The 63,912-nt window shown below is 41.8% G+C and overlaps 3 protein-coding genes and 1 non-coding gene across 4 annotated transcripts; all 4 read left to right on the top strand.

Moving 5' to 3' along the window:
* The first annotated feature begins 16,946 nt into the window (after positions 1-16,946).
* ZBED6 (zinc finger BED-type containing 6) lies at positions 16,947-21,017 on the top strand. Its single transcript, XM_025921188.2, has one exon. It carries the CDS (start codon positions 17,873-17,875, stop codon positions 20,813-20,815), a length of 2,943 nt encoding a protein of 980 aa, XP_025776973.1. The 5' UTR covers positions 16,947-17,872; the 3' UTR covers positions 20,816-21,017.
* A 1,557-nt stretch (positions 21,018-22,574) lies between these two features.
* LOC147572525 (uncharacterized) lies at positions 22,575-22,673 on the top strand. The gene has a single exon (XM_086693898.1). It carries the CDS (start codon positions 22,575-22,577, stop codon positions 22,671-22,673), a length of 99 nt encoding a protein of 32 aa, XP_086550024.1.
* Positions 22,674-31,102: 8,429 nt separating this feature from the next.
* On the top strand, positions 31,103-61,066 carry ZC3H11A (zinc finger CCCH-type containing 11A). Its single transcript, XM_025920991.2, has 16 exons — positions 31,103-31,241; positions 32,362-32,481; positions 40,469-40,592; positions 41,568-41,771; positions 41,889-42,005; positions 42,269-42,349; positions 43,071-43,181; positions 44,728-44,790; positions 45,895-45,993; positions 48,166-48,234; positions 52,632-53,135; positions 53,480-53,559; positions 55,978-56,308; positions 58,042-58,208; positions 58,574-58,641; positions 59,081-61,066. Exons 1-16 carry the CDS (start codon positions 31,188-31,190, stop codon positions 59,337-59,339), a joined length of 2,451 nt encoding a protein of 816 aa, XP_025776776.1. The 5' UTR covers positions 31,103-31,187; the 3' UTR covers positions 59,340-61,066.
* Positions 56,694-56,798, top strand: LOC147572524 (U6 spliceosomal RNA). Its single transcript, XR_015246470.1, has one exon. It is a non-coding gene; the product is annotated as a U6 spliceosomal RNA (small nuclear RNA).
* Positions 61,067-63,912: the final 2,846 nt, after the last annotated feature.

Here is a 63,912-nt window from a genome sequence, read left to right as displayed (position 1 = left end):
ACAGAATCCCAAGCACGCTCCAGGCTCTGAGCTGTCAGCACAGAGCCGGACGCAGGGCTCAAACTCACAAGCCACGAGATCATGACCTGAGCTGAAGTCAAACACTTAACCAACTGAGCCACTCAGGCACCCCTAGCAGATGACACTTTAAACAGAAGTAAGACAGTTGCATAGCTTCAGAGATCTCCCCCCAAATATCTATACATTACTGTAATGACTTTAACACATGTCCACAAATTATTCAATACTCACCCTGGAACTTAATTCCCCTCCCCTTTAGTGAGGGCTGGATTTTAGTGACTCTTTTCTTAAATATAGAAGGGGCGGGGGAGTAAATTTAGAGTGGAGACACTCAACAGACACCACCTGAACCATGTGATCAAGGTTAACTTACCAGTAATAAGTCATGCTGTTATATGATCAAGGACAAGGGTACTTCACCTCTGTAGTATTCTTCCTTCAAATCCACAAAATCCCATTCGTATAATGAGAAAAAAAAATCAGAAAACCCAGATTGCATGACATTCTACAAATACCTGAGCAGAACTTTTTTTTTTTAAGTTTATTTATTTTGAGAGACAGTGTGTGTGTGTGTGTGTGTGTGTGTGTGTGTGTGTGTGTGTGTGTGCAAGCAGGGGGGAGGCAGAGAGAGAGGGAGAGAGAGAGAGAAGATCCCAAGCAAGCTCCACACTGTCAGTGCAGAGCCCAACAGAGGGCTCAAACTCTCAAAGAACCGTGAGATCATGACCTGAGTTGAAATCAAGAGCTGGATGCTTAACCAACTGACCCACCCAGGTAGTCCCCTGACTGGGACTTTTAAAAGTATTAAAAGTCATTAAAAACAAGGAAAGACTAAGAAACTGTTGCAGATTGGAGGGTGTTAAAGAGATATGTTGAGTAGATACAAAATGGTACCTCATATTGGGTCCTGGTAGAAGAAAAGGACATTAGTGGGGAAAAATGATTACATTCGAAAAATCCATATGTTAGTTAATAGTATTACATTAATGTTAGTTTCTTAGTTTTGATCATGTACCATGGCTATGTAAGATGTTAACATTAGCGGAAGCTGGGTGAAGGGTATACAGAAATTCTTTGTACTATTTTTGCAGCTCTTCTGTAAATTATTTCAAAATAAAAACATAATTAAAAAAATTTTTAATGTTTATTTTATTTTTGGGAGACGAAGAGACAAAGCACAAGCAGGAGAGGGGGAGAGAGAGAGAGAGGGAGACACAGAATCGGAAGCAGGATCCAGGCTCCGAGCTGTCAGCACAGAGCCCGATGTGGGGCTCGAACCCACAAACCATGAGATCATGACCTGAGCCAAAGCCAGACACTTAACCGACTGAGCCACCCAGGTGCCCCTAAAAAAATAATTTTAAAGCATGAATAAAGCTGGGAGCGAAGACATCTAGTCTCATCCCATTTAAATAAATATGCCTTCGTTCCTTCTTCTGCAAAACGGGTATGACATTAAAGCGTAAGCTAGTGTCATTGTTCTGGGTATTTTTTTTTTCTGCATTGTTTGGTTGACGTATATGATCAGCCTCCCTATTAATCTGTATCGTTTTGCCTGCAGGAAAATATATTGGAGCCCTTTGTATTCACTGTGGATCTCAGCACACTGCCCAAGATAAAAGCAAGTTATTGATGATTGATGATGTGGTTTCAGTGCTTGTACTCATACCATAAAATGTTGAGGGAGGGTTTTTTCCGTTGTTCAGAAATCCACACGAAAGCCTCAAGCTTGGTATAAAACACCTCACATTCTGAACTTAGCATACTCTGTGCTGTCAGGGGTCAGCCTACCCCTCTCAGGGCTTACTGAGAGCAGGAAAATTAGTCCTACCAAGTGCCGCTCTCCACCACGCCTTGTTCCTGCTCCATGGTCAAGGACTAACATGTTGGAGGCTGGCCTTTGAGGAGTATGCGGTTCAGGAAGAGAGGTTCTTTCCTCCTTCGCTGCCCCCATCCCTGGGTGAGTGGTAACCACCTCTTTCTGCAGAGTGCCTCGTACCCTAGGAAAAGGAGGAAGAAGGGAGTGGTGTCAGAACTGAGAGAGAGAGGGCTGTGAAGCCGCTAACCCCCCACTGTTGGGCCTCCCAACCACGAATGTCGCCAGGGAAAGATGACTGGGCCTGCGCCACTCAACAGGGTGCCAGGTAAGGGGCCTCTGGGATGCATCTGTCGGGTGTAGACCATCTGAAGGTGGCCTCACAAGCACTTGAATGGGTGCTGTAGACTGAACATTTGTGCGCCCCCCAAATTCATATGTTGAAACCCCAATGTGATGGTATTAGGAGGTGGGGCCTTCGGGAGATGGTTAGATCGTAAGGGTGGAGCCCTCAGGAATGGGACTAGTAGTCTTATAAAAAAAGAACCCAGAGAGCTCCTCTGTCCCTTCTGCCACATGAGGACACACGGAGATGAAGGCCATCTGTGAACCGAGAAGCAGGCCTCACTGGACACGAAATCTGATGGTACCTTGATCTTGGACTTCCTCACCTCCAGAACTGTGAGAAATTGTCGTTTAAGCCACCCAGTCTATGGTATTTTTTGTTAGAGCCTGAACAGACTCAGACAGTGGGATCAAGGCAGATTGTTCCAGGATCTAATTCTCTCATACCTGGGGATGGTATTGTGGGCAGAATTCTGCAGGGTGTTCAGATTCACCCCACAAGTGACGAGTGTTTAAATTCCTGCCACCCAGGAGACACCACGTCTGGTACTGACGGCCAGCCAGAGCTAGCCAGGGAAGCAATGACAAGCACAGAGAGGCTGGCAACCTCACGTGGTCAGGTAAGAAGATGTGAGTGTCCAAGGTGAAAATGAAGGTTCGAGCAGATCTTAAATACCAGCATGAGAGAATTCTGGCGACCAGAAAGAGAATGAAAAACTAAGAGATCAAAATGAGAATTTGTAAAGAGAGGTACCACTGAGTATGAAAGGGCGGGGGGGGGGGGGGTTCAACCAACCACAGTCAGGGGACAGGCCCTGGAAAAAATAAAGCCAACTCATGTCTATACCTCAATAAGCCAGTTATACTTACAGACATTCTCCCAAATTGGGAAAATGAGGAATAAATTGTAGACTGTCCCATACTGAAGAGTAACATTTCTGTTTTTCTTGTTCTGAGAATTTTTACAAATGAGTGAATGAAAGACTGTTTATTACATTACAATTCTTTCTTTCCCTGTATAGTTTTATTTTCTCATATTAGTTGCCAGGAAATTTTGCATTAAGCTGAACGCCCAAACTGCGGTAACCATCTCATCTCGTGAGCCTGACAATGCTAAGTATGAGGGAAATTTTTTCAAGATCAGGATGAGGAAGTAGATATCAAGATAACTAATCATCATGATTCCCGAATTAGTTAAATACAGTAAATTAATCATTCACGTTTGTATTATGTGGATTGCGACCTCGCTCGGAACACTGTTTAGTATGAAATACAGAGGTCGCTAAGTCCCCTTCCCTCTTTATGATTCACCCTTTAATGGTGAGCAGAAGACAGGATTTTGCTGTCCCTCTGTCATGCCCCCTCCCTGAGCACTCCCTTAGTGTCACGGTGCTTTATCATCACTTCTGGTTTCCCTGTGGGCTGAGGGCCTATACTGACTTGGAAATACTTCCGGAAACTCTAACTCTTACACCATTTGGGAAGCTGGTGTTACAGAAAGAAGGCACAAATGACCTATCATATCCTTTTTTACTTCCATTATCTTTATATTAACTTTAATCACTTATGCTGAAAATGACATAGCAAGAAAGGGGAAAATAAGGTAATCCATAGGGCTTTTTTTTCCTTCGGTCTTTCCCTTCCTCATCAATAAGTTAAAGGCAGAAAGTATTGGTAGAATGTGGTGAGTCAAGAGACAAAATTAACTATTCAGACTCTTAGCCTCTTGTCTCCCTCTTCTAAGGATCCTTGTGATTATATCGGGCCCTCTCAGATCATCTGGGATAATCTCCCCATCTCAAAATCTTTGACTTGCTCACACCGTAAAGTTCTTTTTGTTAAGGTAACATAGTCACAGGTTCCAGGGATTAAGACATGAACATCTTTGGGAGGGGAGCATTATTTTGTCCACCACAACTACATAACAGATGAATATTTCTGGTGAGACATGAACCTGAAAGTATCTGAAGCCATGTTATAAGATTCAACGATATGTGCACACACATATACACATCTAGGTTTCAAAAGATGAGAGAGTAAGAAGAAGGCTGTTGGGCCTGTACATTTGCTGATTTCTTGATAAACTGATTTAGATCATACCCCAGATGTGGTATTAATTTACAGGAGGTGCCTCCTTTCCTGGAAGTCACAGAAAACGTCAAAGCAGAAGGCAGACCTAGGGCCACCAGTGCCCTGGAAGATACCAAGCAGACAATCAGAGGAGTCTCCAGTTGGCTAAACTTATACAAGGTTCCTAGGTAACTTGCACTCAGATGCCGAGACTCTGACAGAAACTCACGTTTGTCTCAGGTGTCCTGGAGAACTCTGAGTCTCTATAAGAGAGGAAATCCATTCTTTCTTTTCTTTTTTTTTTTTTTTTTTTTGAGTAATTTATTTTTAAATTTACATCCAAGTTAGTTAGCATATAGCGCAACAATGATTTCAGGAGTAGATTCCTTAGTGCCTGTTACCCATTTGGCCCATCCCCACTCCCTCAACCCCTCCAGCAACCCTCAGTTTGTTCTCCATATTTCTGAGTCTCTTCCGTTTTGTCCCCCTCCCTGTTTTTAGATTATTTTTGTTTCCCTTCCCTTATGTTCATCTGTTTTGTCTGTTAAAGTCCTCAGATGAGTGAAGTCATACGGTATTTGTCTTTCTGTGACTAATTTCACTTAGCATAATACCCTCTAGTTGCATGCACGTAGTTGCAAATGGCAAGATTTCATTCTTTTTGATTGCCAAGTAATACTCCATTGTATCTATATACCACATCTTCTTTATCTGTTCATCCATCGATGGACATTTGGGCTCTTTCCATACTTTGGCTATTGTGGATAGTGCTGCTATAAACATGGGGGTGCATGTGCCCCTTCCAAACAGCACACCTTTATGAGAGGAGATGCATTCTTGATAATCCCAGATCAAGACATAATTCTTCAAGGGTATTCTAATTTTGCAGAATCTTACATGAAAAGAATGTGTGTTCAGCTGCCATTGAATGGAATGCTCTGAATACGCCAGTTAGGTCAAGTTGATGGACAGTGTGGTTCAGGTCATCTATATCTTACTGATTTTCCTTCTGCTGGTTCAAGCAATTACTCAGACAAGAGTGCTGTCGTTTCAAATATAAATGTTGACTTACCCTTTCAGTTGTACTCATTTTGTCTTCATGTATCTTGAAGTTCTCTTGTCAGTTGCATGTACATTTAGGATTGTTCTGTCTTCTTGGTGAATTGACTTCCGTTGTTACATAATGACCCTCTTTATCACTGATAATATTCTTTGTGCTGAAGTTTACTTTATCTGACATTAAATAGCCACTACCCCTTCCTTCCTTCTTTCCTTCCACTTAAAAAAGTTAAACCCTTTTTACTTTGAAATAATTTACAACTTTCCGAAAAGCTCCAAAAATAAGGCGCCAATTCCCCACATACACTCCTCCAAACACTCCCTAATGTTAACACCTTACATAAATAAATGATAGGATGATGGAAACGGAGCAACTAACATTGGTACAGTGTTATTAACCAACTTATACACGTTACTGGGATTTCATCAGCTTGTACCAATGTCTTTTCTCTGTTCCACGATCCACCCCAGGACCCCATAGAACATGTAATTCTACAACTTCTTCACCTCCTCCAGTCAGTGACAGTGTCTCCTTTTTGCCTGTCTTTTCTGACCTACTATTTCTTCTAACATTTTTCTGCATCAGTCTGTCTCTTCTCTTCTTTGGAACTCCAACGACATACACATTAGAACTTTTTTTTTTTAAAATGTTATTAATTTTTCTTTTCTTTTACAATTTTTTTTTAGAGAGAGAGTGCGAGTGGTGGGCGGGGTGGTGGGCACCTGGGTGGCTCAGCTAATTAAGCATCCAACTCTTGATTTCGGCTCAGGTCCGTGATCCCAGGCTCATGGGATCAAGCCCCATGCGGGGCTCTGCACTGAACCTGGATTCTGCTTAGGATTCTCTCTCTTCTTCTATCCCCTGTTTTCTGTGTCTTAAGGCCGATTAAGTTGCACAGTCTGTGTGCCTGGGACCACTGGGACCACCAAGCAATTCACTAGGCACTCAGTTTCTTTTCCTGGCTTTTCATCTCTCCGACTTTCAGATGTTGGAACCCCAGGGCTGGGACCTGCATCTTTTTCCTCTGCTCCTTTTTGGTACGTTCTCTGTACAACGGCTTTTATTTTTAATTTTTAAATGCTTATTTATCTATTTTTTAATATTTATTTTTGGAAGACAGAGAAACAGAGTGAGAGTGGAAGAGGGGCAGAGAGAGAGGGAGACAGAGAACCCGAAGCAGGCTCCAGGCTCCAAACTGTCAGCACAGAGCCCAATGTGGAGCTCGAACTCGCGGACCTGACCTGAGCTGGAACATGCGGATCATGACCTGAGCCGAAGTTGGACACTTAATCGACTGAATCACCCAGGTGCCCCTATTTATTTATTTTTTTGAGAGAGAGACTGAGTGAGCAGGGAAGGGGCAGAGAGAGGGAGAGAGAGAATTCCAAGCAGGCTCCACACTCTGTGTGGGTCTCGACCCCATGAACCGTGAGATCATGACATGAGTTGAAACTAAGAGACGCCTAACCGGCTGAGCCACCCAGGTGCCCCTGTACAGCAGCTTTTAAAGCAGAAATCGCATCACTCTCCTGCTTACAACCCTTAAGTGGCTTCCTTCCACAACTAGAATAAAACCCAAACCCAGATGTCTTTTTGTAGTCTAAAAGGTGCCACGTGCCCTGGCCCTGTCTCCATCCTCCTTTCTCACCGTTCTCCCATGTGCCCTGGGAGGAAGACCAGGAGAGTCTGCTGTCACAGAAGCCATGTGGAGAGAGTGTTTCCAAGAAGGACTGGTCACTGCAGCCAGTGAGGCTGAGAGGCTGAGTGAGAAGCGACATACACACGGTCTCTAGATTTGCCCACACGGGGGAGGTAGTGACTTCACTTGCTCCATTAGCAAAGTGGGTTGTTCTGGGGAGTACGGATTATGGAGAGACTGTATCCAAGACATCATTAGTCTGAATGTAAATAATTCTACTTTGGTAGTGATATTCTATTATTAAAATACAGGTTTTCTGATTCATTAGGATTGAGAATTTGCATTCCTAACAACATTCCAGGGATCGCTGAGCCTCAAGCTGTTGGACAAACAGGAAGTTAACAGTCTTTTCCAGGAATTACCGTCTGCTCTTTTTTTTTTTTTTTTTTTTTTGAGAATCCCCATGGTGCCTGTGTGTCCACGAATAGCCTGGTCACTGCTCGCTACTTCAGTGCCCTGGTGAAAAGGAGACCAGAATACCCTTTGAGCTAGGCTCTGCAATTCCTGGTCCCTGATAGCTCCTTGGAGATGCCACTCTGACCAAGTCACCCGTGCCTGCTGGCCTCTGCCCAGCTGTGGGCAGCCAAGCACCTGCTGCCGCTGCTAATAATGGAACCACAGATCCACCACTCAGGAGAACTAGAACTCTGTTAATGTCACTGGTGTCAGTTTCTTGCCTTAAATCCCAGGAGTCCTGAAGGAATAAAACTCCAGTTTTCTGACTCCTGCAGGCCTTACTATAGGCATCTGTAGGTTTCCCTAGACAGTAAACTCTGGTGCCATGGGAAGGAATATGCTCTGTCTCCTGTAAACCCAGTCAAAGCCATCCCACTGCAGAGCTTCCCGGCTTTCCGAGGTGTGAGCTCACTCAGTTCACACACATACACTACTCTAGGGTCACCTCCCTCTACCTCCAGCTGAAATCACTCTCAGGGCACACAATATACACTCTTAAAGAGGCTATCCCAGGGGCGCCTGGGTGGCTCAGTCGGTTAAGCGTCCGACTTCAGCTCAGGTCAGGATCTCACATTTCATGAGTTTAAGCCCCGTGTCAGGCTCTGTGCTGACAGCTCAAAGTCTGGAGCCTGCTTCGGATTCTGTGTCTCCCCCTCTCTCTGCCCCTCCCCTGCTCATGCTCTCACTCTCTCTCAAAAAATGAATAAACGTTAAAAAATTTAAAAAAAAAAAAAAAGAGGCTGTCCCATAGGGTGTTGAGTTGAGTCTGGGTCACTGGCCCCAAATCCATTTTCCCTCATAGGGATTTTTTTTCTTGAGAAACTGACCCTCCTTTCCTGAAGTCTGGCTTCGGCCGGGCCTTCCCCACCCATCAGTCATGTCTTTGTAGCCTTAAATCTCGGGGGGGGGGGGGGGTCAATGTTCCTGGTCCCTCTCTTTTGTGGGATGGGTTAGTTTCTGTATAAATTTGTGGCTGCTGAAAGGCACAAGGGATTGCACCACAATTCACTGATGACAGCAAAGAAGCCCCCAGAGCAAACAGACACAGCGGAGGCAGGGCACAAAGTCCACCTAGAACATTCATCCTTCTCCCCAACCCAGTTTCCCCCCAGGTTTCCCCGCCCATCCCAGTGCCACAACCTTGATCTCCGCTCTCATTTCTTCACACCTGGATTGTGCCCAACACTTGACTACCTAATCTCTGTCCCTCCAGCATCTCTCTCCCCAAGTCCATTTTGTCCTGCCCTTCCCTTACACAAGAAACAACCCGTCCCTATTTGTCGTCATCCAAACTCCTCTCCCTGACCTTCAAACTCTGCTCCCTTAACTCTCCAGTCTTAGCATGTGTTCCCCCAAACTCACCCAAACACATATCGAATGCCTTCACGCACTACAACTATAAGCTCTTCTTTTGATTTTTTAAATGTTTATTTATTCTTGAGAGACAGACAGAGAGACAGAGCACAAGCAGGGGAGGAGCAGAGAGAAAGGGAGACACAGAATCCAAAGAAGGCTCCAGGCTCTGAGCGGTCAGCACAAAGCTAGACTTGTGTCTCTAACTCATGAGCTGTGAGATCATGACCTGAGCCAAAGTCGGAAGCTCAACTGACTGAGCCACCCAGGCACCCTTAATCTTTTTTTTTTTTTTAATGTTTATTTATTTATTTTGAGAGAGAGTGGGAGAGCGCACACAGGTGCACCTGCAGGGGAGGGACAGAAAGAGAGGGAGAGAGAGAATCCCAAGGAGGCTCAGCTCTAACAGCCCGGAGCCTGTCTTGGGCTCTATCTCAAGAACCTTGAGATCATGACCTGAGCTGAAATCAAGAGTTGAGCCACCTAGGCACCCTGTAAATTTTAATCTTAATATACAGGTTTGGAATTGTTCTGATTCACAGATAAGTCCAAATTAAGGGACATGTTTAAAATGTGTTCTAGGGGCACCTGGGTGGCTCAGTCAGTTAAGCGTCCGACTTCGGCTCAGGTCAGGATCTCACGGTTCGTGGGTTCAAGCTCCCCATTGGGCTCTGTGCTGACAGCTCAGAGCCTGGAGCCTGTTTCAGATTCTGTGTCTCCCTCTCTCTCTGCCCCTCCCCCACTTGTGCTCTGTCTCAAAAATAAATAAACAAAAACAAAAAAAATGTGTTTTAAAGATCTTATAATATAGAGACATCATGTATTTGTGAACATGGAAGAAAAGCTAAGAGGAGTGACCAGTATAGTTTCAATTATACCCTATGTATCAGGCTCTGTCCTACATAAAACAATAGTTAGGCAGTTCATCAGGGAATGCAAGAAAGTCATTACTTGTATAGTCTCTCTTCATTTTGCATAATACTGTATATCTACAAAGAATCAGTATTAATTCATTCATCACAGTGATGGACAAGCTTGAAAAGCATTATGGTTTCCAGTCAGTGTAGGACAATACAAGTAAACTCTGCCTCCTCTCATGAGATGGATTATATTACCTATTCACATTATATGCATTGAAAAAAATGAGTAGATTAGTTCGTAAACACAGTATAAAATTCGAACACTAAAAGCCAGAGAAAAGTAAGTTTCTTCCCATACCTGTTCCCTTGACCCTCCCCAAAGCAATTACTCTTCTTTTTTTTTGTTGTTGTTTATTTTTGAGAGAGAAAGAGAAAGTGTGTGTGTGAGCAGGGGAGGGGCGGGGGTGGGGGGGGGGGGGCACAGAGGATCCAAAGCAGGTTCTGCACTGCCAGTACAGAGCCCAATTCAGGGCTCGAACTCACGAACCGTTGAGATCATGAGCTGAGCCAAAGTCGGATGTTTAACCGACTGAGCCACCCAGACGCCCCAGAAGCAGCTACTCTTAGAAACCCTTCCAAAGACCATTCTATATATACAAATGGTAACATTAAATAATGTTCTTTTGCATGCCTATACACATTAATACACAGTATAAAGTACATAGTATAAAGCACATCATCGTTCTTCATGACAGCATAGAACTGCATTATAGAGCTGTACTACTCTAAATGTAGCCATTATCATATTTATAGGTAGGTGAAGTCATGTCCATGTACATATGTCATTTTTGTTCACGTGTAAGTACTAGCACGGGATAAACTTCTAGATGTAGAATTGCTGGGTCAAAGTATAGAGGTGTCTTTTTTGAAGCTAGTTTTTATAACAAAAGTAACATATGTACATATATATATATATATATATATATATACACACACACAAAATTCTAACTAGTACCATTTTGTCTCTCCCTCTCGCTGACCCTCCACAACATCAGGGCAGAGCCGGATGGTGGGCTTGAACTCACGAACTGTGAGATCAAGAATCGGATGCTTAACTGCGCCAGCCAGGTGCCCCTAGTGTTTAATATTGAGAGAGACAGACAGACAGAGCACGAGTGGGGGAGGGGCAGTGAGAGAGGAAGACACAGAATCTGAAGGAGGCTCCAGGCTCCCAGCTGTCAGCGCAGCGACAGAACTCACAAGCCGCGAGATCATGACCTGAGCCAAAGTCGGGTGCGTAACCGACTGAGCCACCCAGGGGCCCCATAATTTTATTTGTTTATTTTAAGTGATCTCTCCACCCAACATGGGGCATGAACTCGCAACCCTGAGATCAAGAGTCGCACGGTCTTCTGACTGAGCCAGTCCGGTGCCCCTATACTTGCGTTTTAGAAGAGAATTCTGTGGTTGTTTAGAAGGGAGACATGAGAGGGCAAGATGGGAAGGTAGTAAAGCCAACGAAGAGGTGTGGCAGCGATCTGGAAAACAAGCAACAAGCGATAAAAGCCTCAACTAAGCAGAGGCAGTGGGAACGGAAAAGAAAAATGCAGATTCGAGAGATAGCAGGAGGTAAAGCCAACAGGATTGCTAAGTATTTGGATATGGGAGGTGAGGAAAAGGGAAGAGTCCTCGTTAACTTCCAGATTCCTGAGCTCAGTAACTGGGTGGATGGCAGGTGATGCCATCTGCTAAGAGAAAGACCTCCAGAAGAGGAAGAGACGTTGGAGAGGTGATGATTTCGTTTTGGTATGCTGAATTTCAAGGGACTCAGGAACATCCAAATGAAGATTCCTGTAGGCAGTTGGACAGAGATCTGGGTCAGAGATACAGATCTGAGACTCACAACATAGAACTAATTCCTAGTTGAAACCAAGGAAATGGAGGGATAACCCAGAGAGAATGCAGAGTGAGAAAAGATGAGGGCAAAGGACTGAATCCCGGGGAACATCAATGATTAAGTGAGGGATAGAGAAAGAGGGAAATGCGACAAAACTAGACCACAGGCAGCCAGAGAATTTGGAAGGAAACCGATAGAATTTTGTCCTTTAAACCATGGGAGGGGGAGTTTAAAGAGAGAAAATTGGCGAACGAAGGTCAAATGATTGTATAATGATTTGGAGTTGGACAGATGTGGGTGTGGTTAGTATTGCCACATACCAGCAATGACCCCTTGGACTCATCAGTCGAACTTTATGTTTGTAAAAAAAAAAAAAAAAAAAAAGGTTAATAATATTAGTTAACTGGGGCTCCTGAGTGGCTCAATTAAGCGTCCAACTTCAGCTCAGGTCATGATCTCATGGTTTGTGAGCTGAAGCCCTGCATTGAGCTCCGTGCTCACAGTGTGGAGCCTGCTTAGGATTCTCTTTCTCTCCCTCTTTCTCTCTCTGCCCCTCCCCCACTTGCTCACTCTCTCTCAAAAGAAACAAACTTAAAAAAAAATAGTATTACTTAAGTAATAGTGATAATAACAGTAATCCCACAGAGTTATTTTGAGTATTAAATTGGATGTATATAAAACCATTAGCATAGTGCCTGGCAAATAATAATGACAATAATAATAATAGTCTACTAATAATATAAGTTGGTTGCAAAGAAGAAGAAGGAAAAGAAGCACTGAAAAAGAGCCATTCAATTTAAGATGAATGAACCCACTGCAGTAATTTCAGAGAAGCCGTGAGGATATAAATCTAAATGAAATACATTGAAGAGTGTATGTGAGGTGAAAAAGTAGCCAAGGAACTTGGCAATGAAGATAAGGTGAGAAATTAGGTGTGCCAGAGGAAAATAAGGAATTGAGCATAAGACTTCCTCACCACCCTTTCTTTTCTTTTTCCTTTCCTTTCCTTTCCTTTCCTTTCCTTTCCTTTTCTTTTCTTTTCTTTTTTTTCTTTTTTTTAATTTTTTTTTCAACGTTTATTTATTTTTGGGACAGAGAGAGACAGAGCATGAACGGGGGAGGGGCAGAGAGAGAGGGAGACACAGAATCGGAAACAGGCTCCAGGCTCTGAGCCATCAGCCCAGAGCCCGACGCGGGGCTCGAACTCACGGACCGCGAGATGGTGACCTGGCTGAAGTCAGACGCTTAACCGACTGCGCCACCCAGGCGCCCCCCTTTTTTTTTTTTTTTTTTAATTTTTTTTTTCAACGTTTATTTATTTTTGGGACAGAGAGAGACAGAGCATGAACGGGGGAGGGGCAGAGAGAGAGGGAGACACAGAATCGGAAACAACTTTTCTTTTTTTTAAATAGAAGGGAGAGTCTTATATGTTACTAGGCTTTGGAGAACAACTATGGAGAGACAGGTTTAAAATACAAGAGACCGAGTATCACCACTATTACAGCCTTTCTGACACAATTTTGCAAACTTCCTACCTTTCTACAAACTTTCTACCTTTTTGTTCCTGTTCCAAAGCCTTCAAGGAATCCCTACCATCTAGGCAATAGTATTCAAATACCTTCCCAACATTCAGGGTCTTCTAGAATCTTGCTCCAACCTACTTTTGCGGGGTTTTCTCTTTCTATAACCTGGAGACTCCTCCAGCTGATTTTTCTCTCCTCCCCCCTTGAGGGGTTTTCCCTTGTCTTCACTTACCTCTCACCTCTGGCCTCTTTTCCATTCACTCAAGTCTCACTCCCTCCAGAAAGCATTTCCTGAGAGACCGCACTTTTCAATGGCCACCTCTGCCTTTCTAACCCTCCTAGAACGAAAGTAGAAGGTGCAGACCGGCCCACAAAGTGGTTGTTTGTTGTTGTTCCATTGGAATTAGCTTCCAAATTGACAAATCAGAAATTTGCACATAACACCCTACATTTCTAGTTTCTCTTAAAAAATCAGAAGATGTGGTGACACTGTGTCTGCATCCCCTCCTGGCAAGAATGGGCGGGAGCTGAGTGGTAAGAGCTGGCCCTTTTGCTAAGGCGTGCATTCTCAAGTTTTATCCTTACAGCCACTCGCCATACTCATATACACATGCGCCTGGCTCATGTAAGTATTTACGCTTGAAACCCCAAGTCTGAACCACGGTTGGACACTCGGGGTGCACTACCTGGTATTTACCTTTATATTTATCATGTCTTCCAGGAAAGTTCCACATTGGCCTTTCCACATCTTGGGCCCATTTGGGATGCCCCACAATGCCTAGCACAGCGACTTAAACTTAGGAGTGCGTTTGGTGTAAGGTAAATGAGGATGGTGATAGTAATGAGAAGGAGTCTGTCTTTTCTTAAATGATCCATCACCCAATAGCCCTATTACCCACAATGCGGACTCATCTGGCATTATGACCCAAAGCCATAGGGCCTGAGGTCTCATCTTGATGTAAGTAGCACGTAGATTGCGGAGGAGAGACAAGGTTTGAAATGTATGGAGTTAGAAGCTAGTCTGTGGAAAATTCAGTCATCACGTGTAAAATTGGAAGGGAAAAATCCAGTCGTCACTAATACCTACAGTAGCAGGCGTCCAAGATAGACCCCGGTGACGTCTGCCTCCCATTATTCATACCCTGCTGAAACTTACTGCAAAACAGTTTTACAGAGGCATTGGGAACTGTTAAAAAGAAGCCAGGCCTCTAAGCACTGACAACCATTAAAAAATATTCAAGATACATTGTAAAGTGGGGGGGAGAAAAGCAAACTGCAAAACAATATGCATAGCGTTGGCTTGTTCATATCTCAAAAATACTGTGTTTCACTCATTCTAAAGCATATATCCTTTCAGCTGTTTGTATCTCTGATCAGTGGCCGGTCAGAGTTTAATTGGTGGGTTTTTTTGTCTTAGAGTTCCGTAAAATAAGATGTGTCTTGGGGTGCCTGGGTGGCTCAGTCGGTTAAGCGTCCGACTTCGACTCAGGTCACGATCTCGCGGACTGTGAGTTCGAGCCCCACGTCGGGCTCTGTGCTGACTGCTCAGAGCCTGAAGCCTGTTTCAGATTCTGTGTCTCCCTCTCTCTCTGACCCTCCCCCGTTCATGCTCTGTCTCTCTCTGTCTCAAAAATAAATAAACGTTAAAAAAATTAAAAAAAAAAAAAAGATGTGTCTTACAATCAAGGATCCCTTAGATTTGATGAAATATGATATAACTATATACAGTATACCAATCAGACCAGGACTGGAGCTTGTAAAGCCCTAGCCTGAAAAACCCTTCAGCTGTGTGGCAGGCCTTCTGCTAAGTTGAAAAACCCTAGGTGTTGTGGCACAGACAGGAATTGGTTACCAGGCACCTGCTTGGCAGGCCTGGTTGACATGGCAATCAGAGTATTGTCATGTAAGGCAGGGATGGGACTGGGATTCTAATGTGCCTTCTCACTATGAAAGGAGATTAAAAGCCCAAGAGTGAGGAGCCCCCGGACTGCTCTGACCTGGACTGGCTGAGGCTCCCACACCAAGCTGGTAGCTGGCAGAACAAGCCTAAGAAGAAATAAAAGGTGCCTGCAGTCCCATCCGCTTTACTGTCAAACGTATGCTTTCTTAGTAGCAGCACTGTATCCTTTACCCAAGTTTGGTAAAATGTTGCCATCGAAGGAAGTTCTGTTGAGCCACCAACCCAGAGGGGATCTTGGGCTCCTACTGTATCAAGAGTAATGGATTTAGATCTATTTGCACACAAAAGCGTTAGAATATATGCTAAATTAGTGAGAGATGATTTTGCAGGAATGAAATTAACGGAGAGTTAAACGTTCTTCAGTTCTGTGTTATTTAAAAATTTTAAAAACGACTTATATATTTCTCTTATAATCAGAGAAAAAAAGGTAAACATTCAAATTGGAAAGTAAAGGATAATGTTAATAATGAAGTGGCCAGATGTTTTTTCCCTTTCCATACTCCAACCGTCATGAGTTTAATTATTAGTTATTATAGCAAGTAGTTTATTTCTAAATTAAAACTATACACGGTTGAGGCGGTTTATTCATGAAGCAAATTCTTTGGTAAGAATATACTGAGGGCCTACTGTCTATAGACACAGTTCTCGCGGCTTTCGCGCTTATTACCTCACTCAATTAAAAATGAAAAGAAAAACTTTTTTTTTTAAACCAAAGACGGTTTCAAGAAACCCGTAAGTTCCTGAAACGCGTTCCTCGCCAGGGAAGTTACCCCGCGTCCTAGCGCCTCCCCTCTCACGTGACCCTGCGACTCGGGGAAGCCATCTTAAGCCTCGCCTCACAGAGGAAACTACATCTCCCAGAATGCTTTCTCTTTGCGTCGTGCTGGCACTTTTACTGGCCGGGTCCTAGAGCTGAGCCTGTAGCCAGGCGCCATCTTTGACGCTGGCAGTCTTGGATTTCTGCTGGTGTTGCTGCTGTGAGGACGGCGGGCGGTAGCGGCTAAGAAAGAAGAAAGACGTGGCAGCAAGCGGGAGTCGGGGACAGTGTCGGCGGTTCGGTAAAGTTTCTGTTCTCTGGTAACTAGACCCGTTTTTTGATTCCCGGTGGCTCGGGGCAGGGGAGGTGGGGGAGAGGGCGAGGGGAGTGGCCGCGGCCTCCCCTCGCCCCCGGGTTGCGGCCTAGCCCGGGAAGTCAGAGCGGGTCCTTTGGCCCCGCCGTAACGACCCCCCCCCTTCCCCCACCTCCGGCCCGCCGCCCTCGCCGGGGCGAGCTGGGAGCCTCGGGCTCCCGCTCACAGTTCCCGTCCACCCCACCCCCACCCGCTGCACCCCACCCCCACGGCGCCTGCTCCTTTCCCAACAACCTTCCTCCCCTCCCCCACATCCGGTGTTGGCGAAACCGTAGGAGCCCGCCGCAGCCCCGGAAAGCCGGCTTGTTCCCGACTCCCGAAGAGAGATCTGACACTAGATCGCTTTCTTCGCGACAACAGTTTCCCCAGTTTAGCGGTCCCCCACTGCCTAAATCAAACTGAGTGCCAGGAGCTGAATTTACCTACTCTCATTCCTCTCCAGGGTCCCACTACTTGGGAGATACTCTCAAACTCCACATACAGAAAGCCACCGACCTTAATCCGGTATCCTACACCCCTTCCTTACCTTAATTAACTCCCACCCCAGCCCTCCGCATCGGAGTCAAGAACAACAGGGACACTTCCGTTCTCCTTGTAGGATTGATGAAACCGTAATGAAGAACACCCCCTAAGCTCCCATAATCGGTGCGGATTCCTATGGGGAAGGCCCATGTTGTTGACATCTTGCAGGCCTTGGTTCTGGACCTTGAGAAGGAGGCTGTGGAACTAGTGATAGCGATGCTTTTTAGGGTAAATGTATGTAGGTATTGGGAGAAGGGGAGGGATCAACCGAAAAGCAATGAAAGTGGTTTACAGCTCAGATTTCAGTTCTTGCTGCTCCCATAGAGTTCAACTCGTGAGTTACTCCTTTACAGGCAGTAAAGCTTCCCCAGTCTAAAAATGTGGCAGAACGAAATTTGGATTAACTCTTGATACAAACAGTAAATTGAAAATGCAGCTTGTGAACCTTACAAATTTATACTCCCAAATCCCTTTTTTTTAGCCACCCGCATTTTTAAAAATTGAATTATTGTTATTTAGAGCTGAAAGGGCTCAATTAGCATATGCTGTTAATGACCAGTATGTGGAGTTTGCTTTATATTTCCCGGATTTGACTTTTTGGGTTGTATTGTCAAATCACAGTCCTAAATGATGAATGTTGAATGATGCACTATGTTTTTGTTTAAGTGAGGTTTCCTGAAATTAAATAATTTCAGAACTAAGGGAAATTGATGTTGCTACCATGACGCATCCTAAAAATACACATTTTAAAAGCTGAAGGCATTTCAAGCAGAGATAGTTCTTGATGAACCAGAGAAAACATGGACCTGGGATTTGGAAGACCTGGCTTCTAGCTGCTACTAACTCTATGACTCTGGGAAGGTGGCCCTCAGTTCCTTTTTTCTATGACACGAAGAGATTGGACTGTTTGAATTCAGATTCAGAACTCAGAAGCTGGAAGGGATCATAAAGCCCTATAAGAAAGAGTTTGGGAATGTTCTCCATTGCTGTCACTTTTCTTCCAAAAATAACCTGGCTTGGAAGTCATTGTTCCAAAGGGAATTTGATTCCCCATAGAAATTGGAGACAAGGTAATGCGATTAGAGAGGAACAGCTGTATTTCTGCTTGAGTGATAAACCCACTAAGAGATTCTGGTACGAATTTTGGAGACATAAAGAGAATGAGTGTATGTACCTTAAGCGCACCAGTTTCCTCGCTCTCTCCTGGCCGAAGATGCAGCACTTTTAGCGGTGCTGGGATTCTGGGATGTGTTCCTATTAATTCTAACACAGATGAAGATGATGTAGTAGAGGGGAAGATGGTGGCCGAAGGAATGGATAAAGAGGCAAAATTGCCTGCTAAAAAGAAAAGGAAGAAGGGTTTACGGATTAAGGGGAAAAGGCGAAGAAAAAAACTGCTCCTTGCAAAAAAGTTTAGTAAGGATCTGGCATCTGGGAGGCCTGTTGCGGATGCGCCTGCTTTATTAGCTTCCAGTGCCCATGAGCAGGATGAAGAAAGTCTTTTCGAGAGCAATATAGAGAAACAGATCTACCTACCCAGCACCAGAGCCAAGACCTCCATTGTGTGGCACTTCTTTCACGTTGACCCCCAGTATACCTGGCGAGCTATTTGTAACCTCTGTGAAAAAAGTGTCAGCAGGGGTAAACCAGGCAGCCATCTGGGGACATCTACTCTACAACGACATCTGCAGGCAAGGCATTCACCTCACTGGACCAGGGCCAACAAATTTGGAGTCACTAGTGGGGAGGAGGATTTTCCTTTGGATGTGCCTTTATCTCCCTCTTCTGCTGGAAGCAGTGGAAGCTTTGAATATATCTCTACTGATCCATTAGATGAAAACAGAATGGGTAAGAAACGTGATAAATCGGTATCTGATGCCCTGAGAGCAGAAAGAGGGAGATTTCTCATCAAAAGTAACATTGTCAAGCATGCCTTAATTCCCGGGACAAGAGCCAAGACATCTGCGGTGTGGAATTTTTTTTATACTGATCCTCAGCACATCTCAAGAGCTGTGTGTAATATATGTAAACGGAGCGTGAGCCGGGGTAGGCCAGGTTCTCACTTGGGAACGTCAACGCTTCAACGACACTTGCAGGCCACACATCCCATCCATTGGGCCGTTGCCAACAAAGACAGTAGTGCGGTTGGGAATGGATTAGATGAGACTGAGACTGAGAGAAATGATCTCTTAAGCGATCCTCTGCATGGAGAGAAGTCTACAGGCAGCCACAGTTTAACAGCCGAGGACCTTAGTGACTCTGATTCGGACGAACCTCCTGTATTAGAGGTGGAAAATAGTAGAAGATCTGAGAGTCCTAATCCTGTTGCAGAGCAAGACACTCTGACCCATGCACAGGAGAGAGAGACAACATATTCCGAAAATTCAGTCTCAAGTCAAATAAGTCAGGCAATTATTCAGATGATTGTGGAGGATATGCATCCTTACAACTACTTCTCAACCCCAGCCTTTCAGAGGTTCATGCAGATTGTGGCCCCCGACTATAGATTACCATCTGAGACTTACTTTTTCACGAAGGCTGTACCTCAATTGTATGATTGGGTCAGAGAAAAAATTTTCTTAACTTTGGAGAATGTTCAAAGCCAAAAGATCCACCTGACTGTGGACATCTGGACCCACGACCCATCCACGGACTATTTCATTGTGACTGTACACTGGGTCTCTTTGGAAACTGCACCTTCTAGTAATGGCAGGACCCCCAATTTTAGAAAGTGGGCAGTACTTTGTGTGACAGGTTTGGCCAAAGACTGTTTGATAACCAACATTTTACAAGAACTAAATGACCAGATTGGTCTGTGGCTTTCTCCTAATTTCCTCATTCCTAGCTTCATTGTTTCTGACAATTCTTCTAATGTGGTACATGCAATCAAAGATGGTGGTTTTACCCATGTGCCGTGCTTCCTGCATTGTTTAAATATAGTCATTCAGGACTTCTTCTGTGAGCACAAAAGCATTGAGAATATGTTAGTAGCTGCTAGGAAAACCTGTCATCATTTTAGTCATTCAGTCAAAGCCCGTCAGATACTGCAAGAGTTCCAAAACGATCACCAACTCCCGTGGAAGAATTTGAAGCAGGATGAAACTGGCCATTGGATTTCTACCTTTTATATGTTAAAATGGCTCTTGGAGCATTGCTATTCAGTTCACCATAGCCTTGGCAGAGCCAGTGGAGTTGTGCTCACCTCCCTTCAGTGGACCCTAATGACTTACGTTTGCGATATTCTGAAACCATTTGAGGAGGCCACCCAGAAAGTGAGTGTCAGGACCACAGGATTGAATCAGGTGCTACCCCTAATCCATCATCTACTTCTTTCTCTGCAGAAACTCAGAGAAGATTTTCAAATAAGAGGTATTACTCAGGCACTCAATCTGGTGGACAGTTTATCTCTGAAACTTGAAACTGATTCCCTCCTGAGCGCCATGCTCAAATCCAAGCCTTGTATCTTGGCTGCTTTGTTAGACCCTTGCTTTAAAAACAGTTTGGAAGACTTTTTCCCTCAAGGTGCTGATTTAGAAACTTACAAGCAGATCCTTGCAGAAGAAGTTTGCAACTATATGGAATCTTCAGAGGTCTGCCATATTGCGACTTCAGATGCTTCTGGTCCCTCAGGCATCGTAGGAGCTGATTCGTTTACCTCATCTATAAGAGAAGGCACCTCCAGTTCAGGGTCTTTTGATAGCTCAGCTGCAGATAATGTTGCCATTGGAAGCAAAAGCTTCATGTTTCCTTCTGCCATAGCAGTAGTGGATGAATACTTCAAAGAGAAGTATTCAGAGATCTCAGGAGGTGGTGACCCTTTGATTTACTGGCAGAGGAAGGTGAGCATATGGCCAGCTTTGACCCAAGTTGCCATTCAGTATCTAAGCTGCCCCATGTGTAGTTGGCAATCTGAATGTATCTTTACTGCAAATAGCCAGTTTCATCCAAAACAGATCATGAGCCTGGACTTTGACAATATAGAACAGCTGATGTTTTTGAAAATGAACTTGAAAAATGTTAACTATGATTATTCTACATTGGTTCTGAGCTGGGATCCTGGGAATGAAGTTATTCAAAGCAATGAAAAAGAAATATTACCTTAATTTCTTTTTCCTTTTTCCATTTGAAATGGGCAACTTGTTGCTATGTTACTGTATCCTAATTGCTATAGTTGTTAAACATAGTTACACTAATTATTCTTAATACACACATCTGGGGAAACCTGAAAACAAAGAGTGCTGAAAATTCCTCAGAGGTAATAATGTTGACAAAGTGAAGATTAAAAATTTCACAGTAGTAACTCAATATAGCTGTCACTTGAAATTTTGTTTATACCAATTAAGAGAGAAAAGGTATTTTTTAACTTAAAAAATATAGTGCAGCATTGAAAGGTTTTAGGCTATTTCTAGCTGGTAGATTGAATTGTAATTGGTTTTAAGTAAAAAAAAATTTCTCCCATCATGGGAAATTGGATTTCTCTGAAACCAATGAAATTGAAGGGAAAACATACTAAGCTGGTATTCCTCCCCATCTCTCCCATTTTTCTGTTCCTTTAAAAACCCTCATCCATACTTACAAGTTGGCAAAAACAAAACTCACGAAATTTGGAAATTTCTAATTGCCTCCTCATACTGGTCAGCTTTACAATTTCAACTTACTGAGTGTGATAGAGTTACCCTTTATATTTAGGGATTGGATCTAAGTAAAAGGGGAACATTAGAAAACAATTGGGAAAAATTACTAAAATTACTTTTAGTCTTTGAGTTGCCTTTTTTAAGCTTTATAAAATAGTGGGAAGACAATAAAATAAAGATTGTATGGGTACTTTTTACACATACGGGCAAATGACATAATAGGTTTACAGAAATTGAGAAAGATTGAATGGGAATTGGAATAAAAGCCCCAGGAGCATACTTTTGACAAATGCAGTGTCCGTGTCCCAAAGAATGTTTCTCATTGTAAGTGATCTTAAGTGTCTTAAAATATATCTGCTGAATGATCCATAATACTGTATTCTTAACTGTGAGATTGGTTTTTGGCTTTTAATCTTAGCTAAACATAAGCATTCAGTATTTTCAGGTGTTAGGAATCACTGCCTCACTGGTAAAATAAGAGAATTGATCTCAGTGACCTTTAAAGTCCCTTTCCACTCTCAAAGTATGTTTCTGTGGTTGAGTGGGAGGCCAGAGAATGATGACTTTTAGTGAAAGTCTATTACAAGTTTCAGACTGAATAACTAATGTAAGATCCCAATTTTTCCTTTTTTTCATTTTAGATTTGGGGATATTCCCTGCCCAAAAATTTCCTGGAAAATTGACTAGTATTAAGTGTGAGTAAAAGGTGTCCACTTTTTTTTAAGTTTTGATTTTAGTTTTGTCTTGGATAGTATTTGGCAAGATTTAGCCTAGAAACTATGTAGTACTTATTACATGAGAATCAAAATTGCTTTGTTACGGGGCTGGTTTCAAAATTTAGAACTCATTTCTCTGTATCAAAATTGTTCTTTTTTTGTTTTTGGGGTTTTTTTGTTTTTTTTTGTTTTTGTTTTTTTTTTAAATTCTTAAATGGTAAATGTACCATTGTGCAATGAAATTTCAACTCCCAAAGTTTACCCTTTTACTAACTGGAGTAAATGAATAATTACAAAGTCTTTAGTTGTAGCCATCATTTGTAAAAAAAAAAAAAAAAAAAAAAAGAAAAGAAAAGAAAAAAGAAAAAAAAATGAAACCAGGCTGCATAAGCAAGCCTTTGCAGGGCCAATATTGAATGTCATGCCAGTGACACTGGTGTTGCTGTAAAAGAAGAAAAAAAAAATCTTCCCTTGGATAGAAGCTTTCTGTATTTTGACAGTCCCAGTTCAGGATGGCTATAATGCTGCTCTGCCTTCTACAGCTTGCTGCACCACTCTGTAGTTACTCGATAACTATACGTTTCTATCTTTTTTGGTTAAACACTCCCTGAAGATGGTAAAGATGATAATGATGTACATACATCCGTATTAGTATTATACACATTGATACATGTGTAAGGATCTCCCTTCATGTTTACTCTGTGGGCTGGGCGAAATTTAGTGTAACATATTGGTACACATCATGATACTTTGGTATAAGAGTAAGTTCACTATTTTTATAATGAACCCAAATCTGAAGGCTTTTATAGTGTATTTTAAAAGGGAAAACTTACCCAAATGTTTTATTTCTACACATTTGTGTATATGTGTGTGTGTGTGTATAAGCCAGTTAGTATGTATGTATATGTATATTATATACATAAAACACTATATTTTTTCATACAAGTATGCTTTTATTATACAGATAATAAAGATGGGGGAAGGTTTCTGTTTTTTTCTTAATAGGTGAAGAAATCTTGAAGACCAGAAATTGGATCTTATTGAATTTTGGTGTTCTTTTTCTTTTTTCTTTTTCTTCTTTCTTTTTAAATTATATTGTTCGGCTATGGAAGATGGATTTTTTTTTTCCCAATAATCTTTTGAATCTCAAGTTCATCTTTAAATGAACTCTCTTTTTGTTGGTTTTTTGTTTTTGTTTTTGTTTTTGAGGAGATAACTAACCCTAGCTGTCTCCAGTATGACAAAGGTTATTCAAATGGACTTAATCTCCCAGTAGTTGGGAGATGTTTTAAAAACACCTCCTGTGTTTGAATTGTGGCTGAGAGGTTTCCTTGGCAATGTGAGGAGGAAAATTCTTTCTGCCTCATTATTATTAATTCATGGATTGAGTGTTGGTTCGACCTACAGGCGTAATAGATTGGAACTCAGTGAAGACACAGAGGTTCCTGTTGAGAGCAAGCAGCTAATGTAAGTGTGGGAATGGGGTTTTTCTTATTAAGGGAGTGAACATTTTTGTAATTTAAGGCATAATTTTCCTGGGTCAGTAAGAAATTAAAAAGCCATTGTCAAGCCATTTTTTTCTTGTAATTATTTACAAGCTTTTGGTTTGGGGATGGAAAAACTCCCCCCCCCCCTCCTTTTTTGATAATACATGCACATTATTAAAAAAGTAAAAACAATATACCACCTAATAGTAAGAGGTGATTCCATGTCCTCTTAAAAAAGCACTATCGGGGCGCCTGGGTGGCGCAGTCGGTTAAGCGTCCGACTTCAACCAGGTCACGATCTCACGGTCCTTGAGTTCGAGCCCCGCGTCAGGCTCTGGGCCGATGGCTCGGAGCCTGGAGCCTGTTTCCGATTCTGTGTCTCCCTCTCTCTCTGCCCCTCCCCCGTTCATGCTCTGTCTCTCTCTGTCCCAAAAATAAATAAACGTTGAAAAAAAAAAAAAATTTAAAAAAGCACTATCAAGGGCGCCTGGGTGGCTCTGTCAGTTAAGCGTCCGGCTTCGGCCTGTGTCTCCCATCTCGCCGTTCCAAGTTCGAGCCCCGCTGTGGGCTCTGTGCTGATGGCTCAGCTTGGGGCCTGTTTCAGATTCTGTATCTCCCTCTCTGCCCCTTCCCCACGCATGCACTGTTTCTCAAAAATAAAATAAACATTACTTTTTGTTTTTGTTTTTGTTTTTAATAAAGCACTATCAAAGGGTGCTTGGGTGGCTCAGTCAGTTAAGCTTTGGACTCTTGATTTCAGCTCAGGTCATGATCTCATGGTGAGATCAAGCCCTTCATCTGGCTCTGCACTGGGTTCGGAGCCTGCTTGAGATTCTCTCTCTCTGTCCCCCTCCCCTTCCCCAGCTTGTGCGAGTGCTTTCTCTCTCTCTCTCTCTCAAAAACACCATCTGTAGTTTATCATGACATAGTTCCATGTCCCTGCACGTAGATCTGCCTCATCTGTTTTTTTAATGACGTGGTAGTGTTCTTTTATATGGAAGTGCTGTAGTTTAAGATCTCTCACTGATAGACATTTGGGGCTTTGCCATTAAAAAAATAATAACCGTCCATCCAATTGATGGCCCTGTACACACATCTGTGTAAACTCTTTCCCTAAAAACAGTTTTCAGATGTGAATTAATACAATTCTCTAAAGAGGGTGTACTAGTTTACGTGAATAAAGATGTTTTTTGAATTTGTAAAAGTTCTTTTTTTTTTTTTAATGTTTATTTATTTTTGAGACAGAGACAGAGCATGAACAGGGGAGGGTCAGAGAGAGAAGGAGGCACAGAATCTGAAACAGGCTCCAGGCTCTGAGCTGTCAGCACAGAGCCCGACGCGGGGCTCAAACTCACGGAGTGTGAGATCATGACCTGAGCCGAAGTCGGCCGCCCAACCGGCTGAGCCACCCAGGCGCCCCTAAAAGTTGATATATCCTTTTAACTATGGTGATGCTAGGAAAGTTTCCCCTCCACCCCTACTCCCGGCCCAACCTGAGCCGAAGTCGGCCGCCCAACCGGCTGAGCCACCCAGGCGCCCCTAAAACTTGATATATCCTTTTAACTATGGTGATGCTAGGAAAGTTTCCCCCCACCCCTACTCCCGGCCCAACCTGAGCCTATTAAAAACATATCACTCATTTAGGGGCACCTGGCGGCTGGTTAACCGTCTGACTTCAGTTCAGGTCATGATCTCATGGTCTGTGAGTTCGAGCCCCACACTGGGCTCTATGCTGATAGTGTAGAGCCTGCTTCAGATCTTCTGTCTCCTCTCTCTGCCCTGCCCTTGCTCGCTCGGACTTGCTTTCTTTCTCTTTCAAAAGTAAATAAACATTTTTTAAAAAAATACCATGCATTTATTTTCCAGTGCTTGGTTATATTTTTTATATTAATAATGTAATCTAGAACTACCCTATGATCCAGCGATCACACTACTAGATATTTACCCAGAGAACACAAAAATAGTAGTTGAAAGGGACACATGCACCCTAATGTTCATTGCAGCATTATCTGCAATAGCCAAATTATGGAAACAGCCCAAGTGTCCATTGATTGATGAATGGATAAAGAAGATGTGGTAAATGTATACAATGGAATATTATTCAACCATAAGAAAGAATGAAATCTTGGCCATTTGCAACAACATGGATGGAGCTAGAGAGTATTATGCTAGGGAAAATTAGAGAAAGACAAATACCACATGATTTTACTCGTGGAATTTAAGAAACAAAACAAAGGTGGAAAGAGAGACAAATCAAGAAACCGACTCTTAACTATAGAGAACAAACTGATGGGTGGGGGAATGGGTGAAATAGGTGATGGGAATTAAGGAGTGCACTTGGGATGAGCACTGGGTGATGTATGGAAGTGTTGAATCACTTTTGTATACATGAAACACTGTTCATTGACTAATTGGAACTTAAATAGGAACTTAAAAACCAAAAATGTAATCTAGGGATTATACTAATGTGGCATGGCCTCTCCATCCCATAAACAGGGCAGCTGTCCTTTTTGCCGAGCACAGTTATCAATTTAGAATCTTTATTAGTATAGAGCTTTAATTAGCGAGCTAAAGCCTCTTTGCTCTCTTTGCTTTTATTACCCTGGAACCTTTTTGTATAAAGCAGAAGGTTTTTTTGTTGTTTTTTTTTCAAATGGGAGGCCAAAGTTTTTTAAATTTCAAATGCCACTTTTTTCATAAGTCACATTTATCCATGGACTTGCTTGAATTCTGTGGATCTTACGTTCACTTGTTTGGGAATATTACATTTAAATGTTCTATTTCACATCTGTAATAGCAATAAGTCTTGTTGTTTTTTCTTTTTAACATTTGTTTATTTTGAGAGAGAAAGAGCACGAGTAGGGGAGGAACAGAGAGAGAATCCAAGCAGGCTCCTTACTTTTGGAGACTTACTATCTAAAACTTCCAAGTCCCGAGATCTTGAAATGTACTTTGAAAGGACATATCTAAGGTCATAATCTTCCTTAGAATTCTGGTGCATAGCATTTTGTCTTTTCGTCATTTAGAGATTCAGATGATGTCATGTCAAGTCTGATTTTCTTTGTTGTCAGTCTGCTTTTTCCTAGAAATCTGTGTGATTCTATCTTCACTCCTTGGAATTTGACATTTTCAGCTTATCTCTGGTACAGTAGAGATATCTTTAAGTTTTTTTTAAGCAATCTGTACACCCAGCGTGGAGCTTGAACTCACAACCCTGAGATCAAGAGTCGCACACTTCACTGACTGAGCTAGCTGGGAGCCCCAGTAGAGATGTCTTTAAGGAAATTTTCTGCCTGGCATTTGATGAACCCCTTTTAATTTACAGACTCAGGTTCAAAAAAAAAAAACAAAAAAAAAAAACTCAAGTTTATTCATTGTAGGGAAATTTTACTGTATTTTATCATTATCTCTACCAGTTCCATTCTTTTTTTTTTTTTTTTTTTTTTAAGATCTTCCATTGTATAGAAATTTAATCTCCTGGAATTATTTCCATGTTATATACATTTTCTTGTGTTGATGTCTTTCCGCATTCTGGAAGATATCCTGACGGTGATACTGTACAATTGAGTTGTGTTTTTCATCAATGTTTATTCTGCTTCCTGTTCTTCTTTTGAAATCTCGGGGGAAGAGGCTAGAAATTTGCGTTTTCTTATTTTTTGCACTTTCTTTTGCTTCTCCTCTGTTTCATAGCAATATATTCATTTGTATCAAGCTGTGTCCTTAGCATGAAGATTTTAAAAGAATTTCTTTTTCCTACATTAATTCAGGAGTAGGATAGGAGAGTTACTCCTCTTGGCTTCCTTTCACTATTGAAAAGTAACCAGGTTTTTCTTGGCATCATGAAAAGTTTTTTTCTTTTAAAACTTAAGAAATTTATAGTGTGCATCTTGGTTTTAGGTCCTTGCAAAGTTGGGGTAGTGCTGATTACTGTCAAGTTTTGTTTTTTTAACTCTGGAGATGGCTTTTGTTTTGTTTTGGGCTGTTTTCTTGAATAGCAGTTATATTCTTTTTTTTCTCCCTAGTGAAAGTTACAGAAGTTCAGTGTGTAAAACAGATATATGACGGAGCTGTTCTGTTGAAACATTAGTAAGGCAGTGCCCATCTACTCAACGTTCAGTCTCCGTGCTCTGTGCCCCTGTGAGGGAGTTTTGCAGAGCCTAACTAAAACAAACAAAAACCACTGTAATTTGCAACAATTCATGCTGTTTTGCTATTACTTCTTAAGTACCATTTTGTTTGATTGGGATGTTTTCAGGAATGAAATTGACCCCTGAACCTTTTATTTTCCTTTCGAAAATTTTTTTCTTTTGTAAAACGTTTTTATTCTTGTCTCATTAATACCTTCTCTTTTTGTATATGTATCATTGTAATTATTTGGATATCCCTTAGAGACTTGATCCCGTTTGAGGTAGTGTTTTAAATTACCTTTTGGTGTACCTGCTATTACAGAATGCACTCCCTGTGTTTAGGGTCAGGGGAATCCTACTAGTGGATCAGTGAGGTGCTATGAAGGGTCCAATCCTTGTCCAATTCTGTAGTGGATCTGTGATGGGCAGGCCGGTTAGGACAGACTTACATTTTTTATTATGTCTGTGTTGCATTGTATTAGAAAATTTAATGTTCTTATGAGCGTAAAATAAAATATAATAAATAGCCGCCTGTAATCCGGCCAATCACCCTGGTGGTAACTACTGTTAATAGTTTGGTCTATGTTCTTCCAAACTTCCTGTTGCTTCATCTTCACCGACATTTAGTGCTGTCAGTGTTCTGGATTTTCACCATTCTAAAAGGAATTTGCAATTCCCTAATGATGTATGATGTTGACCATTTTTTTGTGTGTTTATTTGCCATCTGTGTATCTTTGGTGAACTGTCTTTCTAGATCTTTTGCCCATTTTAAAAAAATACGTATTTTTTTTGAGAGACAGAGCCTGTGTACTTGAGTAGGGGAGGGGCAGAGAGAGAGGGAGAGAGGATCCCAAGCAGGCTCTGCACTGTCAGCACAGAGCCTGACACGGGGTTCAATCCCACCAGCTGTGAGATCATGACATGAGCCGAAATCAGAAGTCTGACACTTAACTGACTGAGCCACCCAGGCACCCCTTTGACACTTAACTGACTGAGCCACCCAGGCACCCCTTTGTGCCTGTTTATAATTGGTTTGTTCATTTTCTTATTGGTGAGTTTTAAGTGCTCTTTTTATATTTTGGATACCAGTCTATTGTGAGTTATGTATTGTTGCTTTTTTTAATGTTTATTTTTTTTTTTTGAGAGAGAGACACAGTGTGAGCAGGGGCTAGGGAGCAGAGAGAGAGGGAGAGAGACGGAGACACAGAATCCAAAGCAGACTCCAGGCTCCGAGCTGTCAACACAGAGCCCAGTGTGGGGCTCGAACTCATAATGAGATCATGACTTGAGGCAAAAGTCGGCCGCCTAACCAACTGAGCCACCCAGGCGCCCTTCAGTTAGTTAATGTTTTGCAAAGATTTTCTGCCAGTCACTTGTCTTCCGTTTTCTTTTATGTTTATTTCTGAGAGTGAGAGAGACAGAACACAAGTGGGGGAGGGGGAGAGAGAGAGGGAGACACAGAATCTGAAGGAGGCTCCAGGCTTCAAGCTGTCAGCACAGAGCCTGATGAGGGGCTCGAACCCATGGATTGCAAGATCATGACTTGAGCCGAAGTCGGACACTTAACCGACTGAGCCACCCAGGCACCCCCTTGTGTCCCATTTTCTTAACGGTGTTTCCACAGAAGCCTCACCAGAAGCACCTTTAACATTCATATTTCCCGCAGCAGTTTCTTCTAGGCTTTTCTATGGCGTGCCTCCAAACTCTTCTAGTCTCTATTCATGACCCAGTTTCAAAGCTTCTTCCACATTTGTAGGTGGTTTTTCAGCCACACCCCATTTCCCAGTACTCAAATCTGTATAATGCTACATATTATCACATCACATGGAAGTACTATAACTTTTTAAAAGGAGTCCAGTTTTTGAACATGTGGGTGTTTTTTTCATTATTAAAAGCAAAGTGATGGTGAACTTGATTGAATATTTACCTCGGGATAAATTCTAGAAATGAAATTGTGCATCACAGCATATGCACATTTAAAGGTTTTAGTATATGTTTAGTGGCATTCTTAATTCCTAACCTAGGTTGCTGATTTCAAGGCTGGTTTTTATTGTGGTCTGCTATTCTTGGATTAGGATTATTAGTGGGAGATATGATTGAGTTTGATTTCATTTCAAGTTGTAGATCAGTGTTTCTGAAACCTGGTCTTCTGGTGTATGTGAATTTATAGAAACCCTTTCCAAATTCTGGCAGGTGCTCTTACCGTGTGTTTTTATTTCTGTAGAAGCTTTCTTGAGTACTTCACTGTGAGGGCCAGGGTATGGCAAGAGCAGAGGGTGGGGTGTTGGTAGTTTTGTGTATTTTATGGAAGGAATCCCAAGGACGACTTGCACCTTGTTATAATTGGTGTGCAACTCTGTTTTTGTCAACCGTGATTTCTTTTTTTTTTTAATTTTGCCTAATTTTTTTAAGTTTATTTTTGAGACAGAGAGAGGCCATGTGTGTGAGTGGGGAAGGGGAAGAGAGAGACTCCCAAGCAGGCTCCATGCCATCAGCGTGGAGCCTGATGTGGTGCTGGTTCCCACAAACTGAGATCATGACCAGAGTTGAAATCAAAAGTTGGATGCTTAACCCACTGAGCCACCCAGGCGCCCTGGTGTGCAACTCTTTAGCCATCTTAAATTCCATAAGCTAGCTCTACAGATGTATTCAGGGGTAATTGTTTCATCAGTTATTCTAGTGAGACAGCTTTTCCTACCTACTTGTATACTTTTGAATTAAAAATGCTTGTGAAAATATTGGGACTTTTGTCAGATGAAAAAAACCTAGTTTGTCAGATACGTAGATTTAGCAAATATCTTGTGTAAAATAACGTAAATCCCATCAATAATCTAAAATTAGATTAGTGGGCCACCCGGGTGGCTCAGTTGGTTAAGCGTCCAACTTTGGCTTAGGTCATGATCTTGCAGTCTGTGAGTTCGAGTCCCTCATCGGGCTCTGAACTGACAGCTCAGAGCCTAGAGCCTGCTTCGGATTCTATGTCTCCCTCTCTCTCTGTCCCTCCTCTCTTGTGCTCTGTTCCCCCCCACCCAAAAAAAATAAATAAACATTAAAAATAAAATAATAAAATGTAGATTATTTATTGAATTAGCAATGCTTATTTTATGCTGATGTAATGAGCACCGTAGAGAACACGAAAGAAGGGCATGGCTATCCTTAACAAAAATTTTACATTATAAATGAGAAAGTATAATATTCACATAAGAATAAAATACTAACCAGTGCTCACTAAGCCCTGCACAGGTAAGGACATATTCATGCAATTAAAATTTGGTTTTAACAGTGTGATCTCAGTCAAGGTGATTTGGAGGAGGAAGTTGGCAGAATTTATCTGAAGTACTTTACTTCATTGTCTCCTCATTTTAGGATTGCATTTTAAAGACGATTTCTGTGATTGAGTGGTCTTTTGGAAGATTAAACCCATTTCAAGAGGACTTGGAGCTGGTCCTCGCCTTGAGGAAGCAGTGGCTTGTTTTCAAGAAGCCACTTCTAATCTGAGGATCTACCCAGCATGCCTAATCAAGGAGAAGACTGCTATTTTTTTTTCTATTCTACATGTACCAAAGTAAGAATTGGCATCTCTAAATCAGTTCTTTCTACAGTTTCTCTAATAAAATTTGATAAGATTTACCCAGTATACTAAGTTTTTATGTTTTGTTTTCCTCAACTGTTTATTGTCTGCTACCTGCTACCATTGTTTAAAAAGAGAATCGCACTCCTGGGAGACTTCCATCGTTCATCCTTGTTTTTTCTACTCTCGTATGCTCTTCACTGCCCTTCACGTTCTACAAAAGTGGAAAGGTTTACAGCGCATAGGCATCACTCACTGTTCTCTTATTGATAATTAATCTGTTCGGGGCGATTTCAGAATGAGGAGCGCTTTGGCCCAGCTTGCAAACTTTGATTTTATTTACTTTGCATTAAATGAATGTGTGGGTTGTATTATACTTCTAGAAACTATCGTGGGTTGAATTTGACTTTTTTTCTTCAGATTTCCTGCTGAGTCATCAAGCCATTCTTCTAAATATGCTTTTGCAGCATTTTTTGCTTTTTCTGTGTCCAGACTTCCTGTTTTTCTGCTTAATTTTTCTGCGGCTTCATTGAGATCTATCCACTTTTCTGCGCCTTTATGACTAATTCTATAATTGTATATGTTGTTAAAAAAAACCTTTTTTAAAATCATCTTGGTGCTGTGTTTAAAATGATCAGTTTTGAGCAAAGCCCTGATCACATAGCAGGTTGCACAGCAGTAGTGTTCTGTTTACGATATTACCATTGTATAAAGTATATAATGAAGCATAGAATTAACCTGAAATCCTAATCTATTAACTTTCTGATTTTCCATCAAAAGCTAGTTACACAAGTCAAGATGTATGAAACGGTTTTGAAGAACTGTAAAATGTATTTTTAAAGTGTACCACTTTAAATACTCCCACTTATGTTTTTGAACCCCATCTCTCAGCTTATGTCACTTATGTTATAAAATCAGATGAAGGATACTGTCAAGGAAATTATAAATTTGTTGACCTCAGATTGTTCTTGTCTTCCCCCTGCACTGTTTTCTTCCTTGCCTGTCTCCTTACTCCTTTGTGTTTGTCTAGATGCCAGGAAACTGTTACAATGAACATTTCACGTAGGCTCTGTTTTGGTACCACAGTTCTTTTCTGTATTCTCTTTGTTTACAGGGTGACAGCTGTCCATTCCGTCACTGTGAAGCGGCACTAGGAAATGAAACTGTTTGCACATTGTGGCAAGAGGGGCGCTGTTTTCGACAGGTGTGCAGGTTTCGGCACATGGAGATTGATGTAAGGTTTCAGTTTGTACTGTAATATGTAGTCTGGTGTTGTGATGGGCCAATGCAAAATACAGGGGGGAAATGACATTTTATGTAATATGCAGGTTACTTTTTTTTTTTTTTTTTGATGAGATAGTGAAATTTCTGTCATAATGCTCACCTAATAACTTGATATTTTGGAGTATTGGTATCATTTTCTAGGAGGCAGTTTGGTAATCTGTCGAAAGTGTAAAAATTTTGTATGTGTCACTGGGGAGTATTTTTGTTTCTATGTTTATTTTAAAACCACCTCAAACTTAGAGGAAAGCTGCACGTACAGTATAAAACGTTTTTCTGAGCCACTTGGGAGTAAACTGTCACCTCCAAATACGTTCACGAGTATTTCCTACAAACAAGAAGGACATTCTCCTACATAACCATAATACAGCCATCAAAATGAGAAAATTGGGGCACCTGGGTGGCTCAGTCAGTTAAGCATCTGACTCGATTTCAGCTCAGGTCATGATCTCGTGGTTCATGAGACTGAGCCCCGCATCAGGCTCTGTGCTGACAGCGTGGAGCCTGCTTGGGATTCTCTCTCTCTCCTTCTCTGTCTCTGCCCCTCACCTGCTCTCACGTACACATGCACATGCGCTCTCTCACTCTCTCTCAAAATAAGTAGATATATGTTTTTTAAAAATGAGAAAATTAACATTGGTATATTACCTTCATTTAATCCAGAAACCCCATTCACGTTTTGCCATTGTATCAGTTAACATCCATTAACGCAGAAGGAGCAAGTCCAGAATCTAGTGTTGTATGTAGTTGTCCTCGCTCTCATTCTTCCTCAGTCTAAAACAGTTGTTCAGTCTTCTTTACTTTTCATTTGCCTTGACATTTTGGTAGGTATAGGCCAGGTATTTTCTAGAACGTCCTGCAGTTTGGGTTTGTCCGGTATTTCCTCATTACTAACTTCAAGTTATGTATCTTTGACGGGAGTATTAGTTCTTCTCATTGCATGTCATTAGTGACACAGTCCTATAGTCTTTAATTATCCCATTACTGGTGATGTTAAATTAACCCTGATCCCTTCATTAAGGTGGTACCAGATTGCTTCACTATAAAGTTTTTCTTTTTGTAACTAATATGTATTTTGTGGAGAGGTACTTTGAGACCCTGTCATTGCCCCATTTCCTACCAAACTTTCCGGTTTTTCCAATTAGTTACCTATATTTGTGTGAACTCAAGGTTTTCTCTTTTATTCAATGTGTTACAGCTCCATTACTATCATTTTTTTTAATCAAGTTGACCCAGATTTTCCCTTTAAGCTGACTTTTGTGTCCTTTTGATGTTTACATCATTCTTTGAACACCTTTTTGCTTTCTAGCCTAATAAGATTTTTTATTAGGCTCATCCTATATTTTTCCTCCTCCAGCCCTGGAATCAACCATTTCTCTAAGGAGCCCTGGATTCTATTAGTGAAGAATGCTATATGTATATAGAAATAAGATTTGGGTAGCTCCTGGAGTCTCACTGCTTCCAGGCCTGCAATGGACAGAACAGGGGAGTATATAAGTGTATTCATATAGACACATTTACCTCATTATTTATTTTTTATGTCTGTGTATTGAATCAAGAGTTCACAAAGATGCCTTCAGTTCACCAGCACTGCAGGGTTTATTTAGTCTAGGCTCTCCTTTTCCATACTTGTAACTCTCTTTTCCAAAAGTAAGAAAGTCGCTTCCCACTGTCCTTAACATCAGCTGATTTTATCAGTCCCCTGGTTCTGTAAGCCAGTGTCATATCACAGCCTCCTCCTTCCTCTCAGGCTCTGACATCACACATGAGGCTGCTGTTCTTCCACAGGGACATCTTGCTCACCTTGTGTTGGTTCCGACAACCCTGTAACAGGCCTTGTTCCTTGCTCCACCGTGAGGACCTCATCTTCACCATGCTTGGACCCCAACATACTGCTCCTCTCCCCGCGGATGCCCTTTTCACACCTTTGGTCTCTGATATCTGTGTTGGAGAGCCCTCCTATGTGAGATGCCTACTTTCTCACCCTGCGTGTATTCGGACTCTGTAGCAGGTCCCCACTTGGGAAGAACCTACCTTCCTTACCCTGCTTGGTCATTGCCCATTCTCCGCTGGCCCTCCATAAATATACACTCTCTATCCTACCCTGGGATCCCTTCTGCATGGAAGCCTTGCTCACCCTGCTTGGGCTCCATCACTGTGCTGGCCACCCTCCCAACTCCTTCTGGGTTCTGACACCTTAGGCCAGTTCCACCTTGTCACGTGATGCCTTCCTCATTCAGTCAGGCTCCCAACACCCTGCTCTGCGCCACATGCCCAGCATGAATGCCTGCCTCTCATCTCTCGGCCTCACCTAATGCCCTTGGACTACATTGTTTGAGGGGAGGTGGGGAAGGAAGGAAGACTGACCATGCACTTTATATGCCTGGGGTTACAGAGCTACTCCAGGTAGGTTCTAGATTTATGGCCTCTTAACTGCATTCTGTGCTGCCTATCTTCCAAAGAGCAGGGAATTCACTAAATAAATTCAGAGAAATACTCTGTAGCTTTTGAAAATTAATGTAGTACTGGCAAAGTATAAATTGGCACAACTCCCTAAAAGGCGTGGTGTGTCAAGAGTCTCTAAGAACATCTACATTTAGAGGGAAACCTGAGTGGCTCAGTTGGTTAAGTGTCAGACTCTTGGGTTTGGCTCAGGTCGTGATCTCACAGTTTGTGGGTTCAAGTCCCACTTGTCTTCCATGCTGACAGCACGGAGCCTGTTTGGGATTCTCTCTGCCTCTCTCTCTCTCCCGTCCCCTGCTCATGCTCTCTCTGTCTCTCTCAAAATAAATAAATAAACCTGAAAAATAAATTTACATTTAGATATACTCTAGAACTCATCAGGAGACTCAGCATATAGTTGTATTTCGTGGCTAAGATTTATTACAGTGATGGGGAGGTACACTGATTATAAATGAAAAAAAGACACAGGCAGAGTCTGGAGGAATCCGTGTGCGGTTTTCTTTTATGATCTCCCTCTCATGACGGGTCACACAGAGCACACACTTCCCTGGCAATGAAAGTGCAGCACTACGTGTGGGATGTTCCTGCCCAGGGAAACCCATTAGAAACTCAGCATCCAAGATTTTTAATGGGGCTAATCATGTAAGCACCCTCTACCTATCACATTCCAGAACTCTAGACTCCCAGAAGGATGGCAGCCTAAGACATGTTATTTGCACAGTCTGGGCACCGTGATCAATTAACTGACTAGGAACATTCCAAGAGCCAAGTTCCCACATGCCAACCTAGGGCCAACTTAGCAAGCAGGCTACCTAAGGATAGCAGTCTTTGGGCTGTATCTTCAAAAATACTGTATGCTGGGGTTTTGTTTTGTTTTGTTTTGTTTTGTTTTGTTTTGTTTTTGTGTTTTTAGCTTTGTGTCATCTGTGCTCATATGTGCAAAAGAAGATAGATGCAGAATTACTCATAATTTGTAATGATAAGATATGTGAAATAACCTAATCCTCATTTAAAATAAATTTGCTACAATTAGGAGCATCTGGGTGGCTCGGTCGGTCAAGCGTCTGGCTTCAGCTCAGGTCATGAGTCTCATGGTTTTGTGGGTTCGAACCCTGCGTCAGGCTCTGTGCTGACAGCTCGGAGCCTGGAGCCTGCTTCGGATTCCGTGTCTCCCTCTCTCTCTGCTTTTGCCCCATTTGCACTCTGTCTGTCTCTCTCTCAAAAATAAATAAAACATTAAAAAAATTTTGTTAATAAAGTAAATTGCTACATTCATACAGTGGAGTACTGGACAGCTGTTAAAATTTTTTAAAAGGGAAACTTTATTGATAAGGAAAGATTGGGATATATTGTCAGTGAAAAAGCAAGGGGGTAGAATAAGGTGCATAATATGCTACCATTTGGTAAAAAAAAAAAGGGAGAAGAATTTATATTTGTTTTTCATTTGCATATGTATTTTTAAAATCTCTGGGGGTATAAAAGAGAAACTTAAAACATGGGTTGTCAGGGAGTGGGGACAGGAATGGAAAGGAGTGTTTTTACTGTAACCCCCTCTACATGCAGTTGATTTTTATTATTCATGGGTTCCATGTTTGCAAATTCACCTACTTGCTAAAATTTATTTGTAACCCCCAAATCAATACTTGTGGTGTTTTATGGGCCATCTGCAGACGTGTGCAAAGCATTGAAAAACTTGAGTCACGTGACCTACACACTCCCAGCTGAGATGGAACAAGGTGACACTCTGCTGGCTTGTTTTAGTTCTCATACCATTAGCAAGTGTCCTTTTTGTGGTCTGTTTAAAGCCACGTGTTTTGCATTTTTGTCCTTTTTCTTGGTGATTTTGCTGATTAAAATGGTTCCCAAGTGTGGTGCTGAAGTGCTGTGTAGTGTTACTAAGTGCAACAAAGTTCTTAAAGTGCCTTATGTAGAAAATACCTGTATTAGATAAGCTTCATTCAGTTGTGAGGTATAGTGCCCTTGGCCTTGAGTTCTGTGTTAATGAATACACTAAAAAAGGTGTCTTTAAATACAAACACCCGTTCAACCGTGCTATATTGATTATTTGATAAAAATGTGACCAGAAACTTGCAGGAACCTGACTAACTTAAACTCTGTATTTCCCTTAGGAGCAATCGGGTTCACTATTAGCTAATTTAGTGTTCGTAGTGACTTCATAGAATTAGCTGTATGTCTTTGGACCATGTGCTGTATTACCTTTTAAATATTAAAAAAAAATTCTGTAGGAGAATGTTACTAGGGAGGATCTGTTGCTAAGTGAAAAGTGGGTACACTTATATGGAATACTTTTAAGTTTTTAAGTATACATGTAGACATTTATAATTTTTCTTCTTCTTTTTTATTTTTAAATAATAAACTCTAGACCCAACATGGGGCTTGAACTCATGACCCCAGAATCCAGAGTTGCTCTACCAACTAAGTCAGCCAGGCACACCTTTAGTTATAGATACAGATATAGATATATATTTGGAGAGAGAATTCTGTATTTCTTTTTGGGTAATAGCATAGCAAGCATTTATTACCATTTTCCAAGTGGTTTTCATCGTGTATTACTTTTCACTTAGAAACAAAATCCAGTGGGGTGCTTGGGTGGCTTAGTTGGTTAAACATCCAGCTCTTGGTTTCAGCTCAGTTCTTGATCTCGAGGTCCATGTGTTCGATCCCCACATTGGGCTCTGTGCTGACAGCTCAGAGCCTGGAGCCTTCTTCACATTCTGTGTCTCCCTTTCTCTCTATCCCTCTCCCGCTTGTGTGTTCTCTCTCTCTCTCCCAAAGATAAATAAACTTTAAAAAAAATTTTTTTATTTTAACGTGTTATTTTATTTTTTAAGAGACAGAGAAGGACAGAGCACAGGCAGGGGAGGGGCAGAGAGAGAGGGAGACACAGAATCAGAAACAGGCTCCAGGCTCTGAGCTGTCAGCAGAGAGCCCGCCGCGGGGCTTGAACTCATGAACTGCGAGATCATGACCTGAGCCAAAGTCAGACACTTAACCGACTGAGCCACCCAGGCGCCCCATAAATAAACATTTTTTAAAAAAGAAACAAAATCCAGTAAGTGTGTTAAACAGAGCAAGTAAATGTCATGTGACTATATACATGTGTCATGTATATAGAGGATATCATTACAGAAGTCATCCAGTAATTTGAAAACTGCTTCCAGGAAAGAAGTAAAAACTTAAGCAAAGACAGACCCAGGAGCATTAGGTTCTGCCTTAAGGAAGGAGTAATTGAATAATTGTTACTTCTGTCTAAAAGAGAATAGTACTATTATGCTTCCCTTTTGCATGTGCCAGGAGACTAATACATTCTGTCCATTTCTTTGAAAGGTAAAGGTTTTTGCTGTACTGTTTATTTTTTTTAATTTTTTTTAATGTTTTTATTTATTTTTGAGACAGAGAGAGACAGCATGAATGGGGGAGGGGCAGAAAGAGAGAGGGAGACACAGAATCAGAAGCAAGCTCCAGGCTCTGAGCCATCAGCCCAGAGCCCGACGCGGGTCTCGAACTCACGGGCCGCGAGATCGTGACCTGAGCTGAAGTCGGACGCTTAACCGACTGAGCCACCCAGGCGCCCCTTTGCTGTACTGTTTAAAAATAGGTAATTATAGGGGCGCCTGGGTGGCTCAGTCAGTTGGGTGTCCAACTTCGCCTCAGGTCATGATCTCATGGTTCATGAGTTTGAGCCCTGCATGGGGCTCTGTGCTGACAGCTCAGAGCTTGGAGCCTGCTTCAGATTCTGTGTCTCATTAGCTCTCCGCCCCTCCCTGCCCTTGTGCTCCATCTCTCCCTCTCAAAAAATAAATGTAAAAATAATAAATAAATTAATTAATTAAATAAAAACAAAAATAGGTAATTATACATGTGGCAGTAAACTCAGGACATCAGTTTTGTAAGTACTTTTTTTTTTTCTAACCGAACTGCTTTTCAGAGATGTTGAGCTAATTTTCATTTCCATTATCAGTACACAGGGCTGTATGATTCTTCCACATTCCCACTGACACAGTGTATTATCAAATAATTTCTCAAAATCGTCAATTTTTATCTTTGCCCTTTTTGCTACATTTAAGGATCTTTTTATAATGGTAATTGTTTTTGTTTCTCTCTCCCATATTTTTAGCTTTCTGAAGCAATGCTGCTATTCTTTCCTAGAATTTTTTTAATTTATTCTTGAGAGAGAGTGAGCACACCTGTGTGCATGCTCGAGGGGGAGAGGGGTGGAGGGAGAGAGAGAAAAAGAGTCTTAAGTAGCCTCCCTGCCCAGCACAGAGCCCGATGCAAGGCTCCACCTCACAACCGTGAGATCGTGACCTGAGCCGAAATCAAGAGTCAGATGCTGAGCCAGCTGAGCCATCCAGGAGCCCCACTCTTCCTACAGTTTTAAACCTTAGGTTGCTTATTATGATGAGCGATCCGACATAATCCAACAGATGCAGTTCTGTGTTCCCCCTTTATCTCTTGACTGTCGCCAACTGTGCCCTCGAAACTTCTCACTAACCTGACTGCTCTACCACGGAGAAATTTTACCTGTTTTGATCTCTACATCAGTGCAGCCACACAGTGTGTACTCTTCTTGTGTCTGGCTTCTTTCCTTTTGCACTGTCATGTTAAGTGTAGCAGTGGTTTATTCCTTCTGTGTACTGGGTAGAGTGCTCTTGTATGAAAAAACCACAGTGTATTTATCCATTCTGGTGTTTGTGTACATTTGGTTTTCCATTTTGGAGCTGTTAACAAACAGTATTGTTTTGAACACACGTACACATCTAGCGTATGCATTAGCAGTAATGTATGTATTTCTGCCGAGCATATATCCTGTGACCCAGCAGTTTATTCTTGATGTGAGGGTATTTCTTTTCTCGTTCCCCTTCAGAAGGGTGCGGTAGCTTGTGAAGGAAAATACCAATCCTTAGTGTGTTACATGTGCCTTCCTTGGAGAAGTCACAAAAGGGAAAATCAATCTCAAAGCTATGAACTCGCAGCTTCAAATAATAACTGCAGTTTAGTGAGTCCTTTCTACATGCTAAGTGTTTCGTGTACATTATTTCATTTAATCCTTACACGAAACTTAAATAGCTACTCTTATTGCCATTTTATAGCTGAGGATACTAAGACTTAGAGGCATTAAATTACCTGTCCACCATCACATGGCCAGTATGTAGCATAATGGTATCTTTGATTCCATAATCTTAACTAATATATTATCCTGCATCTGTAAGTTAAGTGTAGGCATTGAGAGGTTCTAGGATGAGACAACAGCAGAGGAACTACTTCCCTACCCACTTCCTCTCCCCATCAAGCATGAAGAGTGTCACTTTCAGCAACCCTCTTGCTCACAGTCAGCTCACATACCTCAGAGTTTTGAAGCCTGTGGTGAACTTTATTGTTCAGAAAACAAATGACCAAAGTAACACAGGTCACAACTCATTTTTTATTTGAAAACAATGTGTTTTTTCCTCTAGAAAAAACGTAGTGAGATTCCGTGTTACTGGGAGAATCAGCCAATGGGATGCCAGAAGCTGAACTGCGCTTTCCATCACAACAGAGGACGTTACGTTGATGGCCTTTTCCTACCTCCAAGCAAAAGTGAGCTGTGTTTTTAGTTTTAAAAGAATAGTTACTATTTAATGAACACCTGCTGTGTGCAGTATATAGAGTACTTTACATACATGGCCTTTTAGTCCTGCAAGAGAACAGTTTTATTTCCACCTTATAGATGAGGGAGCTGAACTCTTCTTTGAGGTTAAATGACTTATACCTAGATAGCCCTGCTCATAAACCGGTAAGTATCATAAGCTTTTGTCGCCAAAAGCCATGCTGCCTCACAAATGTTTCTCGGCATGACAGTTTAGATTACGATAGCTTCATTTCCCATTTTCTTATCAGACCCAATGAGTTTTCCAAAAGAAACTTGATTCTCCAGGCCAGGGTTCGACAGAACTGGCCCCCCACCTGTTTTATAAAATAACCTTCTATTGGAAGGAAGCCATGCCCATTCATTCAAATATTTTCTATGGCCAGATTTTATGCTCCTGCTGCAGAGTTGAATAGTTGAGACACAGTAGTCTGCAAAGCCTGAAATACTTACTGTCCCAGCTGTTTACAGAAACGGTTTGCCAACCCTGCTTAGGTGATTAAAATTTGATGGCTACACATTTTGGCCCCCATTTAAGAGAAAAAAGTGGCTTTGCTCCTCTCTGGTTTGGTTCAGAAGTGTTATATCTACTATCTCTTATTTGCTGAGCAAAAAGCCTCAAATTTCAGTATTAAAATTAAATGTCTAGAATTTGCAACCAGTTTTATACGTCTAGCCTCCAGATTAGTCTGTGTTTTGAACACCTACTTTGAGTGTGTTTATGTACGGTGAGGAGTTACTAGCTAAAAGCCCTGTTTTCCCTCCCTGGGAGTGTGCAACTTAATTGTGAAAATGGGGAAATCGGGTATAAAAGGACATAAGTGCTCATAAGGAAAATGCACCAAACTTCTATGCGGTTGGAGATTTTTTGATGAAGTGGGACTTTATCTTCTATTTTTAACTTCTGACTGATGTTGTGTATCTAGCTGTGCTCCCCAGTGTGCCTGAGTCACCAGAAGAGGAAGTGAAGGCTAACCAGCTCACAGTTCAACAGAACAAACTGTCTGTCCAGTCTAATCCCTCCCCCCAGCTGCGAAGTGTTATGAAAGTAGAAAGTTCGGAAAATGTTCCCAGCCCCACCCATCCACCAGTTGTAATCAATGCTGCAGATGATGATGAAGATGATGATGGTGAGTTTTCAGCTCTTTCTTTAAGGCAAATAAGTGACTGGGGGTCATTTAGTGAGTTAGAAATCAGAATGAGAGCCTGTTGTTAATTGTACATTTGCCTTACATGTTGATACATAGATCAGTTTTCTGAGGAAGGCGATGAAAGCAAAACGCCCATCCTGCAACCAACTCCCGAAGTTCACAACGGATTACGAGCAGCTTCTGCCCGCAAACCTGGGGTCAGTTTGAAGCAAGGTAAGAAGAGGCCGTCTTGTTGCTGGTGCCTTCTCATGAGTCTTGCAGCACTGTTGAATGTGCCCGAACTCTTTTAAATAACTTGGGAATGGATCACGATCACCGCCACCTCTTTCTCCTCCGCCCCCACTGTACGCACAAGCAGATTTACACATACTTTCTCTTATTTGTCCAGAAAACATTTGCCTGCTTGCTGTGCACAAATAAAACACAGAGGGAGTGAAGTGTTCTTTCCTCATGTGGTTTCTGTTTGGGTTTCTCAGGTGAATGTTTGAATTTTGGAATAAAAACCCTTGAGGAAATTAAGTCAAAGAAAATGAAGGAAAAATCCAAGAAGCAAGGTGGTAAGTCATCAGTTTTGACACGGGTGGTCAGATTTTACTACAGGAGAATAACAAGAACCTTCTGATGAGGACACTTGGCAGCAGCCAGAATGAGCACATGTGGTTTGTTTGAAATAAAGCACAGACTTCTTGAAATCAGGGCGGCTTTTTAACTCAGAGCTAGACGTGGACAACAGTGTACTGGGAAGAACTGCTCTGTCTTGAGAAAGACAACTCCAAAGAATGGCATATAAATCACACTGAGGCGAGAAAAACTTTATTTTGAATTATTTGAATTCTTCTCAGGAGCTGTTGTCTTCTAGAGCTTGCCTCAGCCTGGTTGGCCTATATTTCCAACCCTAAAAACCACAGATCCAGTGTGAAAAGTAGTATTTAGAGAGGATCAAATGGTTGGTTCTAAGTACTCCCTTGCTAAGGCTTGTTCTTGGAGTTGTGTTTAGCCTTCTTGGTAAATAAAAGTAGATTCAGTGCCTGAGTCGCTGGAAACAATTTTATATTTTATTTTTACATTGTGACCAAGGCAGAGAAGAAATAGGGATTCTCTCCCCTCTCTTGCCACACCCTAATTCACCAAAGGCAGCTAGGTTTGCCTCTACAAGACTGGCCCGTAGTCCTCCAGTGGTCTGTGTTGAACTTAACTGGTCACAAAAACAATTTCTTGGCTTGTAATGGCTTTATTTTTTCCTAAATTATTTGCTGCTCTCTGACTTGCTTTATTCAGAAGGTTCTTCCGGAGTTTCCAGTCTTTTACTCGAACCTCAGCCCATTCCTGGTCCTGAAAAAGAGAATGTCCGGACAGTAGTGAGGACAGTAACTCTTTCCAGCAAACAAGGTGAGATATAGGTCGGTCTGGGTTGAGAGTTGTCAGGCTACTACTACCGTATAACTGAGAGAGCTAAGTCCTAGGGTGTAGTGTACCTTGGATGGATTTGCAGGAAGACTTTAGTATGTTGGTCACATATAAGGATGAGAAGAAAAATCAGTGCCTTTGACTCTTACTTATAAAAGGTTAAAATTCTTGTTCAAGCAGCTCTCACATTTATGTATGTTTCATTTTTACATTTACCGTTTACCTGTATCCATTCAACAAATTTATTGACTGCCCATTGTGAGTAAAGAACTATAATAAAATCTTTCAGCTGTAGAAAAATGGAAGTCTTGGGGCGCCTGGGTGGCTCAGTCGGTTAAGCGTCTGATTTCAGCTCAGGTCATGATCTCACAGTCCGTGAGTTCGAGCCCCACGTCGGGCTCTGTGCTGACAGCTCAGAGCCTGGAGCCTGCTTCAAATTCTGTGTCTCCCTCTCTCTCTGCCCCTCCCCTGCTCATGCTCTGTCTCTCTCTGTCTCAAAAATAAATAAAAATATTAAAAAAAAAAAAAAAATGGAAGTCTTTTCTCTTAATAGTTTTAAATGTGGTAAGAGATAATGACTTAAGTAAGTGTAGTGTAGATACATTTAAATGTGCTGTTGAAACAACAAAGAATTAGAAGAAAGAGAGCTCACTTTTTGCTGGTAATCAAAGTTCTGTACAAGGGTTAGCAATGGAGTAGAGTGTGGTTTCATTGAGCATATCGAGGTGCACAAGCAAAAAGAAGAGCTTGGGTTTTATAATCAGTTGGTCAGAACACAGCCTGTGTTCATATGCTTGGCTACTGTTAGAATTAGGACTGTGTTATTAATTCCCTTTGGACTGCGCATTTGGCTATTTAAATTATTATTTAGTAGGGCACCTGGATGGCTTAGTCAGCTAAGCACCCGACTCTTTGTTTTGACTTAGAGGTCATGATCCCATGATTCATGAGTTCGAGCCCCTCATCAGGCACTATGCTGACAGCGCAGTCTGCTTGGGATCCTCTCTCTCTCCCTCTCTCTCTGCCCTTCCCCTGCTCTCACTCTCAAATAAATAAACTTTTTAAAAAATTATTTAAGGGGCGCCTGGGTGGCGCAGTCGGTTAAGCGTCCGACTTCAGCCAGGTCACGATATCGCGGTCCGTGAGTTCGAGCCCCGCGTCGGGCTCTGGGCTGATGGCTCGGAGCCTGGAGCCTGTTTCCGATTCTGTGTCTCCCTCTCTCTCTGCCCCTCCCCCGTTTATGCTCTGTCTCTCTCTGTCCCAAAAATAAATAAACGTTGAAAAAAAAAAAAATTTATAAAAAAAATTATTTAATAGGTTAAATCTTTTTTTCCCAATGAGATATAGTCTTTTTTTTAAATAATTAATTTATTTTTTAATTCCGGTGAGATACAGTCTTAATACTGAGACCTGACTTTCAAGAGACTTCCTGGGTGGACTTATCAGAGCCTATGTTGTAACCCATTATTAGTTACTGAATACAGAAAAATGGACTAATGGTAGAGAAATCCTGTTTTTGCCATTTCAGGAGAAGAACCCTTGGTAAGATTGAGTCTAACCGAGAGACTGGGAAAACGAAAATTTTCAGTAGGTGAGATAAATTTGGGGCAGATCCTTTGTGGTTTTCTGTTTGTGCATTAACATGATATGTCCTCCAGAACTCCCTTTGCATGAACGTCCTGTCAATACTGATTTACTGGTCCTTCTGAATTCTTGGCTGCAAGAACTTACAGAATTTCTTGATGTTTTTCATGTATGCGTTAATACCTTTTATTGATTACAGAAATTTGTAGTGTTACAATTTAGACTATAACCAGCTTTTTAGAAGGTACTGTGTTGAAAAAACAGTAAAGAAGATATCTCTTTGTTTCTATGGACAGATTGGAACTTGAGTTTTTTAGCTAAAAAATACGACTTTTTATTTAAATGTCAGCATACATGTAAACTTTGTGATTTTATGGTTTCACATTTAAATTACAAATGAGAATGGAGAGAAAAATCCTACCTTGTGTCTAGTCTCTCCAGTTTCTAATGGGACCCTGCAAAGATGATACCTTCAGTCGGGCAACCTGAAAAACAACTTTCAGCTGGTGACACGTAGACACCTTGTGTAGAGCAGTACAAGACAGCAAACCAGGGGGCAGGAAACCTGGTTCAGGTCTTGGCTCTATCACTAATTGGTGACTTCAGTAACCTACAGAATCTTTCATAACCTTAGATTTCTTATCTAGAAGAGAGGGCTATTTAGTCTTCAGAGTCTTGAAGTCACAGGAAAATGTAATGATTGCTTTGCTGTTCACCTAATCACCACAGGTGCATTTAACCCCAGATATGCCTAGAATTCAGCAGTTGGCCAAATAAGATTTTTGTTTGTACGTGTTTTTGTTTTTGTTTTTTTTCCCATATTCCTAATTCTGAATTTTGGCCTTAATCAGGGCTTATCATTCAGGGCCATTTGTAGTTTTAGTCTATTATTTGGTAGGTGTTGATTTGTGTGTTCTAATTTTTTGTTCCTTATTTTTTCTTTCTGCTACCTTTGTATTCTCTAACACTGAATTCTAAGGAAGCTAGTGAATGAACACACCATATAAACACAGAAAACTTAACAATTACTCTGTGTTGTCTGTTTGCTTATAGTTCTTTACCTTGTTGAAGATGGATTTAAACTCTTAAACTAAGTTCTGTGTGTTTGTAGGTGGTGACAGCGATCCTCCATTAAAGCGTAGCCTTGCACAGAGGTTAGGGAAGAAAGTTGAAGCTACAGAAACAAACACTGACAAAGCACCAAAGAAAGGTAATACACGTGTGCGTATGTGTGTGTGTGTAATCATGACGCTTCTCTCTTGTAATGTTATCAAGGATGGTTTGTATTTTTTGTGGTTGTTGTTCAGGTAAATCAGATTATCTTGTGTCTGTATTCAACAGCAAACATTTGAGTGTTTACTCTGCTAGATTCTAGGTAGATGCCACTGGATAAAGTAAATACCATCACAGTCCTCAGAAGTTTATAGTATAATGGCAGATGGGAATATTTCTATATATTGTGATAAATTCTGTGACAGAAAAAGTACACGGTGTTGGGCACCTGGGTGCCTCAATCGGTTATGTGTCCGACTCCTGCCTCCCACACACCCCCATATAAAGCTTTTTAAGCCATTGTAGAGCCTGTGGGCTTAGTAGCAATCCATGGGAAGGTTATGAAGGAGAATCAAAAGCTCAGATACGCATTTTAGAACCATCACCCTGCCTAAAATATGGAGAAAGATTAGAAGGAGATAAGAATGCTGTCCAGAATATTAGTTAGCAGGATGTTAAAATAATCTGGAGGAGAGGAGTTAGTGGCATAGATATAGTGGTCCTGGAAGTTGGTACGGAGAGATATGGACTAACTTGAGGATGTTTGGGAGTTAGAGTGATTACCTAGTTGAAGTTCTATTTATGGAAAGAAATCAAGGTTGGAATTTTTTTTTCCTTTTATGACTTAGCAATGAAACACTGGTGTTAATTACTAAAAAAAAAAAAATCTTTTTTTTATTGTGTTTAGTTTTAACTTCTCTCTCTTTTTTTAATGTTTATTTTTGAGAGAGAGAGAGAGCATGAGCAGGGAGGGGCAGAGAGAAAAAGGGACAGGAAATGTGTAGTGGGCTCTGCAATGACAGCACAGAGCCTGATGCGGGGCTTGAACTCAACGAACCGCAAGACCATGACCTGAGCCAAAGTTGGACGCTTAACCAACTGAGCCACCCAGGTGCCCTCCAAGAGGCTTTGATGGGTAGCTGTTCTTATTTAGAGTCTTCCTTGCATTCTCAGAGCGAGTAGAAGTTATTCTTTTTCTATGCAGCTATACCCTTTTTCTCCTGGCCTATTGATCATATTGAAAATTTTCATAACTAAGAAGCCTATTTTAAAATAGATTTGAGGGGCACCTGGGTGGCTCAGTCATTTGAGCATCCAACTTCAGCTCAGGTCATAATCTCACTATCCATGAGTTTGAGACCCCCGCCGGGCTCTGTGCTGACAGCTCAGAGCCTGGAGCCTGCTTCGGATTCTGTGTCTCCCTCTCTTTCTGCCCCTCCCCCACTCATGCCCTCTCTCTCTCTCTCTCTCTCTCTCTGTCAGAAATAAATAAACATTAAAAAAAACTTTTTTTTTTTTTTAAATAAGTAAAATACTGGGGCGCCTGGGTGGCGCAGTTGGTTAAGCGTCCGACTTCAGCCAGGTCACGATCTCGCGGTCCATGAGTTCGAGCCCTGCATCAGGCTCTGGGCTGATGGTTCAGAGCCTGGAGCCTGTTTCCGATTCTGTGTCTCCCTCTCTCTCTGCCCCTCCCCCGTTCATGCTCTGTCTCTCTCTGTCTCAAAAATAAATAAAACGTTGAAAAATAAATAAATAAATAAATAAATAAATAAATAAATAAAATTTAAAAAAATAAAATAAATAAGTAAAATAGATTTGAGGGATGGGAGCCTTTTGATGCCACTAAGACTTTAGAAGGCTGTACAATAACAAAATTATTTCCCTGAATTCAGTAGTTTTTGCTTTTCAGATCTAAGAAAAAATTTTTTTAAGCTTTCTGGAATACTCTAGGGAATTCATGATTCACATAGGTCTGTTTTGTGGAAAAGAAAAATTTTAAGATCTTAAGAGGGTTTTTTTGTTTGTTTTTTAAGAATTTGCATTAGAAGAGAAGCATAAGCCCAATTTGTAAACTTTGGGGGGAAAAGTTCTGGGGCACCTGGGTGGCTCAGTCAGGTGTCCAACTCTTGATTTCAGCTCTGGTAATGATCCCAACATCATGGGATCAAGCCCTGTGTCAGGCTCTGCATGGAGAATGGAGCCTGCTTAAGATTCTCTCTCCCTCTTGCCCACTCACGTGCACATGCTCTCTCTCTAAATTAAAAAATAATAGTAATAATAATAATGAAGAAAGTCTGGGTTCAACTTTTTTTTTCTTTTTTCTTTACAGTTCACGTTTCCAAGTCTCTGAAGGAGCGATTAGGCATGTCAGCTGGTCCAAACAGTGAGGAGGCAGCAGGTAAGTAAACTCTAAAACCAGCTTCTGTTATTTTTTTTTCCTTGCCGTAACAATCTAAGTAATTAATTACTCACTGGTATGAATCCTCTTCTTAAAAGATGGCAAAATCATTAGTTCACCATAGCATTAGTAATAAGAAACTGGAAACCACCTAAATAGCCAACAAAAAGAAATCCAGTTCAATTAAGGTAGTTATGTACTAACGTAATTATTGTCATAAGTCATGTTTTAACAATAATGATGTGGAAAATTTCTCACATTATATTGAATGAAGAAAGGTTACAAAAGAACACGTAGTGCTTTTGACTTTTTGATGTAGGGTAAGAACCTTATTTTAAGGGAGTGATGAAATTTATTTTCTTATTCTAGAAACTTATTCTCGGGAGTAGCATCCATATATATGAGATGACTCCAGTTTTGTAAAGATAAAAGTATATGCCTACAAAGAACACTGCAAAAAATACACCAAAATATTAACATTTGTTTTATTTGGGTGTTGAGGTCTTAAGTATTTTAATTTTCTTCCTTATATTGAGATTTTAATTTTTAAGTAATCTCTACACCCAACATGGGACTCAAACCCACAACCCTGAGATCAAGACACACATGCTTCACTAGCTGAGCCACCCGTAATTTTTAAACCTTTTAAATTTGAAAGTCTAACTACTTAGCATATACATGTATACAGTTTAATGAATAGTAAAATGAACATGTACTCTAGTCCTTCAGCTTTTTTATACATTGCTAGATTCAGTTTGATGTTTGGTTGTTTTTTTTTTGTTTGTTTCTTTTTTTTTTAAGTACTGTCTGTACCCAAAGTCGGGCTCAAACTCTCAACCCAGAGAGCAGGAGTTGCACACTCTACTGACTGAGTCAGCCAGGCGCTCCTCACTTTGATGCTTTTTAGTTTTTATATCTGTTTATGAATCGTGTTGGCATGTGCTCTTTTTTCATACTGTCTTCATCTGGTTTGTGTGTTAAGATTTTGCCAGCATCATAAAAAGGGAGTCTGATGTCAAACATTATTACCCTTGTAAAGAACCTGAATTTATTCTTCAGAAACTTTTAGTTGGGATTTTCTTTACCCTTTCCTACTATGCTGTGACTTTAGTACGGTGGCTCTAAACGTGGAACTTTTTGTTCATTCAGACCAGTATTCAGGTGGGCCCTTCAAATCTAAGGACTTACCTTTTTTTAGTTCTAGAAAACATTCTTCCAATTTCTTTGAGTATTCCTTTCCCACCCTTCTTTTTAGTTTTTTCTTTGTGGAATTCTTACTAGACAGAGGTTGGAACTTTTGGACATAGGCTTCTCATGTGTTTTAATCTTGTCTTCATATTCTCCATTCCTTTGGGTTTTGGGGTTTTGCCTCACCTTCTATGGTCTTTGCTTGGCTTTATTTTCTAGGTCAGGAATATAGTAAATATTTTAGGCTTTGCAAAGGTTTGTGGTCTCCATTGCAACTACTCCACCCTGCCGTTGTGGTGTGAAAGCAGCCTTGTACAATATGTAAATGCGTCCGTGCAGCTATGTTCTAATAAAGTTGTATTTATAAAATTGAGATCATGGCCACATTGGGCCCAGCAACTATAGTTTGTTAAACCTGTTCTAGATGGCTGATTTTTGACCAGGTTGGTGGGTTTTTTTTTTTATTAGTTCCTTCTGTTGGATTTATTTTTGCACTTGTGTTTTTGTTTTCCAAGACCCTTTTTTGTTCTCTGATTTCTCCGTCTTTTACAGCCTGATTTCAGGCTGCTCTGGAGTTTCTAATTTGAACCTTTTAAAAAATGTGTGAGTATATTATTTGGTCATCTTCATCGCTTCTCTCTGTTTTGGTTCACTGTTTTTTTTTAATTTATTCTTTTAATTTTAGAGAGTGCACAAGCAGAGAGAGGAGAGAGGAAGAGAGAATCTTAAGCAGGCTCCACGCTCAGTGCAGAGCCAGACATAGGGCTCTGTCCCCCAACGCTGGGATCGTGACCTAAGTCCAAATCAAGAGTCAGACACTCAACCAACTGAGCCATCCACCCAGGCGTCTCTGGTTCACTTTTAATGTTACTGCTTTTTCATAGCTGTAAGTTCCTAGCCTGGGTTTCCTGTGTGGGTTCTAACCAACTTGTCCTCAGGTGATCCTCCCTCCTGACTGGGAGACACAAGTAAGGTCCGCCTAAGTGGGGAAGGTGTACTGAAAGGCAGTTGTGTGGGTTGCAGGCTAGAAGACTGGGGGCTCATACCATTGCCACAGTAAGAAGTTTCTTTACTTTCAGAGCACAGCCACTTTCTTTCCTTCCCTAGCTGTACTTTTTCTTCTTGTCCCCTGTTCTTTTTCTGCTTGTCATTTGTTTCATCTTCTCCCTTCAGCCCCGACCTCCTAATGTGCTCCCCTCCCCAGCGGATTCTCCTCGTTTTAGGGAGCAGTTCTCAGGAGAAGGTCATGACTGGTCCAGCTGTTCTATAAGTCATCCTTAAATTTCTTTTTTCCTTTTTTTTTTTTTAAGTTTCATCATGAAAGTGCCTTTTTTTTTTTTTTAAGTTTATTTATTTTGAGAGAGAGAGCGTGTGAGCGTGAAAGCAGGAGGGTTAGAGAGGGAGAGACAGAATCCCAAGTAGACTTCGCACTGTCAGCACAGAGCCCAATGTGGGGCTCAATCTCACAAGCCTTGAGATGATGACCTGAGCTGAAACCAAGAGTCGGATGCTTAACTGACTAAGCCATCCAGGTGCCTCCCATCCTTACGTTTCTACCCACTGTTGCTTTTCCTGCTAGTTTGGCGGGTTTTCTTTGGCGGGTTTCTGCTGGGAAGAACAGATCTCACTCCTACAGGTTTTTTTTTGTTCTTTTTCTGTTTTTCTGTAAATTCAGACAGCTGCTGTCTTATCTCAGAAATCCCTCAAGATTTCTGCCGGTGGTAGCCTTGTTTTCCAGCACTGTGGATTTCTTCTACTTTTATTATCTTCTCTGTCGTTTTGATAAAATGTTGGTAGAGTGGGGAAACAAGGTCTTCATGTCCCCGTTCACGCGCTCCCTTGGAGTGGTAATTCTGAGATCAGCCCACTGTCTTCAAATGGAAGAATTTGTATTCGAGAAACCTAAGGAAGTGATTCAGTATCTGTTTGAGTGCTGTCTATGTACAGCTACTGTACTGACATATTTCAGATAACTAAATATAGCCCCTTTTCATGAAGTATCTATCTGGTGTGGTTGGAAATACACACACTTGAAGTACTGTGTGAGCAGTGCTATGATCAGAGAAATCAGCTAGATTGGAGGGTGTCAGGTTCTAAACTGAACTCAGTTAAAACTAACTAGGCAGCAGGAGAATGAGACCAGTAGGGAATATTCTGTGTAGAAGGGACGGCACATTCAAAGGTTCAAAAGGTGAAACCAAGTGTGATGTGTTCAAGGTTGTTAAAGGATATTTTTGGGTTTTGATCTTGCATGAAGAGCTGTCATTCACTTATCAAATGTGTGTGTACAGTCTCCAAATTTTCCTACATTACATCATTCTTTATTTTAGCCCTTCAGTAGTGAGGACAGGCATATCTGTCAGTGTGAATTTGCTCTTCAAACAGATGTAAAATGATGAATGTGTCATTAAAAATAGCTCTTCGGGGGCATGCCACTCTCTGAGCCTTTCCCATTTCTCTTCTGTCTTGGACCCGTCTCACCTCCTTTTCATCCTTCACATATCACTTAAATATTACTTCCTCTGAAAAGCTTCCCTTCACCGGTTCCTGGACAGAGGTTGGGGTTCTTGCTGTCTGTTCCTATGTATTAGCATCATACTTCCTGTATCGGATTATCATTGTTGGGGCGCCTGGCTGGCTAAGTCCTTAGGGGAGGGAGTGTGACTCTTGATCTCAGGGTCATGAGTTCAAGCCCCCGTGTTAGGTGTAGAGCTTACTTAAAAAACAACAACATATCACAACGTTATTATCACACTTTGTTGTTGCCTGTTTGGTCTCTCAGAGTTTAAATCACATGTGGGTAGATACTGTGTTTTGCTTACCGTTCTTTTTCTAGCACGGTGTCCAGCACATGTTTAGATTTATAAATGAATGGAAGAATTAGTTCATTACTAGTTTGGTGAGATTTACAATGACAGATTTCTCCAGCTAGTAAGTGGCTTTGAGGTTCTTCGGGAATAAGCTTCTGAATAGAACTCTAACAAATCAGTAATTTTTGCCACCTGAGAGTTTTCCTTGAGGGCCACTTCCTGAAACTTGGAGTATTCTGAAACTGAAAATGAGACTAATAATACTTTGATCATTTTGATTACCTGCCTAAATGATACTACTCTATTAGGACTCTGTCCTGATCCAAGAACAGAAAGATCTTAAGTTGTTAAGAGATAAACTCCAAATACAGTGACTTGTTTTTTCCCCCATGAAAACAGAGAGAGTTACTAAAGTTGGTGAGATTCACGTGAAGACATTAGAAGAAATTCTTCTTGAAAAAGCTAGTCAGAAACGTGGAGAATTACAACCTAAACTCAAGACAGACGGACCTTCAAAAGTTGATGATTCTACTTTAGGAACAAGAAGCCCCTCCACTATCCGAATCAAAACCTTCTCTGAGGTCTTGGCAGAAAAGAAACATCGGCAGCAGGAAGCAGAGAGACAAAAAAACAAAAAGGATATAACTTGCATCAAGCTGAAGGCCGACAGCGAAATTAAAAAAACGGTGGTTTTGCCACCTCTAGTCATCAGCAAAGTAACGTCGGAGGAGCCCGCAGGGAGAACCAAGTCCATGCAGGAAGTGCACATCAAGACGCTGGAGGAGATTAAACAGGAGAAGGCGCTGCGCGGGCAGCAGAGCTCAGAGAGCAGCATTGGTTCCCAGCAGCAACCCGAGGCCACCCCCGGGGCAAGGCGGCTTCTCCGAATCACAAAAAAACCAGGTAAAGACAGGTTCGGTCTGTGGTGCCATTTCCCCATTTCCCCAAGTCGTGTGTCAGAGGGCGGTGGTGCACGCTGTGTTCGTAGGAGTTCTGCCAGAACTGTACTCGGATAACTTTGAAGACCACTGGATCCGATGAAGTTAAGCTGTTTCTTTACAGGAGCGCTCTGTAGACCTTTGATATTTTAACAGGCATTTCTAAGCTTTATGAGGACGATGGGCTTTATCTACAATTTTAGTTGTCCTATCTTATCTTTATTTTTATGAAGAAAAGTTTTGCTTTAATCTGTTACTGAAGTTGCAGCCTAAGTGAGAGAATTGATGATGTGTTTAATGTGAATATAGGTATAAAAGAAGAGAAGAAACTTCAAGAAGGAAGTGAAGTGGTTTCTCAGAGCACTGTTACTAGAACAGAGGCTAAAGAGGTGAGTTTATTTTAGATCATTGTATAGTTTTGTTCATGGCAAGCAAAGGCCAAATGAATGGTAAAATGTGCCTTTTAGTTTTAGCATAATAAATTTCTGTGTAACATTTCACTGATAAGTTAGGGAAACAAGCTTTCACTGTGCTTATAATTTTCTGTGAGAGTTTTCTGTACTTCTGTGTATCTCCGTGTTCTCTACCCCTTTAAAGTTGTTTTTAATTGGCCGCTTAATATTTTTTTAATGTTTATTTTGAGAGAGAGTGTGGGAGAGCTCACACAAGCGGGGGAGGTGGGGCGGGTAGAGGATCTGACACTGGCTCCATGCTGAAAGCAGAGAGCCTAATGAGGGGCTCTCACTCATGAACTGCAAGATCACGACCTGAGCCAAAGTCAGATGCTTGACCAACAGAGCCACATGCACCCCCATTTAATATTTAAAAAAAATTTTTTTTAATGTTTATTTTTGAGAGAGAGAGAGTGTGATCTGGGGAGGGGCAGAGAGAGAGAGAGAGAGAGAGAGAAATAGAATCTGAAGCAGGCTCCAGGCTCTGAGCTGTCAGCACAGAGCCCGGTGCAGGGCTCGAACCCACAAACCATGAGATCATGACCTGAACCGAAGTCGGGCGCCTAACTGACTGAGCCACCCATTTAATATTTTTTAAATTAAGCATAACATCACCCATTGTACAAAACTTGGGAACTTTTATTTTTTTAATAAAGAATAATGCTTATAATTCCACAACTCAGATGTAGTAACCATTAGGTTTCTTCATGGATTTCTTGCAAGCCTTTTGTTTATATACACATGTATATGTGAACTTGTTCAGTGTTTAACTCATGTTTAGAAAATGGTTGAGGGGCTCCTGGGTGGCTCAGTTGGTTAAGCATCTGACTCTTGATTTTGGCTCAGGTCACATGATCTCACAGTTTATGGGTCTGAGCCCCGCATTGGACTGACAGCACAGAACTTGCTTGGAATTCTCTGTCTCTCTCTCTGTCTCTGTCTCTCTCTCTCTCTCTGTCTCTCTTGCCCGTCCCCCACTCTCTCTGTTTCTCAAAAATAAACATTAAAAAAATAAAGTAATTGAGAACTCTACAGTGTATCATTTTGCAGCCTGCTTTAATTATGCTGTATTCATAATTCTTCAAGACATTAGTTGGCCACATAATGTTCCATTATGTCAATATAGTCTGTTTCTGGACATGTAGATGTAGTTTTATACAGTTGAGAGGATGAATATCATTGAACATAAATCTTTGTGCCAGTGTCTGATTAGGAGGCGTTTGTAGTTGACTTAGGGTCAAGAGCATCTATCCTATAACATTGGGGTTTTTGTTGTTCCGCACATTTTTTTTTTTAATGTTTGTTCATTTTGAGAAAGAGCATGCAGACACATGCACGGGGGAGGGACAGAGAGAGGGGGAGAGAGAGAATCCCAATCAGGTTCCGTGCTGTCAGCACAGAGTCCGATGCAGGGCCTAGTCCCACCAATCAGGAAATCATGACCTGAGTGGAAATCAAGAGTCGGTCGCTTAACTGACTGAGCCACCCAGGTGCCCCTTGTTCCATGTATCTTTAATGTTCATCTTCAGCTTGGCATTTTCCGTTTAATATCAGCTCTTGTGTTCTAGATCACGTCAAACTCTGCTAGACTTAGAGGTCAGCCTAGTAACTTAAAAATAAGATTTTCTTAATTGAAATAAAATTGACATAGTATTGGGGCGCCTGGGTGGCGCAGTCGGTTAAGCGTCCGACTTCAGCCAGGTCACGATCTCGCGGTCCATGAGTTTGAGCCCCGCGTCAGGCTCTGGGCTGATGGCTCGGAGCCTGGAGCCTGTTTCCGATTCTGTGTCTCCCTCTCTCTCTGCCCCTCCCCCGTTCATGCTCTGTCTCTCTCTGTCCCAAAAATAAATAAACGTTGAAAAAAAATTAAAAAAAAAAAAAATTGACATAGTATTATATTAGTTTCAGCTTTAGTTTTTTTCTTTGAAACAAGTTTTTTGTTTTGTTTTTTTTAAAGATTTAAATTTTGGGGTGCCTGGGTGGCTCAGTTGGATCTGGCTCTTGGGCATGAGTTCAAGCCTCACGTTGGGCTCTGTGCTGGGTGTGAAGCCTACTTTTAGATAGATAGATAGATAGATAGATAGATAGATAGATAGATAGATAGATAAAGATTTTATTTTTAAGTAACCTGTATACCCAATGTGGGGCTCAAACTCACAGCCCTGAGATCAAGAGTTGCATGTTCTACTAGCTGAGCCAGCCAGGTGCCCTAAGTTTTTTGTTTTTTGTTTTTGTTTTTGTTTTTGTTTTTGTTTTTGAGATCTAAAGAAAGCCTGGTAACTTACAAATAATAATTATCGTACAGATTGTTGGGGGTACTAAGTTTTCAAATCTGTCATTTAAATTTATCCACAGGCTTCAGAAGAGACCACGGGAGTTGGCATCCCTAAAATTCAAGCCAAGAGATGTGAGACCATGAGAGAGAAGCACATGCAGAAACAATTGGAGAGGGGAACGACGCAGAAGGAAAAATCAGTTTTGACACCCCTTCGGGGAGATGTAGACTCCTGCAACACTCAGGTAGCAGAGAAGGCCCTGCTCGCGGCTGCGCCAGGCATCACACGGCACCTGACAAAGCGGCTGCCCACAAAGTCGTCCCAAAAAGCAGAGGTAGAAACCTCAGGAATTGGGGACTCAATATTGAATGTGAAATGTGCAGCACAGACCTTGGAAAAAAGGGGTAAAGGTGAGTGGTTTTGCTAAAGTGTGTTGCTTTAGGATTTCACAATTGCCGAGTTTCTAGTAACTCCTGGCAACAGTTGAGTCAGATTCCGGTTGTGTTGTATGCTGGTCACGCAGGTGGAGAGTAGGATTTTTGATAATTCTATTTAAAATAAAGACAAAACTAGACGAGTTCCTTTCTCAGAATTTAAAGTTGCTGTTAGAGGTGCCTGACTCAGTCGGTTGAGCGGTCGACTTCGACTCAGGCCGTGATCTCACGGGCTGTGGGTTCGAGCCCCACATTGGGCTCCATGCTGACAGCGCAGAGTCTGCTTGAGATTCTCTCTCTCTCAAAATCAGTTAATAAACTGAAAAAAAAAAAAAAAAAGGAGAGAAAGAGCTTTGTCTAAAGCTCGCTTCGGCAGCACGTAACTAAAATTGGGACGCTGCAGAGAAGACTGTCATGGCCCCCAGGCAAGGATGGCATGCAGATTCGTGAAGGATTGCATATTTTTATTTTTATTTATTTATTTATTTATTTTTTTATTTTTTTTAATTTGTGTTTTAACGTTTATTTATTTTTGAGACAGGGAGAGACAGAGCATGAACGAGGGAGGGGCAGAGAGAGAGGGAGACAGAATCGGAAGCAGGCTCCAGGCTCTGAGCCATCAGCCCAGAGCCCGACGCGGGGCTCGAACTCACAGACCCTGAGATCGTGACCTGAGCTGAAGTCGGACGCTTAACCGACTGAGCCACCCAGGCGCCCCGGATTGCATATTTTTTTTTTTTTAAATTTTTTTTTTTTTCAACATTTATTTATTTTTGCGACAGAGAGAGACAGAGCATGAACGGGGGAGGGGCAGAGAGAGAGGGAGACACAGAATCGGAAATAGGCTCCAGGCTCCGAGCCATCAGCCCAGAGCCCGACGCGGGGCTCGAACTCCCGGACCGCGAGATCGTGACCTGGCTGAAGTCGGACGCTTAACCGACTGCGCCACCCAGGCGCCCCACCGGATTGCATATTTTTAAACAAGTCATGGGACGTAACGTACCATAGTTAACTACTACTGTGTTGCAGGGGCACCTGGGTGGCTCAGGTGGCTAAGCGTCCAACTTCAGCTCAGGTCATGATCTCACGATTCATGGGTTCGAACCCCGCAAAGGGCTCCCTGCTGACAGCCTGGAGCCCGCTTCAGGTTCTGTGTCTCCGTCTCTCTCCGCCCCTCCCCCACTTTTACTCTCTCTCTTAAAAAATGAATAAACGTTAGAAAACAAAATTTAAAAAACACAACAACCGTATTGCATATTTGAAAGTTGCTAGGAGAGTAGATCCTAAAAGTTCTCACACACAAAAAATTGTAACTGTGTATGTACTAAGTAGACTTAACCATGGCCGTCATCCGATCACAGTATATTGAATCATTATGTTGTATGACTTAAGCTAATATAATGTTAATATGTCAGTTACATCTCCCTGGGGGAAAAAGCTTTCTGTGGTGCATCTTTCCTCTGGTTTTGAAGAAGGAAAACACCAGGGAATGGAAGAACAGCAAATTCAAGAGCCACTGGAAGGGATTATTTGAGTATACATCTACATTATGCCCACATGTATAGTGCAGATCGTTCATGGATTGTTTTCATTTTTGGGCTGTGTGTGTTATTTCCAGTATTGTGAAGGAAGGTCGATATTCTAAATTATTCTCCATGTGAAAGAGGAATTATTCTAGCTCTTAATCAGATATTTTCTGTCCCTTGTAGCTAAACCCAAAGTCAACGTGAAGCCATCTGTCGTTAAAGTGGTCTCATCCCCCAAGTTGGCCCCCAAACGCAAGGCGGCGGAGGTGCACCCTGCTGTCATCGCGGCTGTGAGGCCACTCGGCTCCAGCAGCGTCCTACAGGAAAGCCCCACCAGGAGAGCAGCTGTGGTAAGCGTAGATCCAGCTAGATGCTGCTGTGAGCGGTGTGGGAGGAAGGCCGGGAGAGGAGCTCTGCCAGCTCCCTGCCTCTGTGCCGCTTCTGCCGTTGCCTCCGCATCTTGGTAGTTTAGGTTGTTACCGTAGTCTCCATCTACAAGCACACCTTTGTGGGGTGGCAGAGTGGGATTTTTTTTTTAAAGCAAATTCTTGGGCAGCAAGATATTTTGCCTATTTCGGCACTCAATCTTGGGACTGTTTATTCTTGGATTTCCAGAATAATAACCAAGATTCTGAGAAAGTGGCAAAAGAACATGAGTATGTTCAAATAAAAAAAGCCTACCTCCCACTGAATCGCCTTACTTTTCCTTTTGTAGGCTGTCGTCCCACTCCTCTCTGAGGACAAGTCAGTCGCTCTGCCTGAGACAGAAAAACCCAGAGACAGGTAATACTTGCGATTCTTCCTAAGCAGACTTCAGGCCGCTCTTATTTATGCTCTGGAGAATAACACTGCTTAATAAACATTTGAACATTGCTGATTTGGCCACGTCTAAGTAAATGTAAGCTTCCAGTTAATCGGAAGAAAACATGATACTCGGGGTTGCTGTTCTCCTTTGGTGCCATTGTTTATATATTGACTGTATTATTTTTTTTTTTTTTGATGTTTTAAATATCTGTTTGAATTCCGCTTCTTTAAAGGATGAAAATGCTTTGTCCTAAATCAGTAAAACAGTTCTGTGTTACGTTTTTTATCAGAAACAGCTCTTTGCTAACTCTTTGTGTTCCTGAGACATTCAGTGGGTGGGACCATTGAATGGTGGGACCATTCAGCCAACCCCTGACAAGGCAGTTTTCTAATAATCTTTTGGGTTTTTTTCTTACAGTCTTGCGCTGCCTCCGGTCCAGTCCTCTTCCGATCCCTCCCCACCGGAAGTATCTGGCCCTTCTTCATCCCAGGTGGCTACGAAAACTCGCCGACTCAGCTCTGCCTCAACAGGAAAGCCCCCGCTTTCAGTGGAGGATGATTTTGAGAAACTAATATGGGAGATTTCAGGAGGCAAATTAGAAGCTGAGATTGACTTGGATCCTGGGAAAGATGAAGATGACCTTCTGCTTGAGCTGTCAGAGATGATCGATAGCTGAAGGCGGTAGAACACTTAAAACAAAAAAAAACACAAAAAACAAAAAACTGGACTTAGTTTCATCTATTATAACATTTACCCAAGATGATCATTTCTTTAGTCTAGAATTTGCCCCGTATCAGAAGTATACCTCCGAATTACCTGTCCTGGATTCCTTGGGGTCAGATTTTTAAAGTCCCTTGATAACCATTGTCCATTCGATGCCATTGTCTAGCATCTATAAGAAAAATGTCTTGTCTTACACCTCTCCACAAAAAAACTGAGAGGGAGATCCAAGTCGAAGGGTGCGAGAGAACTTAGTGACTCCTTGAGGTGTTTGTCAGTTTGGGCTTTTTTCCCCTTTGCTGTATATTTCTTTTATGTCTTGTCTTAATGTACTTAATGTTACCTGAGTTTGAAAAGGATGAAGACAGCTGCTGCCATTAAGGACCAAATTTCACACTACCACTAAACAAAAAACCCACTCAGTCTGTGTTAAATTGTATGTCTTTTTAAAGGTATTTGGAGATCCAACTAAGCTTTAGAGAGGGCTGAGCAGCTCAGAAAGCTTGTAATCTGGACATAACTTTTTCAACCTGATTTTCATGCTTCTGCTGCTCTGTAAGCCTCTAAAGAGCAATAGCTAATTTATTATTACTGTAATTTTTTAAGGCTTTAAAGTGCCTCAGGGGTCCTCTGAAACTAATTTTCTATTTCTGGGATTCCCTGGATTCTTAACGAGAGATGGTGACAGAATGATTAGAGGAATTCTTTTTTTAGCATGAAAGTTGTCCCTTCTCTTCTTCAGTACTTGCCTCCTACTGGCATTGAATTATCACAGGGATAAAAATTGGTTAATTTTTTATTTCTAACTCTCCCAGCAAACTCGTCTCGCCCAGTATTTATTTGGTACTCGTTAACCGCCAGGGGGAAAAAAATGGAACTCCTCCAAGCTGCCAATATTTATCTACGAACTGTAGCAGTGTGCCGAACCGTACTGTAGCAGGGATTATTGAGATGCTCTGGGGGTGTATTGTATACCTTCCAGTTCTCTTCATTTCGGAATTGAATTTTCTTTTCTTGATGTCGGTCTCCTTCGTATCACCTCAAGGTTTAGACGTGTGAAGGAACAAGCGTGATGGGGAGAAGAGTCTTAAGAGGAGACATGTTGTACATAATCGGAAGGAAGAGGAAAGGAGGACTTGTCCATTTTGATACTTTGCTGTGGGTGGCCAGTTTGTTTCTCATAGGGAAATCTGACCCACCTGTCGTGTTGGCTCCTAAGGAACTGCTGTTGTAAGCGGCTCATCGAGAGTTGAACTTCATGTAGCCTTGTTGGGAATATGGAAAAGGAAGAAAGCCACAGGACTGCCCATTCAGTCTTGGGAAGATCTGGATGATTCTGCACAAGCAAAAATGACTTGAAACTTATGTATAGACACCTCTCTACCAATCCTTCTTCAGCTGACTGAATGTTGTATAATAGCCCTTCTCCAAAGCAGGGGTGGAATGTTCTGGTTTCACCACAGATTTTCTACTCACTTCATTTTTGGAATCAGCTTAAAGATTCCAGGTCCCTTTTGTATATAACCTTTATTCTTTTGCTTTTTTAAAAATAATTTTGTTTCATATTTAAAGTCCTTGTATTAGTCAGTGATTCATGTTCAGCATTATTTGAACCATTTGCCATTACAAGAAAGAGAAATACTTATTTGTGTTTTAAATAAAGCCGGTGTAGGAAAGTCTGGACCTTGTGAGTCAAGCGGTCATACATCACTTCAGCCTAGGGTCTGTCTCGACAGGGTCCCCAGTCACAACGTCGTTGGCCTCTTGTTTAAATGCTCCAATTTCACAGATGACTGTGTTGCTTTAGAAAACTCTCACAAGGACGTATTGCCAAACTTCCCCACAAGTATGCTCAGTTTTAGCTGCATAGGGTTTCCCAACATTAATTGAATTGAGTTCCATTATCATTGTAACTCAAATAATGCCGTTTGTTTTTTTTTAAAGAGAGGGTTTAGAAATGATCTTAAATGGGTTCCATTAAGAATTTTCGAGCATGAGAAAAAAATTTTTTTCAAGCATGAGGTCCTAAAAATTTCAGACAAGTTTTTTCATATAATATTCCAATTTTTTGGTCAAGGGAATACACATAAGTTTGTTACCAGAGAACATAGATTTTTTTCTAATAGTCTAAAAGTAGTTCCAACAAGTCCAATCAACTTTTCACAAATAGCAAACAGATTGTGTGTTGAGGTTCGAGTGATGATGGTTTGCAGTTTTAACAGAAGAGGGCCCAAATGTTGCAGAGTTTGGCCACAGCCAGAAATTTCAAGATGGGCCCCACCCATCTGACTTCATTTAACCTTAATTACCCCGTTAAGGGCCTGTCTCCAACTACAGTCACATTCTGAGCTGCCGTTGGGGAGTGGGTGGAGCTTCAACATAGGAGTTTCAGGGGGCACGCTTCAGCCCGTGACAAAAGGCATAAAATAAGTGGCCAGATGAATGAAAAAGCTCTTGAGCCGTATCAGGGGCTGCTGATCTTTGCTAGACTGCCCCTGGCTTTGCAACCCCACTCTTAGGAATGCTCACTCGTCCTAGTCATTCAGCAAGCTGTGAGGCTTCTGGTGGAGACGCAGGGAAGTTGAGTTGAGAGGAAGGATGCTGTTGACTATTGAGGCCTGGAGCTGACTCTTCACTCGGTGTGTTTCTCTGGACCAGTGTTTCTCAAGCCCACTTTGCAGACACTTGGGGAGCGTTGTGAAAATCTTAGCGTTTTCCAACATTACGATTAGCTGTAATTGAAAACATTAGTTGTAATTTAAAAAGGGAAACAGGTTTCATAGTACTTTCCACTATTTAATGAATTGATGGAGTTGGTGATAAAGTTGACCCTTGGACAACACTGGTTTGAACTGCACAGGCCCACTTACACGTGCATTCTTTTTTTTTTTTTTTTTGAGTTGACAGCGAAAGCTACGTGGCATTTATTTACAGATGCCCACCCCGGTCTTCAAGGGACCCATGAGAAGGCCACTGATGCAGAGATTGAACCTGCTGCCCTTCCTGGGGAGGCCTCCGGGGCCCTCCGTGGCCTCGGGGAGCCCCAGAACTGGGCAGGGTGGCTGGTCGCCCTGTGTCCCTACAAGGTAGTCAGGTTGAGCAGGGGGCCGCTAGCAGGCAGGAGGCTGGGCTGAGGCAGAGGCCCAAAGGGCAAGGATGTTACTGCATAGGAGCCCTGGCCAGAGTCCTCTGTGCACTGGGCTCGGGGAGGCAGCTGCTGGTGGCCACGGGCCCGTGGTACACACCTCCAGGCGGTTGGGGCAGATGTATTGTGCACTCAGGCCCTTGTGGCCACCCACAGGCCCCCCACCCCACCCAACCACCACCGCCAGTGGCTACCCCTGTAAACCAAGGCCACCAGGCTGCAGAATATCACTATACCGAGGCCAGCCTGCCACCACCCTATCCCCTTCTAGCCTAGCCAGCCTATACTCTGGGTTTTTTCAGTGAATGTATGCACAGTACTGTAAGTGTATTTTCTCTTTCTGGTGACTTTCTTCTTTTTTTCTTTCTTACAACTTGCCTAACATCTCCTTTTCTCCAGCTTATTTTAAGAATTCAGTATATAATACATAAAACAGAGAAAATATGTGTTAATAGACTGTTCACGTTATCAGCAAAGCTTCCCGTCGACAGCAGGCTACTAGTAGTTAAGCTTCAGGGGAGTAAAAAGTTATACACAGAGTTTTCACTGCACAGTGGGGCTGAGGTGTTGGCACCTCTAACTCTGACATTGTTCAAGTATCAACTGTATATCCATTTACAATTACCAAAATTGAAAACGTATTAAGGGTATACAATAAAAAATTCTCCTTCCTACTCCTGCCCCAGCTACCCAGTTCTCCTCCAAAACCAACGTTATCATTTGGTATTTTTCTAGAGAGATCTTAGGTATATATATATATATATATATATATATATATATATATATATATGCAAACACATTTACATACAGTATCACAGTATCGTTTAAATCCATGATCTGCACCTTATTATATTTTTTCCTATGAAGTTTTAAATTATGAATTACAAATTCGTGACAAATCCTGTTTCATCTACGCCCATACCCACTATCCACCCCTTATTCTGGGCCCCAGGGCTGAGACTAAGATGAGGCAGGTAAGGTGCCTGGGCGCAATTTAAGGAGGTGCTCGCTCCCAGGGTTATATTTGCATGTGTGAGTGTGAATCCTTAAATGTTTCTCCTTAGGGGCACCTGGCTCCCTCGGTTGGTAGAGCATGTGACTCTTGATCTTGGGGTTGTTTGAGCCCCACATTGAGGGCAGTGTTTACAAAATAATAATAATTGATTACTTTTGCTCCTTAGGCTTACCCCATCTGAGATTCAGCTCTGCTCACTCCATGGGATTATCATTTTTCTTTAATGTTTATTTTTGAGAGGGAGTGAGAGAGCGAGTGCAGAAGGGGCAGAGAGAGAGAGGGAGCGAGAGAATCCCAAGCGGGCTCTGTCCTGTCAACCCAGAGCCGGACGCAGGGCTCAAACCCACGAACCGCAAGATCATGACCTGA

The sequence above is a fragment of the Puma concolor genome, chromosome E4 (genome assembly GCF_028749965.1).
Source record: "Puma concolor isolate L17-30 chromosome E4, mPumCon1.1.hap2, whole genome shotgun sequence".
Lineage (NCBI taxonomy): Eukaryota > Metazoa > Chordata > Mammalia > Carnivora > Felidae > Puma > Puma concolor.
Note: the sequence above shows the minus strand (reverse complement) of the source record. Positions and strands in the feature narration are given on the sequence as shown.

Bases quoted from the DNA above. Each gene is read 5' to 3' on its own strand.
- ZC3H11A (XM_025920991.2), top strand. From the start codon at position 31,188: ATGCCTAATCAAGGAGAAGACTGCTATTTTTTTTTCTATTCTACATGT. The intron at 40,593-41,567 runs GTGAGCTGTGTT...TTGTGTATCTAG, and splicing joins TTTCCTACCTCCAAGCAAAA to CTGTGCTCCCCAGTGTGCCT. The intron at 42,006-42,268 runs GTAAGAAGAGGC...TGGGTTTCTCAG, and splicing joins TGGGGTCAGTTTGAAGCAAG to GTGAATGTTTGAATTTTGGA.
- LOC147572525 (XM_086693898.1), top strand. From the start codon at position 22,575: ATGGCTATAATGCTGCTCTGCCTTCTACAGCTTGCTGCACCACTCTGT.
- ZBED6 (XM_025921188.2), top strand. From the start codon at position 17,873: ATGAGTGTATGTACCTTAAGCGCACCAGTTTCCTCGCTCTCTCCTGGC.